Genomic DNA, 64,083 nt, shown 5'->3' on the forward strand with positions numbered 1-64,083 from the left:
CTCGGCCGCACACATCGCACAAAACAATTGCGAAACTGAACGAACTGGAATATGAAGTTTTGCAGCATCCACCATATTCACCGGATCTCTCGCCGACCGATTTTCATTTTTTCAAGCATTTAGAGCTGTTTTTAAGAGGCAAACACCATGAAAATGAAGACAGTCTAAAAAACTCGATATCAGAGTTTATTAATTCTAAAGACCAAAATTTTTTTAAGACAGGCATCTACGCTTTAAAATCTCGTTGGGAGAAGTGTATTGAAGCGAATGGAGCATACTTTGATTGAATAAACAGCTTTTGAAGAAAGATATACAGTTTTATACAATCACTTAAGAATCCGACATTTCATATGCACCAACCTAATATAATATCCCACTATCCTGGTCCATGCATCGCTAATGGTTATTATACCAGAACATATAAAGAAAGGATTACTAATATTTGGATTGAAACACATGTTACGAAAATAAAAAAAGAAATGGTCAAGAGGTTCTAAAGATATTTATGTAATTTTTGCATAAAATTGATAATAATTAATAAGTATTAAATAATGTATTATTCTATTAACTATTAAAACATTATCAAATAGGACCAATAAAGAAAAAGATTTATTATTATGAAGAAGATTGTCATATGATAATGACGAAATATACAGGGTGCGTCAGGTATTTGAGGACACTCCCATATGTGCTTGGCACTTCATAGCAATTGATTTCATTTTTTTTTTAGCTCAAATTAGAAATGGAAGACAATAAGCTAACTCAGGAAATGAAAAGACATGCTGTTATCGTCACTATACACGCGAATCACTGCGATCTTGAAATCTCCCGATTTTTGAAAGTCTCCCGATCTTTTGTTAACAAAGTTTGTCGAGAGTTAAAAGCATCTGATGGCAATGTGGAAAGTGTTGCCAAGCCTAAAAAACATGAAGCATAATTTCTTCATTCTGATAAAGTTAGAACATCACAGTTTGTGCAGAAAGTTCAGGGCATTATTGATGAAGACCCTTGAAAGTCCATAAGGGCAATATCGAAAGATCTCCAAGTTTCTGAGTGCACAATTCGTCGCATTATCCATGAAGACATCCGGTACAAGTCTTACGCGATGCGTAGAAGTCAGTTCATGTCTGCACAAACTCGAGAACAGCGATTCATTCGGGCACAACGACTCCTAAACAAGTTAAAACATCCTGAAATCTCGAATATGCTCTGGTTTTTTTCTGACGAAAAAAATTTTGATCAGGATCCAAAAATAAACCGACAAAATGATAGATGGCTCTGTGCAGATCATTCAGATGTTCCTCGTGTTATGCACACAAAGTTTCCGGCAACTGTCATGGTTTTGGGGGTGGTGAGCAATGAGGGACACGTCATGCCACCCCATTTCTTTCCTCAAGGACTTCGGGTGAATGCCGCCGTCTACGTTGAGGCTTTGGAAACAGTTATGAAGTCTTGGATAGACAGCGTGAGTGGTGGGAAGTCATACGTATTCCAACAGGACTCTGCTCCTTCACACAAAGCAATGAGAACGCAAGATTGGATGTCCGAGAATCTGCATGATCACATAACCCCAAACATGTGGCCTCCTAGCTCCCCGGATCTTAATCCTTTAGATTATTATGTATGGGGCGTTGTTGAATGGGAGACCAATAAACATCCCCATAATACGCTTGATTCTCTCAGAGCAGCTATTACCAGAGTAATGACGCATATGGACGAGGATCATTTGATTCGAGCATGCAAACGTTTTCGGCAGAGAATTGCTGTTATTGCCGCTGAAGGAGATTTTATCGAATAACTGTATAGCCCATGGGCCACTTACTTTGCTGTAAAAGTTTCATTAAAATAAAACAAGTTTTCTAAAAAATATACAAATTTTAGTTTTTAATTCAATATGTCCTCAAATACCTGACGCACTCTGTGTATGACGGGGGAGGAGGTTGGACTTCTTTTACACAAGAAATAAATCATTATGTTTTATAATCAAGGATTTTTTATTTAAATTTTTTCTTAAAAAAGTGATATCCATATAACACTTATCTTCTTTAAAAAAAACGCACCGAGTGTACACGTTCCGTACAAATAAAAAATAAATAAAATATTTACATAAAAAACTAACATAAATCAATTAGACGAAAAGAAAAAGCAAAAATATAAAACGTCGTATTCAAGTAATTTATTCATATCGTCCCTTATAAAACTAATAATATCAAGATATTTACGATATATATTTTAAATGAATGTAGAGAGTTTCACTCTATTATATTGTTACGCCCGTGTCTTGATGACCGCACTTTTAGTGCTCTGAATGTACAGCTGATTCTTTTGGCAACCAGTCGTAAACAACAGATGATCAGCGTTGACCGATAAATAACGAGTTTGAGAGATTCTTTCTGGGGCGGTCGAGTCTCCGTGACGCGTGGGTCTTTCGCGAGAGAGAGAGCTTGAGTCTGCGTGCTTTCTTGTAAATAGCAAATATATAGTTGAAGTTGTTTTCTATTTAACGTTGTCTCGTTTTATTTCCCCGCGCGAGCGTAATATTTTGGGGGCTTGTCCGGGATAGAAACGTTCGGAATCTGTGAGACAGCCATCCGGAAAAGATCGTCCGAGATCCGCGAGACGGAAAACTTGAGATACGTAACCGCGTGTGAAAAGTGAAGTGTGAGAATTAAGTGGAATGGCAACGGTGCATTCTCTGGTATATGGAGTACACGAAGTTAAGCGGCGGCGTTGGCGTCAAATGAGGGAGCGTCGCGTGCTACAGAGCAGGAGGATACGAAGAGATGCAGGAGGAGCAGGCGTGCTTACGCAGGGAGGTGCTCCAGCGTTGCGACGAGAGATGCCAGCAACGACGAGAAGTCCAGCTAAGTTCCTCCAATAATACTTTTTGCTGAACCTTGTATCTGGTATTTGTTTTTGTCATGAAGATTTTAATCTTAAGGAATTTACTGCGGTGTTTGTTTTTTAATTTTAATTGTTTTTGATGAAATGTCTGGAGTTTTGGTGGAACATCTGGAAACTTGGTGTACATCTGGAATTGAATCTTGAGAAGGCCGCTTTATTCACGGTTTTTGACCGTGGTTTTCCCGTGGGGCATTGGGCGAATGCCGAGGCGGGGACTTGGGGTGTTTTCGCAAGAAAACGGGTCCACGGGTAATACCCCCTTATTGTCCGAAGATCAAGAAAGAAGGGCACAAGAGAATTTGAACATCTGGTACTATCCCTCATTGATTAAGGAGGAACATAGAGAAAGAAATTGAGTCGTGAAGGATTCTTATCGACGCAGTACAGTAACATGGACAGGAGTCCATGGTAGTAAAGGAAGCGTCGTGGTCCTTGGAAGCGTCCTGATATTGGGAACTGATATGTCGCAGTACAGTAACATGGATAGGAGTCCATGGTAGTACAGGAAGCGTCGTGGTCCCAGGAAGCGTTTTGGAGATGGATCCTATGTCGATGCCGTACGTTAGCACAGCCTGGAGTCCGTGTCCGTAGTACGGCAAGCGTAGAGAATCTTGGAAGCTGTGTTTCAATTGTTGGGACGACAATTTTAAAGAGGGGGCAGTGTTACGCCCGTGTCTTTATGCCCGCGCTTTTAGCGCTCTGAACGTACAGCTGATTCTCTTGGTAACGAGTAATAGATGATCAGCGTTGACCAATAAACAACGGGTTTGAGAGATTCTCTCTGGGGCGGTCGAGTCGCCGTGACGTGCGCGTCAGTTTTTCGCGAGAGAGAGAGCTTGAGTCTGCGTGTTTTCTTGTAAATAGCAAATATATATAGTTAAAGTTGTTTCCTATTTAACGTTGTCTCGTTTTATTTCCCCGCGCGAGCGTAACAATATTATATTGCCTATTTTACTATATTATCCCCTACAAAAATAATGATAACTAAAACATTTCCAAGTCAATGTATCGCATAATCGCAGCGACGTCTACGAGGGTCGATTGAAAAGTATCCGAAATAAAGCATAAATAGCATTTAATTACTATTGTCGTTGACAAATTTCATTTTTCAGAAAAACATATATTAAATGTAGGCTCACTATTACTTATAGCGTTTGTGTGACAGCTCAAAGTAGACGCACCAACATTACCGTAATATAGAAAAAACAAAAATTAGTACTTGTCGAGTCTTTTTACTTTCGCTTGTCATTAGCTCTTGTAACAAGCTCTTGTATCAGCTCTTGTAAACAAAATTACGGTTTGGCTAAATTGATATTAATATTTTCATAGACGTCGCTGTGATTATGCAATATATAAACTCGGAAATATTTCTTTATGACTTGTGTAGATCTAATGTTATAGTTAATGTAATTCTATGCAAAATTCTGTAGCGAAAAGCGAGTAAATTTCAAAATATTTAGCGAAAAAAGCGATTTTAATCAATTAAATATATTCCATTCTGTCCAATGACTTTCTGCCATCTCTCCACGAGCTTCATTATCTCTCTTTCATTGAAGTCCTGAGATTTTTGGGCAAAGAAGTCATCCAAGTAGTTTTTGAGGACATCCAGGGAATTAAAGGTTTTGTTATTCAAATTGTTCTGTAGCGCCCGGAACAAATGATAGTCTAAAGATGCAAACTCCGAACTATAGAGTGAGTGCACCAAAACAACCCACCCAAGCCGCAATAACTTTTGCCGGGTCATCAGAGAAACGTGTGGTCTAGCGTTGTCTTGGTGGACACAACGTCCTTTCTGTTCGCCAATTCAGGTCGCTTCTGATCGATTGTTCGCTTTAATTTGGCCAATTGTGAGCAGTATTTGGTCGAATCAATCGTTTTGTTGGGTAGCAGCAGCTCATAATAGAAGATTTTTTTCCAATCTCACCAAATACTGAGCATAACCTTTTTCGGTAATGTAATGTAATGTAATCTAGCCTTTGCGACTATCTGAGCAGCCTCCCAGCGCTTCGATCATGATTTTTTTCGACTGACATTGTTGTAAACAATACACTTTTCATTACCAGTGATTATCCGCTTTAAAAATGATTCATTTTGATGGCGTTTGAGCAGCGAATCGCAAGCTACAATTCAGTCCATTACATTCTTTTCGCTCAGTTCGTGCGGCACACAAACATCGAGCTTTTTTACCATCCCAAGCTTCCGTAAATGTCTGGAAACAGTTGATTGGTCAATGTTGAGATTAAGTCCAATCTCTGTAGTCGTTAAATACCGGTCGGAGTCGATTAAAGCCTTGATTTGACCGACATCAATAATGACTGGCCAACCACAGCGAGAAACATCTTGGAGATCAAAATCTCCGCAACGAAATTTTGCAAACCATTTTCAACACACACTTTCCCTTACGGCGTACATGGCCTTCGTACATGGCGCTCTTCGTACATGGCGCATATCTTTTTGCGAATTTGCGACGTGTTTTTGCCTTTTTGGAAATAAAAAAGCAAAATGCACCGAAAATATATATTTTTTTCCTTCAATTTTCAAAATATAATTAAACTTCATATATGTCACGGATCTTGATAAATATTTTCTTAAAATATCGGCACAAATTTCAGCTTTCACTTAATGTACTACATTTCGTATGTTTGACACATATGCGAGCGAAAAAACAACTGCGAACGACATCTGTTGGAATTTCGCTACGAAATTATGCATAGACCCAATAATATATTGAACAATTAAAAAAATAGAAACATAAAATCGTTTATTATATTTTAAGCTACGTAAATGAAATAAAATATATATTAAATTATTATAATTAACATTTTAAAATATTTAAAAAGTAAAAGATAAGATGATATGAAGAAAAGTAAAAGATCACACTTTCCGACGCGCGTCATAACTAGATTACAAATTATTCGATATTCAATTCTCGTCGCGCGAATAATAATTTATAATTGTTCACCGAGAAACCCGAAATAAATAAATTTACTTAACGCACTTGTAATCGCATACAAATTATGTCGAATTACATAATTATTTCATGATGCGATTATGTAATATTGTTAGAACGTTGCGATAGTAATTTTCTCTATTCCTTTTTCAAAATTTGCTCTATCTTTATTGACACTCATTGAAGTTCACATAGCATAAATAGTCGTTAGACTAAGTCGCTCCCCACGATCATACTGAATCATCATAATTTACGCCTGTTCAGTGCATGAAAAATTCAATCCCTATTATCCGTGAGTTTTGCAAACCCTTTCATATAAGCATTGATAGTGAAACGAATGCCGCCCAAACGTTCGATCAGCTATTATGAAGAAAGCACTTGCTCTTCAAACACAGTCGAACTGCTTACTCCATACAGGTATATATTTATTATAACATTAATGTCCGAGTTTGTTATTTACAGCACTTTTGATATATTCACTCACCTTCACTAGCGCTCGTGATGAAAGGAAAGGACAAAAATTATGAAAATACAACTAAATATTTAATAAGTCACGAAAAAGAACAATCACCTTCGTTGTACCAAGTTCAACCTTACGACCGATTGTAATCTATTTGTTTTTTGTATGAAGATTCTTGTACGAAATTCGAATTTTAAACAATTGACTACGAGTCTTGAAAATTACGTTCCAATTATCTATCTGCAAGTATTGTCTCTTGTCATTATTTCGCAGTACGGATTTCACGATTTTGCTATTCATGAGAATTTCATCTTGGTGTAGGTGTTACAATATTGTCTAACACTTCATTTTAATAACTTCCCAGCAAATATAATGACGTAATAATAACGTTGTTAGTATATTTACAGATGTTTGCTGGGTTGTGACAAAAAAGAATTTGATTGATTTAACTAATATACTAAAAGATGACGCAAGAATAGACAATTAAATAATCTTATTTTTTTAGGAGTAAATAATTTTTACTTCTGTATATAAAGGTGTAATTCTTTAATACAAATCATATAAGATATAGTGCATATAAACAAGTTCATTCATTTAAAAATTGGTGATCAATAATGCCAAATTCTTCTGTTGTTACTTTCAATATTATTTTTTTTAATCGCTCATTGTCAGCAACGCAGATAAGTATCCTATTGATGTTTTCACCGTCTACAATGAAACAAATGTGCTTTTATTTTAATTTTACTTGCAGTAACAATAATAGATATCCAATACAGTCTAGAACAATAAAAATATACAGTGTGAGGGAATAACTATATATATTACCACTTTGAATAATTTCGAAATTTAAAAGTAAAAGAAAAAAATTTTTAACAGAAATTCAAGTGATAACAGATACTGTAATTAGTATATAGTTAATATTGACACCACATATACAATAGCCATTATTTCGAACATCTATAATTATAAACTTTCTTCGCCTTTTATCTAGTCATTAATAAAATATTTTAATTTATCAAGCATATTCAAGACGGTAATAGTTATTATTTCTTATGCACTCTGCATAAATTTAATATCCAATATCCCAAGTAGCAAGGCGACATCATAATCAAGTCTTTTATAGTCACTTTTTTAGTCATCAATTATGTAAAAATCACCTTTAACATAGTGTACGAAAGTGTGTAAAGTCTTAAAATCATTGACATCTTACTTATGATGACAAAATAACGACATTTATACATATTGGGAGTACAAATTAGTTCGGTCCGTTTTTTGTGGTAAAAAATACAATTATTTTACAACAAAATAAATGAACAGATTAATCAAAGTATTGTTCATTGCTGGCTACTACTTCTTTCCACCTCTCAGGCAATTTTTGAATTCCATCTCGAAAAAATGTCTCGTCTTTGAGGCGATCCAAGTTAGGAGCCAATTTTCGATTTCTGCGAAAGAAGTGAACCGGTGACTTGCCAAATCGTGCTGCATCCATCGGAACAACCAGTAATCAGAAGGAGCAAAGTCTGGCGAATTCGGCGGGTGCGGTAAAATATCCCACTTGAGCGTTTCCAAATAATATTTTACGACTTTTGCGACATGAGGCCGAGCGTTATCATCCAGAAGAATAACTTTGTCGTGTCTTTGCTCGTATTCCGGCCGTTTTTCTCGTAATGCACGGCTCAAACGAATCAATTATAGCCTATACCGATGGCCCGTAATGGAATCGCCAGGTTTGACTCGGATCTTTATCGAGTAATGTCTCCAATTCTTTGTCTTCGAATTTTTTGGCTGTCTAAAGCGAGGCTTGTTTTCAACACTGAAATCAACATTCTTGAAACGCCAAAACCATTCCCTACATGATTTATCAGTTGGAGCATTGTCACCATAAACTTCTACAAGCATTCGATGCGCTTCAGCTGCACTTTTCTCCCAATTAAAGCAGAAAACTAAAACCTCCCGCAAATGCTGCTTAGTTAACACAAAACTTGACATATTCAACACAGTAAAAAACAGGGGTTTTGTATGAAACTCAAAGCGATATAAACTGGATATTATTGACAGATGTCTAATCTCTCTGAAACCACCGAAATCAGCTGTCACTATGAAACATTTATAACAGCCAGAGACAACTTTTGAAAACGGACCGAACTAATTTGTACTCCCAATAATTTATCAAATATATAAAATTATAAATGATAAATGGCATGAAATTTATCAGCCTGAGATGTTTTGTAAAAATTATCAATTTTGTCGAGTATATATAATAATAAATAATAATTATAAAATAATAAATTAACAATAAGTAATAATAAATTATTATAAATAATTATGAATAATAATATAAAAATAATTTCGCTGCTCGGTTGAAAAAAGAATTATTACATGTAATTTACTTTTAATTTTACTTTTTAATTTTAATTTTTTACTTACTAAAAAAATTTCAACCTTTAGATTAAATAGAATTAAAAAATTCGATATTTCTTTTCTAAAACTTTTTACGTTTCATTGTATGTCCATTTCCACATCCTGTGCGCAATCATCCATCCTTCTAGTGAACATCGTCTCCGTTGCTTGAGTTTGAACCGTACTCGAATAAGTGATGCTAAAGAGTTTTAACGATATTATTATTTATGCTTATAATATATTGGGTATGGGAATAAGTTTCCGCCCATTGTAGAGAGATGTCGTTAATAGCACTGCTTGTGTGTTTGATAAAATGGCAATACATGTACTTGAAAGATTTGTGTTCAAACTTTTGAACCCAGTAGTTGGCATTCGTTCGAAGCGTAAACAAGAATCATTTTTTTGCGTTGAAAATGTCGGAATTTATTCAAAAAAAGCAACATTTGCGGGAAATTTTACTCTATTATTTTATTTTAAAGAAAAGTGCTGCGGAAACGCATCATTTGCTCGTAGATATTTACAGTGAGCATGCTCCACCGAATACCACTTGTAAAGAATGGTTTCGGGGATTTAACAATAGTGATTTCGACGTGCGTGATAAAGAACGCGAAGGTGCACGGACAAAATTTGAAGATGCAGAATTGCAAATATTACCCGAAAAAGATCCATGTCAATCTCGATGAATTCTCAAAAGAATTAAATGTTGATAAATCCACTGTTGGAAAACGTCTACACGCAATGGGAATGGTGCAAAAAGAAGGAAATTGGGTGCCATATAAATTGAAAGAGAGAGACATAGAAAGATGTTTGGTCACGTGCGAAATGCTGCTTCAACGACAACAAAGGAAGGGTTTTCTGCACCGTATCGTGACTGGCAATGAAAAATAGAATATTCACCGAACGTTGTTCCTTCAGATTTCCATTTATTCCGGTCCATGCAGTCGGCCCTTTCTGGAGAGCAATTCAGTTCTTATGAAGGTATCAAAAAATGGCTTAATGAATGGATCGCTTCAAAAGAACAAGATTTCTTCCTGCGAGGAATCCGTTTATTACCTAAAAGGTGGGAGAAAGTTGTCGCTTCCAATGGAGCATACTTTAAATGAACTCACTCTGTATTGTTTTGTTAAAATAAATACCTCTTTTTCATTAAGAAAGGGGGGAAATTTATTCCCATACCCAAAATTATTGCGTCATTCAAAAAATGTTGTAATACTATATTTATTGGCAATATTGAAAATAGTCGAGCGATCATTTCCTACATCAAATTTGTTTACAATAAGATGAGATATGTACTGAAATATGAAATACGGCCATTCATGAAATATGTCCAAAACAACATAAATATGTTGAACATAAGAACTATATAATAAAAAAAGCTATTATTAACGATTAAGAAAAAAAATTACCATTAGATTTCAATGTTGAAAATGAAGCACTACAGTTTGTCTCCAAAATATTACGTTATAAAAACGTGACATAATAACATCAGTATAATATCATTTAAAAGACATATATGCTGATCATTTTGATGGTTACTCGACTTCATTTGTATAAAAGATTAATTAAGTAGTTCCATACTTTAGGCATAGTGACATCAAAAATGTTCAATTAGACACATTTATGTCCGATTATTCGTATAATATGACTGTTGATTACTTCCGACAATGATGCTTCACAAAATAACAATCATGACGCACATATATTCGGAAAAGATGCTCTCTTTTTGAAATTTTTAATGTCATTAATAAAATTTTCTATACTAAGATGCCTAGTATTTGATGTCAAAATGATGTATACTTGTTATCTTTGCGTTAAATAGGCACGTAGTCATAACGTTTTTAAATGAAAATAAAAATAAAAATGATGTTTAAATGAAGCATTTTTTATGACAATAATCTTCTCAGTCTCATTGCCCGTATTCGGACATGGTGACCTCTTTCATTTGCCTGTAGTATGCACGCTAATTATACACAGGCGTATAGAACCTACAGTTTAACGCCGATTCAGAACAGCATATTATTTAAAGAGGTTCTCTTGGCAAAGATACTCTCGGTAAAGTTGCAGCTTCTTTCCGAGAGAAGACACGAGCGTAAATATTTTGGTTTCTACCAAAAGTAGACCAGTACGCTATCTGCTATGCCATGCTCGTGCTCATTGCATGACAATAATATGTTATTTTTATTTATGATAATATATTGTCAAAAACATCACTTTTTGTCATTACATTTTTTATGTCATTATTTAATCGATTGATGTTATAGAACGAGAAATAATTTTAAAATGACACCATAATGATGTCAAATTGCAACTTAGGATATAAACTAAAAAAGAAAACATCCTTGCACGGAAACTCAAGTATTCCTTCTGCAAATATCTTACCGTTCCGTACATCTCTAACGAAAAAATAGCGAATTTTCCAGCTGTCAATCTAAGTGGTATCGTAGATCGATGCATCATAAACATCAAGTCTTTCGCATCTTTTGCCGGTAAATTGTACCATTTACATTCGTACACACTGTACGCTATATTGATACTCTGAAATTGAAATTTTAATCACTCTTCACTTCAAATCGTCATTTGGATATATCTATACAGAAAGTATCCCAAACTGTTCTTATGATGTGCAGATAAAACGGGTAAAACTGAATTGAAAAGTCATGTATCATTTTGTAAAATTCGCAGTAGTTAATGAGAATTTAATTATTAATTAAAGAAGCTCCTATACATGGCCATTTTTTAAATTAATAATTTAAAATTTTGCACGTTGTTTGCCAAAAGTAGGCTAAACCATGTATAAAGAAAAATGGCTTATTTTCGAAAATCTAGCAACGATGAGCATCAACTTGATTTCTAAAAACGGAATAATGCAGCAAACAGCGAACGGCATGTGACACAAGCCTGTATGCTGAAAAGAAATACGCCTCTCGCTCTTAGTTGATATTCATCGTTGCTAGGAGATTTTCAGAAGTAAGTGGTAAGTAAGCTGTTTTTCTTTATACAGAGTCTAACTTACAATCTAACTTACAAAGTCTAACTTACAGTCTAAATTACAAAGTCTAACTTACAGCTTCCTGCGCGTTCATTAGCTCGGACAAAATAATTAATTCCTCATTAACTTTACGAATTTTATAAAATGTTACATGACTTTCTGCTCAGTTTTATCTGGTGTACCTTCACAAAGACGGTTTGGAACAACCTGTATACAGAATTCAATGGACAAATTTCATGAGCACATAGAACGGATTGAAATGAATGAAAAAATCACGTACCATTTTGCAAACAACATACAAAATATCGAGTTATTAATTATTGAAAGTGGCCATGTATAAGGGCTTCTTTAATTAATAACTCAAGAGATTGCCTGTTGTTTCTAAAATAATAAAGAATTTTTTTATTCATAATAACCTGATTTACAAATATATAACAGTGATTTACAAGTATATAACAATTGTTGTACTTAGCAACAGAATCAAGGTTCGAGGTTCAAAATTCAATATATCAATGTCTGTCGCTAGCACAGCAGCTGTGAGATACTTGTAAATTAGACCAATCTATATAATTCGACACTTACCTCCGTCAAAAGTCTTTCAGCTGAGTAGCAATAGAAGTATAAATGCGTCAAAACAGCAGTGGCATAAAGCACAAGAAAAGTCATTTTAAAAACAGAAATATTCGCATTTTTATCCGTCATTAACTGAAAATAACATGATTTCAATTTTAATAGATATGATAGCATATAATTGTAAACTGTTTTGTAGAAATATTGGGCGAATCAACATACTTATATCAGGCACACTCAATAATGCAACTTATTGAAAATATATGAAGATTAAAGATGAAATGAATAGATGAAGTGAATAGAAGTATTTACCATGAAAATTTGATAGGTTTCAAAACACAACTGGAAAGTGGCGGCTATCATGTGTATGAATAATACTGTGCTATAGCAGTCGTCTATTGTCTTAGCAGACCTTAAAAATTAGTATAATTCTATTGTATTGAAATCCGTTGCAGTATTAAATTATAATCTGAAATTTTGCTAAAATACCTGATGAGATTCTCGTGCCGCTCGATAATCGCAGCCAGGTCCTTCCTAAATCTTGAGCAGGATATAAATTGTTTTGCTAGCTTCTCGACCAGTTCGTTGAGCGTTTTTCCTAGATTTATCAGCTGCGCGCACACGTGCAACAAAAGTATCGAAATAAGGCTGTCAACAGAGCAGAGAACTAGGCCCATATACAAGGCACCGCACAGTTGTATAAAAAACGTAATTTCATAATTCGGACTTTTCTGAATGTTATAAGGATAATTGAACTGATAAACGAGTTTCCGTTCAGACTGGTGGAAGTTTCGGTAGAATTTCAGGAGATTAACAAACAGATAAAACAGGAAAGTGCCCATGGAGGATATATAACATCTAAAAGACAGATTTCTTCCACGCTTGGCAATCTTCAACATCGTGTTTCGTTCCCAGGTTTGTTTCGAAGTTGTCCAATCGGTGGTGACTAATGTAATCAGTTTGCGAAGTGCTTTTAGATCAGAAATGATGTATTGGGTCAGTTATAAAGGTTGGTCGAACTTTCATTTAAATTTATATCATTTTATAAAATAAACTTTAATTAAATATTATAAAATCTGTGATGTTTCCCATCATTAATGCTTTCAATAAATCTGCCTCTGAACACATGCATGCATCATTGGTAAGAATTTTAATTCAATTGTCATTGAATTCAATAAAGTCAAAATTTAAATCAAGCTTTTTGACTGACCGATTATTAATACGAATATTAGTTGTCAAATTGTATTAAATTTGCATAAAAAATTATTGCTTAAAGTTAGAGAAATTATTTCGGATGACTGCTAATTATATCGCACGCAGTTTAAAGAAATCTTATACCGGATATAATTTTTCGGAATGCTTCAATAATTAATACGGTCTAATTAATTAGTCATATATTTATTTATTTTTACTGCAATAAAAGCGATCACTTACTTTCGCCGTAATACTTAGTGGCAATCAGCTTGCTAAGTGCTAACAAACTATAATTAGCGGTGGCGATGTGTTGCACCATTATTGCCACGTTACCCCAAGAAAGTATCACATTTACAAGTTGCGGTATGAACATGTAAATGCTTAGAATACACACTGCAATGACGAATCCTAACTTAGGCCGACAAATGTCACTCAAAGATGAATATGAATCGGGCCATATGCCTAGTAATCGCAAGCATTGGTGATTCAAATAGAATGTATAATGCAAATCTACAAAAGTAAATTTCAAAAGAAAATATCATCTAATTATATTAATTTAGAGTTATATAACAATTTATAATCTGTTTAAAAAGGAAATACTGTAAAAAGCGAAACAACTCGAGTGAATATATATTAATATCGATGAGCAATAAAAATAAAATTCGAATATAATATGATTATTTTAAGTTCAAGTTAAGGTAAGTGCAAAAGTTTGTGCCCGATTTATCATTTAAACCCAAACAGTAATTTGGCATATAAAATTTTTTATTAATCAATAATGTAATTGCCATTGTTTTCTACAATCTTTTTCAAATGTTCTGGTAGCATACAGATGCCTCAATTATAAAACGATCTCAATTTTGTGTTGAAGAAGGAAGAAAAATGGTTTTTGATGGCCTCCAAAGATGAGAATTTTTTCCATTCAAATCGTTTTGCAATGATCAAAATAAACGATAATCTGAAGGTGTAATATCAAGAAAATCTGGTAATATGATATCCCATTTCAATTCATTTAGTTTATACAAAGTCTGTTTTGCAGTGTGTGGTTTCGCGTTGTCGTGATGAAAAACGACTTCCTTACGACTGGCCAAAGTTGGAGACTTCTCCTGGATTGTTATCTTTAAATTGTCTAATTGTTGATAGTATTTTTTAAAATTAATCATTTAGCTAACGGGGAGCAGTTCAAAATCAATCAAAATACACAAGTCTTTCACTCAAATGACCATTAAATGTCACTTCGTAGACACGCAATACGTATATATAACAATCAATGGCCACATACAACTCTCCTAATGACATCTATTAGAATTTGGCATGAACTTTTGCACTCACTCAATATGAGTGTTTCAATTTCAATGAATTTTATTAATTTTATTATTTCTATTCGCTGAATATTATCCTAGGAATTACATACAATTTCTAAAAATAATATTAGAGAGAAAAAGATTTCTGTTTTTATTATCCCTTCATTTTCCTAAGTATCAGTTCATGATTTGGTTACTCTATATGAAAACGAAGACCGATTCATTCACGATAAACGTTCGTTTTTTGCGACATATCGAACTTTGATATGTAGAAACATTATAGTGAAGTTCTACTTCGAAAGCGAATATTTTTTGCTCGTATATAAAGCTAAAAGAAACTTTGATGCCAACTGTGGCAAACTTCCGCGGCGGCATAAAGTTTTATGACAAATCCCTAAACTGGTTGCATTGCAACATGATTTTTCGCGAACATTTACTACAAAGCGAAAGACTAAATCTTTCTGTATATAACACAACCAACAATTATATAAATATCAAATTTATTTATATTTCCTTCTTTAAAAATATGAGATATATTTAATAAATAATATTGATAAATAATATTAATAAATACACAGAATATAATCGTTCGCAACTATCGCATTCTAATAATTTTAATTATTGGGAGTACAAATTAGTTCGGTCCGTTTTCAAAAGTTGTCTCTGGCTGTTATAAATGTTTCATAGTGACAGCTGATTTCGGTGGTTTCAGAGAGATTAGACATCTGTCAATAATATCCAGTTTATATCGCTTTGAGTTTCATACAAAACCCCTGTTTTTTACTGTGTTGAATATGTCAAGTTTTGTGTTAACTAAGCAGCATTTGCGGGAGGTTTTAGTTTTCTGCTTTAATTGGGAGAAAAGTGCAGCTGAAGCGCATCGAATGCTTGTAGAAGTTTATGGTGACAATGCTCCAACTGATAAATCATGTAGGGAATGGTTTTGGCGTTTCAAGAATGTTGATTTCAGTGTTGAAAACAAGCCTCGCTTTAGACAGCCAAAAAATTCGAAGACAAAGAATTGGAGACATTACTCGATAAAGATCCGAGTCAAACCTGGCGATTCCATTACGGGCCATCGGTATAGGCTATAATTGATTCGTTTGAGCCGTGCATTACGAGAAAAACGGCCGGAATACGAGCAAAGACACGACAAAGTTATTCTTCTGGATGATAACGCTCGGCCTCATGTCGCAAAAGTCGTAAAATATTATTTGGAAACGCTCAAGTGGGATATTTTACCGCACCCGCCGAATTCGCCAGACTTTGCTCCTTCTGATTACTGGTTGTTCCGATGGATGCAGCACGATTTGGCAAGTCACCGGTTCACTTCTTTCGCAGAAATCGAAAATTGGCTCCTAACTTGGATCGCCTCAAAGACGAGACATTTTTTCGAGATGGAATTCAAAAATTGCCTGAGAGGTGGAAAGAAGTAGTAGCCAGCAATGAACAATACTTTGATTAATCTGTTCATTTATTTTGTTGTAAAATAATTGTATTTTTTACCACAAAAAACGGACCGAACTAATTTGTACTCTCAATAATTTTAAAGTAAGTAAGAAAAGTAAGTTAAAAATGATCGGCCCTCTAGAGGAAAAGAAAATAAGTTACGTAAAGTTAATTTTCTTCTTGAATAACGAAAATATTAAGAAAGTATTAAGAATAAAAAATGTTTTCCGATGCAAAGCACGTCCAATGCACAGCACGTCGTGTGGAAAATGAATATTCGATAATTAAAATATTTTACTTTGATTTTCTATTACATTTAACATAACGCAAAAATAATTTATTTTAATTTTTAAACTTCCTTCTATATTTCAATCTAGGAGAAAAATTTCTCTTAATGCACTTTTCGTGTCACATGAACTGCATTGCATTGCATAAATGTTTTACGATTATTCAATTTTAATAGGACGTCACAATAATATTTTTCTCGTTTTATTGTCCAAAAGTTGTTTTACCTTCCTTGACACCCATTGAAGTTCGCTTAACGGAAATTATACTTTGACTGAGTCGCCCCTCACTATTCGTACCGAATTGCCGTGATTTCGCGCTTGCTCAGTACACTAAGGATTCAACCCCTACTATAGCATGCAGATTAGTAAACCCTTTCGTGTAAGCATATGAGTGAGTAGTAAAACGAAAATCGCACAATCGCATTTGATCAATTGTTACGAAGGCAGCTTGTTTCTCGACCACAGTCGAGATGTTATTCTATAAAGAAATATCGATTCATTAATAATATTGCTGTGCGTCATGACATTTCACGGTTCGAGTTGTAATATTGCATTGACTGGGTACATGTGTCTATAAACAATACATGAAGACGGATCTTCAAGAGCAACGACTGAAGACAACATAGTATACCACGAGCTTTCGTGCTATCAAAAGATATCACGAGATTATTTATTAATCATCTGTTCTGTTAAAGAGCCGTTGCGTTCCCAATAAAAAGAGCCGTTGCATTCCCAAAAAAGTCTAAAAAATGTATCTACTTATTTTACGGTTATCAATCGGGATATGAGATCGTGAGTGCCGGACATAACAATTTTATTATTATATTTGAGTTTGTTATTTACAATATTTCCGGCATATTTACATTAGCAGATGAAAAGGAAAGGCACAAATAATGAAAACACAATTAAACATTTAAGAAGTTCACGAAAGAAAACAATCACTTTAGTTACAGTAAAATCAATCTCACAATCGATTGTGAACTATCCGGAAAATTTTTGTACAAATCTACAATCATCAATAATTGACTCCGTGTCCTAGAAATCATTTTCTTCTTGTCCATTTTGCATGTGTTGATTTTTCTCATTATTTCGGAAAATGAATAAAATTCACTTTGGTGCAAGTACGACAGTATCATGTAATACTTCATTTTTGTAATTTGCAATAGAAAAGAAACCAATTGTTTTGACTAAATAAACTAGTGACAGATGAACCTCTCGAAATAAATCATGTTCATTTTCTAGTGACGCCACCTATTGAAAAATCCCGGGACTTTTCAGCCCATGTAGTACAACGGAGCAAACATATTTTTATTTTACGTGCAGTAATAATAATAGAAAATTGACATGTACTACTATCCAGAAAAAATATATATAAGGCAGTAACTACTACTTTGAATATCTTCGAAATGTAAGAGTATATTAAAAATATAAAACACATTTTCAACAGAAATATTTTGTGTGTGTGTGTGTGTGTATATGCGCGCGCGCGCGTATATATATGTGTGCATTGGTATCAATACTCATCACTTCGAATACTTTCTATAAACATAAAGCTTTTTTATGTTATTTTATCTAATCATTAATAAAATTTTTCGAAGATATTCTCAAAGTAGTAAATTGCCTCACCCTGCATACATACAGTTTCCAATATGTAACCTAAAATAAATAACATTACACTTTACACAAGTTACATAGAAAATAATGTGTTTTTTCGCAGATATCTTACCGCTCCGAACATCTCTAACGAAAAAGTACCGAATTTTCCTGCTGTCAGTATAAGTGGAATCGTAAATCGGTACATTATAAACATCAAATCTTTTCACCGGCAAATCGTACCACTTGCATTCGTACACACCGTACACTATATTAATACTCTGAAAATGAAATTTCAGTATTACATAAGTCGTCATTAGAGTATATAATTCGATGTTTACCTCCGTCAAAAGTCTTTCAGCTGAGTAGCAATAAAAGTATAAATGCGTCAGCACAATTGTGGTGTAAAGTACAAGAAAAACTATTTTGGGGATAGAGATATCAGCATTCTTGTCCGTCATTAACTAAAAGAAAATGATTTCAATTTTGGTAGAGGCATATAATTGTAAACAGTTTTATGGAAATATAGCATGAAACATACACCATATCGCGTGCATTCAAAATCGTTGAAATATATGAAGATTAAAGATGAAACGAATAGATGTATTTACCATGAAAATTTGATAGGTTTCAAAGCACAACTGAAAAGTGGCGGATATCATGTGTATGAATAACACTATGCTATAGCAGTCATCAATCGTCTTAGCAGTACTTGAAAATCAGTATGATTGAATCCATGCAGCATTAAATCATAAGCTCAAATTTCGCTGAAGTACCTGATGAGATTCTCATGCCGCGCAATGATAGCAGCTACATCCTTCCTAAATCTTGAGCAGGATATAAATTGCTTGGTTAATTTCTTGACCAGTTCATTGAGCGTCTTTCGTAAATTTATTAGTTTCGCGCACATGTGCAATAAGAGTATCGAGATGAAGCTGTCAATAGTACAACAGATAAGAACCGCAAACAAGACGGCAAATATTTGTATAAAATATGTAATTTCGTAGTTTGGACATTTCTGGGTGTTATAAAGATAATCGAACTGATAAATGAGCTTCCATTCGTGCTAATGCAAGTTTCGATAGAATTTCAGGAAGCTGATGAACAGGAAAAATATGGCTACGCACAAAACGCTCATATAGCATCTAAGAAAAAGACTTCTTCCACGCTTGACAATCTTCAACATCGTTTTTCGTTCCCAAATTTGTTTTGAAACCGTCCAGTCAAATGTAACCGATGTTATCAGTATGCGAAGTGCTTTCAGATTAGAGATGATGTATTGGGTTAGTCATAAAGTTCGGTTCGACTTTTAAATAAATTAATAGTATTTTTATAAAAATAAACTTTTATAAAGTATTATAAAATCGGTGATACTCTTCGCCATCACTAGTTTCAATATAAATCTGCCTCTGAATACATATATATACCATGAGCAACAATTTTAGTAATATTCATGTGTTGTATGTTGACGAAAATTATAAACAACGACTACTACATACAGGGTAAAGAAAAAATATGGAAACCCTAAAAAATCTCGAAAAATATAAGTTTTACAGAAAAGTGTTTCCGATAAAAGTTGCAGAGTTTAAAAATATCTATGTATTAATCTTATCACTTTGACTTTGGATGGCGTTGTCAAAGTCAGGATAATGTCAAGTTGAATTTTTAAAATGACATGACTTCTTACTTTTTATTGTATTAGGTAAACCGAAAAGTAATCCAAATTTTTTCGATGTGTTCATTCACAGTCAGTTTGTGTGGAGACACGATTCAGTAAACACGTAAGTTTTGTTGCTACGGTCAAACTTGGTTGTAAATTCTATTTTTTGGTTAAAAAATTTTTGTTCTAATAAGGAGGGAAGATGACAAGGCCAACAATAGAAGAAGGACATTTACGTCATTGTATGCTAATTTTGTTCGATCAGGGATTGAAGGCAAATGAAGCAGTGAAAAAAATTAACGACACTTACGGTGATGTTCTAAAACTAAACAAGTGTCATAGATGATTTAAAAAGTTTTAAAATGGAAATAGGAATCTCGAAGATGTTGAACGAAAGGGACGACTTCAAAAATTAGATGATGATATCCTGAGGGCGATGGTGGATTCAGATCATCGTCAAACTATTAGGGAATTATCATTAAAGATCGGCTGTCCATGGTCTACAGTTCAGGATCATTTTCATCGCATAGGAAAAGTGTATAGGCAAGGAATTTGGGTTCCTCATGAATTGACAGAGATGGCACTCTATCAACGGTGTACAATCTGCACGTCTTTTTTGTCTCGGTATGAAACCGATCCGTTTTTGCGACGAATTGTAACTGGAGATGAGAAGTGAGTGTTATACAATAATCCTGTACGAAAAAAACAATGGCTTTCTCCCAGAGAAGCACCTATTCCGACACCTAAACCATCACTAACAATAAAGAAGGTCATTGTTTGTGTGTGGTAGGATTTTTCAGGAATCATACACTATGAATTTCTTGAACCTGGTCAGACCATTACAGCGACAGTGTATTATAAACTCAAGCGAATGAAGCAAGAGCTCTTAAAAAAACGATCTGTTTTGGTCAATTACATCAAAAGAATCCTTCAACACGATAACGCGAGGCCTCATGCTGCAAAAATAACACAGGAAAAAATTAGGGAGTTTGAATTGGAACTTTTACCTCATCCACCTTATTCACCAGATCTCGCGCCGTCGGATTACTACCTTTTCAGATCGTTAGAACGTACATTAAGAGGTAAAAACTTTAACAATGTTGAAAAAGTGAAAACGCACTTGAAAAAGTTTTTCAGTGCAAAATCGAAGGATTTCTTTAAAAAAGGAATCGAACAACTGCCTATATACTGACAAAAAGTGTTAAAAAATGAAGGAAATTATTTTGTTGATTAAAATGTAGGATTTCTTTAATAAATAAATGTTTTTCGCCAACAAAAAAAAATTTTGATTACTTTTCGGTTTACCTAATATATTCTTATAGCCCTTGTATATTACCTAATATATTCTTATAGCCCTTGTTGAGACGTTTTCAGAATGCTAATAAAGCTTCTTTTAGTTAAGAATTCCCAGAGATGTTTTAAAATTTGTCATGATAATTCTTAATATAAAACATGAAATATAAGGTCTTTCCCCGACCTTGCCTTAAATGGCCGAATCTTTCTCCGATCTTGCCTTAAATGGCCGGATCCTTCTCCGATCTTGCCTTAGACGGCCAGATCCTTTTCTGACCTTGTTTTAGATTGCCGAATCACCTTCCTTTACGAGATATTTTATATTTTATATTAAAAAGTATCGTGATAAATTTTAAAATATTTTATGAAATTCTTAACCAAAAAAAAGCTTTATTACAGTGAAAGTTCTAAAAACGTCAACAAATGCTATAAGAATACAATACAAAATAAAGAATCACATTTAAAAAGTTCAACTTAACCTTGTCCTGACTTTGGCGGAGCCATCTAAAGTCAAACTGATTAGATCAATAAATAGATCTTTTTAAATTCTATAACTTTTATCCTTATAAAACACTTTTTGTAAAACTTATATTTTTCGAGATTTTTCAGGGTTCCTATACCTTACTCTATATAAATTATTTGGTTGATAAATAAACCACATTCATTGAATATAATACAGTCAAATTTTATTAAAATTTTAGATCAAGCCTTTTGACTGACCGATTATTAATACGAATATCAATTATTAAATTATAGTAAATATGCATAAAAAATAATTAAACAATTTTCGTCATAAGTTGGAGAAATTATTTCGGATAAATATTAATTATATTACATACAAGTTAAAAAAATTTAATAGATATAATTTTTTGAAGTGGTCATATATTTATTTATTTTTACTACCGCGAGAGAAAGAAAAACGGTCATTTACTTTTACCGTGATAGTGAGTGAGTGGCAATCAGCTTGCAAAGTGCCAACAAAGCATAGTTAACGGAAGAGATATGTTGCACTATTAATGCCACATTACCCTAGGAAAGTATCATATTTACAAATTGCGATATGTACAAGTAAATGGTCACAATACATATTGTAGCAATAAATTTTAATTTGGGACGACAAATGTCATTCCAAGATGAATGTAGATCAGGCCATATGCCTAATAGTTGCAGACATTGGCGACTCACACCGAACGTGTAATACAAATCTATAAAAGCAAAATTTCGAACGAAAATATCATTTTATTACACCAACTTGAAGTTGTATAACAATTAATAAACTGTTAAAATAACAACAGTTTAACAAGTGATATAAATCATATGAGTATATATTTACTTTAGATACATATGTGTGTGTTATGAAATAATATCCAAACATAATATGATTATTTCAAGATAAGTTTTAAAATATTTTAAGTTCAATTTTACTGATTATACTATTTCTATTCGCTAAATGCTATCTTTATTATTACATAAACTTTTTAATGTTAATTTTATGGAAATAATGGTTTCTTTTTTAATATTTCTTTATTTTCCGAAGTATTGTAGTTGTTGATTTGGTTACTCTACATGAAAACTAAAGCCGATTCGTTCACGGTAACATTTCAAACACTTGTTTTTTTTGCGACATATCGAACTTTACAACGCAGAAACATTGTAATGAAACTCTACCTTGAAAGCGAATATTTTTTGCTAGTGTATAAAGCTAAAAAAAACTTCGATGACAACTTTCGTAAACTTTCGTGGAACCATAAAGTTCTATAACAGATCTATAGTCTGGTTGTATCGAAACATGATTTTTTGGAGGATCTGTTACGAAGTGAAAAGATTAAAATCCTCTTTATATATAACACAAACATCAGTTATATAAGTACAAATTTTATTTGTGTTTCTTGCTTTAAAAAGAAACTTGATAAATAATATTAAATAATTACGAAATGTAATCGTTTAAAAATGTTGCTCTTTAACACCTTCTATATAAGTAAAAAAAGTAAATATACAGTAAATTTTTTTAGAATAACTAGATATTAAAAAAATATTGAGGAGAAAACCTGGAGGAGGATTTTTGTCAATGTAAAGAACAATTCACAGTATAAAAAATAAATATTTTCGATAATTGATATTTTTTTCAATTTTCTATTGCATTCGACATGACGCAAAATTTATTATATATATGACGCATAATTTATATAAATTAATTTATAGTAATTTATAAATTAATTTTCTTTGAAATTCAAAAAGATGTAGAAGAAAAATTTGAATTAAGATACTTTTGATATCATATAAACTGCATTGTATTGCATCAGTATTTCACCACGCAATTATGCAATTTTAATAGAATATCATCTTAAAAATATTTATTTTCAATCCGGTGAACTGTTTTTTACATTGGAAAAAATATGTTTTCTCCTCAATATTTTTTAAATATTTTGTTATTCACGGCGCGATTATGCAATTTTAATAGAACATCACGGCGATAACTTTCTCGTTCTTTTGTCAAAGACTTGGTCTACCTTCGTTAACAGTCATTGAAGTTTGCGTAACGGAAATTATTTGTTATATGTTATTTGTATATAATTGTTCCACTGAGTCGCTCCTTGCGATCATGCATAACTGCCGTGATTTTGCGCTTGCTTAGTACGGGGAGAATTCAATAGCTACTATCTGTGAGTACCTTTGTAAACCTTATCGGATAAGAAAATCGATAAGAAAATATACGTGCGTGTAACTGCAATACGTTAAATTAGTCGTTGCGGAAACGGCGCTTATTCTTGGAATAAACAAACTAGTTATTCGGTAAAGGTACTAATTTATTAATACCGAATATTTATTAAAATCAACTATTACCCTTCATTTGTAGTTGTTGCTCAAAATCAGAATATCACTTAAGTAAAAATGAGATAAGCAGATTATTTTTTTACTATAAATCGGGCAAGAAATGTAACTTTCGCCTAGATTTCGGAGTGTTTGCCCATTTCTTCTCCTTGCCACCTGCGAAATATCAACCGAGCGCTCATCTCGTGTCAAATGTATATGCAATGGAATAGAAGAGATGTATTTAACATAGGATCATATATATAACTTTTTCGCATAATTATATTACACACATCATTGGTGTGGCAGAAGGCCCTATCTCAATTTATTCATGACACTTGGCCGCTCCTGAAGCAGAGAGTCGCGAGTTCAATTATGCGCTCGAGTACAAAGGCGGTCTGATAAGTAGTAGGATTGGAAATGAAAATGCAATATTTCGGAGAAATTTCGATTTATTTTTCAACATAGTCCCCTTTCACTTCTATACACTTCTTTCAACAGTGCTGTAATTTTTTAATACCCTCTAAAAAATATGATTGTTCAAACTCTGCAAAATGGCATCTACCTCAGTGATGACCTCCGAATTCGACGTGAATTTCTTCCCTGCAAACCATTTTTTCATGTTGGGAAACAGGAAAAAGTCGCTGGAGGCCAAATCTGGAGGATACGGCGGATGGGTGAGCAGTTTGTATCTCAATTCGACCAGTTTAGCTGTAGCGTTTGCGGATGAATGTGCTGGTGCATTGTTGTGATGGAACAGGACTTTCTTCTTTGCAAGATGAGGCCGTTTCTTTTTCAGTTCTACGTCGAATCGTCCCAGCAAATCATTGTAGTATTGCCTCATGATAGATCTTCCCTTGTCCAAATAATCGATGAGGATTACACCGCGCGAATCCCAGAATATCGTAGCCATGACTTTTCCGGCCGATGGGGCCGTTTTGGCCTTCTTCGGAGCTCTTTCGCCAGATAAAGTCTGTTTAGACTGCTGTTTGGTCTTTGATGTACAGTGATGGACCCACGTTTCATTTACAGTCATAAAACGACGCAAAAACTCCGCCTGATTGCGCAGAAACATCTTCGAAGTAACTACTCGATTTCGTTTTTGGTCCATGGTGAGCAACCACGGCACCCATCGCGCCGATAGCTTTCTTATGTGCAATATATCATGTATGATATGTCCTGTACGTTCTTTCGAGATTTTTACCATGTCTGCTATCTCACGCACCTTTACCCGACGGTCGCCCAATATGATATCGTGCACTTTTTCGACAAAACCATCGGTAGTAACCTTTTCTAGCCGCCCAGGACGGTTATCATTAAAGACGGATGTGCGACCACGACGAAACTCGACGTACCATCTAAAAACAGTGCTTCTCGAAAAAGTGACACTCCCGTAAACGGCTTCCAATTTTGGACTTCTTTACACGTTTTCCTATCCAAATAAAGAAAACGAATCACCGAACGATATTGCTCTTTTCCCATATTGACGACGATGGCTGAGGCGTTCACTTTAATCGGCTGCTAACAAAAAATTAATGGACGGATACGGCTGAAATTTTGATAGGCATTGTTTGAAAGATGAGGCTATATGATGGTAAAACTGGTTTCGCTGCAGTGGCGCCATCATGCGTAAATCCTATTACTTATCAGACCGCCCTCTTATGTTGCAGGTGGCAAAAAGGGAAATGGGCGTACACTCCGAAATCTGGCCAAATTTGCATTTCTTCCCGAGGCCTGCCATAACATATTATTTAACTGCTAGTTATCGTGATGCATAACACGATTTTAAATATAATTCTCGCGCGTAAACACACGCAGACGTAAAAAAGTTAACTATTGTTTGATTATTATTCTTTAATGGTATATTTTAGAATCGTTCCTCTAACTTCCCAAATAATAAGAAGACGTCAAGAGGACGTCATATTTGGGCTATCAGCAAAACCAAGTATATGTTGGGTTTTAAAAGGCCTGATAATAAAGTTGATATGTCATATCCACTATTTGGTGACGTATATAACTGACGACAAAAATATAATTAATATAGGATAAAATAACTGGTTGATTGACTATTTGAGTAGTGTGCATATAATAATGTGAGCCACTTTCCATCCCATAAGTTGATGTGCGCACTATTGCGTATTCTTACGTAAGAAAGAATTCGCTTCATTTCTTCGCTAAAAATATATTACTGAACTTAAAAAGTCTAATTTTATACTTTCAATATCATAATTAAATCATTTTCAATTCCCGCTACACTGTGTTCTGTTAAATATGGATCTTAACCCTTTTCCTCCCACATAACACAAATTTTTTTTAAACTTTCAACCTTATATCTTTTAACGAAAAAATCATATGAAAATTTATCAAACATCATTTCTTATAGATTTTGACCTCCTCTTTCAAATGCCGTTGAGAAATTTTTCCAAAATCGTAAGCTGGAAAAGTTATAGGCCGCTTTTCCGAAAAATTCACAAATTTTTAACGGTTTTTTTGTTAATGTTTATTTTGAGTTGGAAAAAATTTGCACACGCCATCGCAATCACTATAAACGGTGTTATAGATGTCTGCTCTTTCAAACCTCGTTGGATTTTTTTCGAAATTCAAAATGGCGGACACAAAATGGCGTCCGAAAGGGAAAATTGTTTGTTTCAACTTTGCGAATTTTTTTTCTCAAAAAATATTAAGTTTGGTGAAAAATTTTTAAGAACAAAAATGTCTTAAAATCAGTCAAAAATACCCTCAAATTTTTTCAGAATGGTTTTACAACATTTTTGAAAACTTTTTTTTGCCTCTTCAAAAGAACTAAAAATTATCTTTAAAAATTCTGAAAAAATTTGAGAGTATTCTTCGATTGATTCTAAGACATTTTTGTCCTCAGAAAATTTTTACCAAACCCCATAGTTTATGATAAATCGTTAAATATTCAATTTTGTAAACGTTTTGTAATTTTTTTTTTATTAAATTTTTTCAGTCGTTAGATTTTCAGTTTTATAAATACTATCGGAATCTCTTGTGCAGTTAGATGCAGAAATTTAGGTGTTGAACATTTTTCATTATAATATTTGTGTTCTCGATACATCTTACAAAAAAAAAATTGATATACTAAAAGTAACTATAATAGTACAATACTTCTCCAGTTATCTGAATCCTATTAGAATTTTTTGTGCATTTCTCTTTGAAAATTTTAAAATAATAATTCACATTTTTTCATTTGCAATCGTCGTTCAGTTATTATTTACATAAACATTACGAAAACAATTTGTCGGCAAAAGGACGTGATATCCGTGACAAAATANACGTTTTGTAATTTTTTTTTTATTAAATTTTTTCAGTCGTTAGATTTTCAGTTTTATAAATACTATCGGAATCTCTTGTGCAGTTAGATGCAGAAATTTAGGTGTTGAACATTTTTCATTATAATATTTGTGTTCTCGATACATCTTACAAAAAAAAAATTGATATACTAAAAGTAACTATAATAGTACAATACTTCTCCAGTTATCTGAATCCTATTAGAATTTTTTGTGCATTTCTCTTTGAAAATTTTAAAATAATAATTCACATTTTTTCATTTGCAATCGTTGTTCAGTTATTATTTACACAAACATTACGAAAACAATTTATCGGCAAAAGGACGTGATATCCGTGACAAAAAACGCTGGTTTAGATTTATTTATTTTTTTATGAAATAGTTACACAGAAAAAAAATTTTATGAATAATTGTTAGTTTTTCTGAAGAGGCAAAAAATAAATGTTTTCAAAAATGTTGTAAAACCGTTATGAAAAAATTTGAGGGTATTTTTTGACTGATTTTAAGACATTTTTGTTTTTAGGATTTTTTCACCAAACTTAATAGTTTTTGAGAAAAAAATTCGCAAAGTTGAAACCAACAATTTTCCCTTTCGGACATTTGTGTCCGCCATTTTGAATTTCGAAAAAATTTTCGTCATTTTGAAAAAAAATTCAACGGGGTTTGAAAGAGCAGACATCTATAACACCGTTTATAGTAATTGCGATGGCGTGTGCAAATTTTTTCCAACTCAAAATAAACATTAAAAAAAACCTTGAAAAATTTCTGAATTTTTCGGAAAAGCGGCCTATAACTTTTCCGGCTTACGATTTGGGTAAAATTTCTCAACGGCATTCGAAGGAGGAAATCAAAATCTATAAGAAATGATGTTTGATAAATTTTCATATGATTTTTTTGTTAAAAGATATAAGGTTGAAAGTTTAAAAAAAATTTGTGTTATGTGGGAGGAAAAGGGTTAATTTAATATGTTTTATTAGATTTCTTACTTCTACATTGATTTGGGTACTAAGATTATGTTTATATAATACCTTTTGTAATATTTTTTACAATAAAAACAAATAAGTATAAAATTCTTTCGTTGCAGCCACCTCGTATACTTCTGGATCGTGATTCACATCACTAGCAGATGTAAAAGTAAACTGCGCTTATAATTTTTAAAAATAATTAACAAAATTTCATTTACTTTAACAAAAATATTACGATAGCATAATCTTAACTAAATAACAAAAATATCATGGAAGCGTAGTCCTCAAATCAATGTAGAAGAAAGAAATTGTATGAAACAAATTAAATTAAGGTACTTATTATAGTTTGTGTCTCATTCTCGAGATCACTATATAGTACCGCTACTGGTAGCGTAGTGCCGTCACAGACTTTAGCCGTAATTTTTCTTTGTTTCGGGAGGCCAATGCCGTTGCACGTTTCATAACGCTGTCTGTGCGTTTAATGTGTGCCATAGCTTCGCCTTGTTGCGCGTATAACCAATCTATCAACTATGTTTGTTAATAAATTAGGAAAGTACAAATGTAAAAGGAATTTAAAAAGACAATCGAAGCTTTCAAAATATAAGATAGTGGTAGATCTTGAAATAAAGATTAATGACGAAAAAACTGATTCTCCACAGAGATTTGAAGATAAAGATTTGGAAGGATTATACCATTTTTATGCTTGCTATTAGCAAGATTATGGCCCAAAGCGGTAAGAAACGTTTATTCTATTCTGAAAAAGAGTTTCTATCGTACGATGTTGACTAGATTATGATATTACGTCCGTTGATCATAACCTGGATCTTTTTGCTCTGACAAGTTCGCCGTTATATGACGTTGATGGACAAGGCTCTAACAGAAACCAAAGAAAATTCAAGTCCTTTTTTTAATGAGGCTGTAAACGGCCTGCAAAAGATGATTGAAGGGCAAAAAGTCCACCGTACTTAAACGAAAAACTTTACACCTTCTAATGAATGATGAATCACTTCGAGACAGAAAAAATTTGGAACTGCGCATACTTAACTAGTTGAATATTAGAACACCATCAAAAAGGGTTTAAAAAAAGAGGAGACGAAGAAGTTGATAGAGAAATTTCCACGCAAGAGCAACTGCTTTTTATCTACGCCGAAATTGAATAAAGTTCTAACACCGCTGCTGAATAAGTCAACTAAATTAAGAGATAAGTATCTCTCGATCAACCAAGATCTATGTGGTCTAGGATTGATAGCGCTAGGCACAGCAATCGGTTTCGTTTTCAAAGAGGAGATCGAAGGCATTGATACAGAAAAACTCATGAAACTATTATATAATCCTAATAAATATTTCTGCGAACTAATGTTTCAACTATCAATCACTCGGAGAATATACAGGGTGCGCCAGCTAAATTTGGATTAAAGTTATATTTTACTGTAAAAGTAGTTTATTAAACAATAAATGAAACTTACAAAAAATGGCTTGCATATTTTGTTTATGGGATATTTTCTGTAAACTTTCACTCTATATAGCCGCCTTTAAGCCTCGATCACCGCTACAATCCTCGGCCCGAAACGAGAACATACTCTCTGCATTTGATCTCGGTCTATGTCTGCAAGTGCCTGTTGAATTGCGGTCTGTAGAGATGCTATATTAGGGTGTCTACTTAGACGTATTACTGACTCTCTCAACAACGCTCCAATCGTAGTAGTCCAATGGATTACGGTCTAGACTATTTAGGGGCCAAAACGCTTCTTGAGCAAACACAGCAACACGCGGCAGCGGCCAACTCTCTTGATCTTGGTGTCCTCCGAAAGCATATGTCGCACTTTAATGACGTGAGATATATATCTCAAGTCCTCCTCAACAATTCTTCGCATGGTGGTATTGCTCACATCCAAGATCAAAATCAATTTTCAGAGCGATATCCCAGGATCCGTTGAAATCAAATCCTGGGCTTTTTCCAATGTCTCAGGAGTCCTTGATTGCTCGGATTGCTCAGAAGCCGAAAACTTCGGAGTCAACTGGTAAACAGATTTCGGATTACCGAAGAACCTTATAATCTCAGGTGGTGTCCGTCCAACACAAAGACCTACGACAATCGCAATTTTTCGATTAAGCTCATAATTTGTTCGTGTTGATTCGGCCATTTTTACTTCAAAACTGCTTTACATGCGCACTTTACGTGTGCACTATTCTAACGCCTGTTAGCGTTTATCCGAGAAGTAAAAGTTAGCGAGAAATTAAAATTTTAATTAGTCCCAATTTAGCTGGCGCGCCCTGTACTATTGAAGAACTTTTGTTCTTCAATAGTATACTACCCAGCAAATATCAAGTTGCAGTTATATAACTGTTAGTTATAATTTCTTATTCATTAATATAATTGTTATATAACGCATGTGTTATATAACAGTAACATTGTTAAGTAGGAAATTATATCAAACAGTTATGTAACTGTAATTTTGTGTTTGCTGGGCATTAATTTTTTTGTAATTTTGTACTTTTTTTCTATACCGGATAACATGAATGTTGCTTCTTATTTTGCTCGAAGGAGAATGCAATATATTCGGAATCATTGTACTAATAAAGTCAACATTTTGGTTAAAATATGTTAATAAATGAATATTTCTTAAAACGAATATTTTTTTTATTTTGCGTTGGTGCAGTAGCATTGTAAAGTATACATTATGTTTGCATAATATATGTTAGCATTTTATATATTTCTGAGTATCTAGGTATCATATCGAATGGTTCGAAAAAACAATCGTTAATATTGAATCGATCATCGACACCTGATCAAAAACGTGAAATTATCTCGGTACTTAAATCAAGTATATTATTTGTTTGCCAAGTAATATCGACTTATTAGACATATTTGAATAGAAATTGAACTTATTAGACATATTTGAATAGAAATTGAACCTCGTAATTGTCTAGCCATTTTGTCCAGTAATTTCGTTTTACTATATTACTAGCCAATAAGCTACTAACAACTAAGCTTTACTGTAATGTAAATACTACATGGGCTGAAAAGTCCCAGGATTTTTCAGTAGGTGGCGCCACTAGAAAATGAACATAATTTATTTTGAGAGGTTCATCTGTCACTAGTTTATGTGTGAAGTTTCATGACATTTCGTTCATTCGTTTACAAGCTACAGTCGTTTAAGTGTCGCTACCTTCGCCTTCGTAAAAAAATGGAAAAACAGGAATATCGCATATTGATCAAACATTGTTTTTTGATGGGAAAAACTCCTGAACATTCAATGAAATGGTTGAAGAAATGTTATCCCACATCTGCTCCTTCGAGAACAACAGTTCATCGATGGTTTAGTGAATTTAAAATGGGTCGTACAAGCACCGAAGACGCACTTCGCTCTGGAAGACCAAAAGAGGCTACGAATGCGGAAATCGTAAAGCAAGTGCATCGAATCGTTTTGAGTGATCGTAAAGTGAAGTTGCGCGAGTTAGCTGAGGCTGTTGGTATCTCAAAAGAACGGGTGGGATACATTTTGCACGACGTTTTGGATATGAAAAAGCTATCTGCGCGATGGGTGCCGCGTTTGCTGACCGTCGACCAAAAACAGCAGCGCGTTGATGATTCAACGGCCGGTTTGGCGTTGTTGCAGCGTAATCGAGCGGACTTTTTTTCGATGTTTTGTGACGATGGATAAAACGTGGATCTATTACCATACGCCTGAGTCCAATAGGCAGTTTGCAGAGTGGCTGAAAAGCCACGAAAGCCGACCAAAGCGGCCAAAAGACCAACGCTCGGCCGGGAAGGTTTTAGCCTCCGTTTTGTGAGATGCGCATGGCATAATCTTCATCGATTACTTGCAGAAGGGAAGAACAGTTACGGGAGAGTATTATGCAGCGTTATTGGACAAACTGAACGACGGAATAAAGAAAAAACGGCCCCATATGGCGAAGAAAACAGTTCTGTACCATCACGATAACGCACCATCACACACGTCCTTGAAAGCGATGGCCAAATTGGACCAATTACGATTCGAATTGGTTGCTCACTCGCCGTATTCTCCAGATTTGGCCCCCAGCGACTATTATCTGTTCCCAAACCTCAAGCGGTGGCTCCAGGGAAAGAGATTCACATCGAATGAGGAAGTCATCGCGGAAACCGAGGCGTATTTCAAAGACTTGAACATTTCGTACTACAGAAAGGGCATCGAAATGTTGGAAAATCGCTATACCAAGTGTATCGCACTCGAAGGCAACTATGTTGAGGAATAAATATAACTTTGCCCAAAACACACTTATTTCCATTAAAAATCCCGGGACTTTTCAGCTCATAGTAGTATGTATAAAAATTTAAATTGGTTTCTAATTGTTAATACAAGGGTGTTTAGATAAATAACTTGATTTGATATTAAAAGTAACAATTTGAGTTTTATAACGTAGTTTATTTTTCGATGTAGCGTCCTCGAAGTTCAACGCAATTGCCCCAACATTTCTTCAGGTTTGCTATTCTAGATTTCTTTCGCGGAAATAAGTTTTTTCGAGGCTCTCAAAATATTTGTTTACCTCCTGCATGACCTCTTTATGATTTTATGATTTCATTTGATCCAAATTTTTGTTCAACTAGGGAAGTCTTGAATTTCGAGAATAGATGATAATCCAAAAGAGCTAGAAAACTTTTGAGCCATCCAGTAAACTGTCGATTTCGGATAACCGAAGAATTTTATAATCTTAGGTGGCGTACGCCCAGCGCGAAGAGTTTCGACAATCGCAATTCTTCGGTTAACCTGCGAACTTGTTTGTGTAGACTTGGCCATTTTTATTTCACAACTGCTTTGTAGATGCATGTGCACTACTTTAACGCCAGCTAGCGTTTACCCGGGAAGTAAAAATTAGAGAGAAATATAAATTTAAATTAGTCCCAATTTAGCGGGCACACCCTGAATGTCAACTCCTGTATAAACGAAAAATAGAGACTACTGCTGGAGAAAACAATACCAGAAAAGAAGTTATACGATGGCTTAGTAAATAAAATCAAGGCTACCAATGCGACAGAAAAACTCGGTCTGTCATTGAAGACTTCCATGGAAAAGATATTCTTCACCGTGTTCAAAATTCCAATTGAATTTCAACGGAAAACGTTAATGTAATCATGCTCATCACACGTGAGACGAGCGTGATGCGAGAAACGAGCCGCGATTTCAAAACAATAACACGCGGATTGCGAACTGACAACAAACCAAATAAATATGAACCACGCGTGTCTGATCACGTGTTTGGTTATAAGAACATAATTATCAGTATCAAAAAACATTGCCACATTTGAACATGATCGAAAACGTTTCGTCCGATCGAAGGTCAACCAATCTATTCGTTCTGCTTGGAAAAAAATTATATCGATATAAAACTGGGTGCCTTGAGAGCACAAGCGGAAGAAACGTTGAGCGAACTCTCAGAGAGAGAGACTTTTCTGATCGAATTAAGCATCGAAATTAGAAGAAGCTGTTCGGTTCTAATTTTTCGCGTATCTCGGTTCGCTATGGGTTCGACCGTCTGTGCGAGACATCAAGCTAACGTTCTCTATTCATCTCGTTACGAGACATCTTTTGCATTCTCGCGACGACTTTGCGAGTGATTGTGGGGCATCTATTTAATCATATTTGTCATATTTAAACGTTGTGATCGTCGCGTTGAATCGTATTGCGTCCGATAACGGTGGTTGCGCGTGGCTAACAAGAAGAACATCATCACGCCCCGCACTGTAAGGGCCAAATCGCCATTCTGTCTTCAGCCGAATAAACCACTGCACAACCAAAACTCGAGTTCAAAGAATTTCCCTTGCCACCGATCCTTTATTGCATTCTGTACCCTGCGCTGGGTAGATCCAGCGGGAGCGTTGCACGCGAGCAATTGAGTGCATTCGCTCACAAACAACACCAAAACCCAATTTAAACTGGAAAGGCCCGCCTGTAGGACATTTGAGGAGCCTTCAGATGAGCTATCGATTTACACTATACCAAAGGTACCCAGAAACGTCAAGAACGTTGGCCAAGATTGCACGAATCCCTCTGCAGGGACAGACTAGGAAGCATGTTCCACCCAACACTCCCCAAAAATAGTTTCAGTAAGCAAAGTAGTAGGCAGATTATTTGCATTTAGGCAGACTTGGTCTGAAATTATATCAGACCCTGTAATTATGGAAATAATCTCGGGATATGAGATTCCGTTTGTTTCTATGCCCAAGCAGAAAACATTGCCATGTAATTCATTAATTGGCAGAGAAGATGAGGAAAGTATGCGGAATTCGATTAATCACTTACTCGACTTAGACGTTATCGAAAAATGCAACTCATGTAAAGGACAATTTATTTCATCTTATTTCTTGGTGCCCAAGAACAATGGAAAAATGAGATTTGTTTTAAATCTGAAACAATTAAATAAGTTTATCACTACCAAACACTTTAAAATGAAAGACGTCAGAACGGCGGTTAGGCTTGACCAAGGATTATTATTTAGCCAACTTGGATTTTCATGACGTATATTTTATGCTCCCTATTAGTAAAAATTGTCGTAAATATCTTCGTTTTTTTGTGAAACAATCAAACCTTCGAATTTACTTGCCTTCAATTTGACTTAAGTATAACACTATGGGTCTTTACAAAAATAATGATGCCGGTGCTAAGCAATTAAAAAAAACAAGAACTATCATCAGTTGGATATTTAAACGATATGTTTCTCTTCGGTAGGAACAAGTTTGAGTGTGAGGTGAATATCAGGAGAATTCGCCAGCTACTAAAATCATTAGGCTTTGTTACCAATGAAACTAAAAGCCAATTAAGACCAAAAACATCATGTCAGTTTTTGGAATTTGTTCTCAACAAAGAACGTTTGAACTTCCTAGAGATAAAAGAGATCATATTGTTAAACTAATATTAAATACTGAAACCTTATCTAGATGTTCGATCAGGAAGTTTTTACACTACGAAAAATTTCGGCTGCAAGCACAGCGGTGTCGTATAATGTCTTCATGTGAGACTCTTCGAACGTCAAATTTATTTAGCCCATTTAAAATCTGGAGGAAACTTTGACACGATTATACGAATACCACCGTCTCTAAAATCTGAATTTGACCGGTGGTAGTGTTAAATTGGAATGGCGTCAAATCCAATAAGATAAACGTCATATAAGATAATTTTTTCAGATGCTTAAATGCTGGTTGAGGAGCATATTGCGACAGCGAGATAGCTTGTGGAATCTGGGACCAGAATGTGAACCAAAAACATATCAATTATTTAGAGTTACAGGCTGCCTTCAAGGGCTTAAAAGCGTTTGCATCAGACTTGATGAATTGTGAACTATTGTTTTGAATAGATAACACAACAGCTATAGCATAGGTGAACAAAATGAGTGACGTTAAATTCTTTAAATTAAGCAAAATAGCTTACGATATATGAAGCTAGTGTGAAAAAAGGAGGTTATAGATAGTCACTTTATATATTCCGTAGAGGGAAAACGTTGAAGCTAATCAGGCTTCGAAGATAAATAATCTAGACACCGAGTAGGAGCTAGCTCCGTTGGCTTTCTCGAAGGTTACGAAAACATTCGGTAAGTTTGATATGGATTTACTTGCCTCATATGTTAATGCTAAATACGAAAATTATTGTTCATGGCATAGGGATCCTAATGCATGCTGTATCGACGCGTTTACAGTGAAATAGACAGATCTCTGCTTTTACGTCTTTTTTCCGCTTAGTATGATCTTAAAAGTGTTAATAAAATTAAGATATATCAAATCTGCGGGGTCGTAATCGTGCCTGAATGGAAAGGCTAGTCCTAGTATCTACTATTGTTATCAATGTTGGATGCTCTACCACTGATTTTTAAATCATCTGATACACTTTTAATATCTCTTGACAGGAAGATTCAACATACTCTGGCGTGGAAATTAATTCTGTTAGCCGGTTGATTATCCGCCAGGCATTCCGGCAACGTAAAATTAGTGAAGAAGCGATGGATTTGTTAATTCAATCGACTAGCAAATTGACATAGAAAATATATCAAAAACTTGTTCGCTAATGGGCTCAGTATTGCAAAGAAATCAATCAAGAGGTATTCGAATTAAGAGTCGAAAAGGTACTGGAATTTTTGTCAATCAAATATAGACAAGGAGCATCTTATGCAACAATGAATATTTATCGGTCAGCGATAGCATTTATATGCGGTGATAGGATTGGAAAAGATACAACGATATCTCGGTTAATGAAAAAAGTTTAAAAGCTTAAACCATCAAGACCATGATACGAAGAGATATATGATTTAACCCTCTTTCCTCCCACATAACACAAACTTTTTTAAACATTCAACCTTATATCTTTTAATGAAAAAATCATATGAAAATTTATCAAACATCATTTCTTATAGATTTTGACCTCCTCTTTCGAATGCCGTTGAGAAATTTTTCCCAAATCGTAAGCCGGAAAAGTTATAGGCCGCTTTTCCGAAAAATTCACAAATTTTTAACGGTTTTTTTGTTAATGTTTATTTTGAGTTGGAAAAAATTTGCACACGCCATCGCAATCACTATAAACGGTGTTATAGATGTCTGTTCTTTTAAACCCCGTTGGATTTTTTTCGAAATTCAACATTGCGGACACAAAATGGCGTCCGAAAGGGAAAATTTTTTGTTTCAACTTTGCAAATTTTTTTCTCAAAAACTATTAAGTTTGGTGAAAAATTTCTAAGAACAAAAATGTCTTAAAATCAGTCAAAAAATACCCTCAAATTTTTTCAGAAAGGTTTTACAACATTTTTGAAAACTTTTATTTTTATTGATAATGGAGGCGACTGAATCAAATATTAGATAATTGCTCATTACAAAAAATCTTCTATTTTTGTTTAAAAAAACAACTTGACTTTAACTTTTATTCTTTTCACATTATCACTCATATTTTCTTGTTGAACAGACTGTAAAATAGTATTGAAGTACTAGTCTCAATGCTAATACAAGTTTTAATCACTAGATGCAGTACTTCACATGGGTAATTAATTCTTGAAAAAGACTTCGCACCAGTAATTTATTACTAGAGCTATGTAGTAGATTAGTATTCACTGTCGTTATTCTCACTTAATTACTCTACATAGTTACTATCTCTGTAAATTAAATATTCAAAATATATTATGCATTATGCATTAAAAATAAAATTATTGAAATACAGTATCTTATTGACTGACTAACTATTATAATAATATTTTTCTGTAAGAGATACATTGGTATCACACATTCACACTCAAAAATTCCTATTCAATCATCGAAATAAAGCATCGCTGACTACGTTTAGATAATGAATGGATGTCCATTTCAGAATCAAAAGAAGGGTCACATTATGAAATAAAAAATTCAGAAATTAAAGTTTTTTCCGATGAAATGGTTTAATATTATTAGGTGTACAACTTTGCTCTCGCCGCTTTTTTTTAATTTGAGGCTTTATTGTAAAAAAATGGAGATAAAGTTATGACTCAAAATATTGTCCACCACTGGCCACTACTTTCTCCCATCTTTTGGGCAATGCACGAATCCCGTGTCGAAAAAACTGGTCATCTTTCGAGGTAATCCACGAATCTATCCATTTTCCGACTTCTTCATAAGACTGGAAGTGTTGGTCAGCCAGGCCGTGTGCCATTGATCGGAACAAGTGATAATCCGAAGGTGCAACGTCTGGAGAGTACGGCGGGTGCGGTAGAATTTCCCATTTCAACGTTTCCAAGTATGTCTTGACTACTTTTGCAACATGGGGTCGAGCATTGTCATGCAGAAAAATCACTTTCTCGTGTCTCTCGGCGTAGTACGGACGCTTGTCTTTCAATGCTCAGCTCAAACGCATCAATTGAGTTCGATACCGATCGCCCGTTATTGTTTCAGTTAGTTTTAATAGCTCGTAATACACTACGCCGAGCTGATCCCACCAAATACAGAGCATTACTTTGGAGCCTGAATGAATGTTCAGTTTGGCCGTCGATATGGAAGCATGGCCGGAAACTCCCCATGATTTTCTGCGCTTGGGGTTATTGTAATGAACCCATTTTTCATCTCTAGTCACAATGCGTTGCAGAAATCCTTTTCGTCTTTGCCTTTCAAGCAGCTGTTCACAAGCAAACAAACGCCGTTCAACATCTCTTGGCTTCAACTCGTACGGCATCCAATACCCTTGCTTTTGAATCATTCTCATGACTTTGAGACGCTTCGAAATGGCTTGTTGAGTCACTTCCAATGATTGTGCCAGTTCTTTCTGAGTTTGACACGAGTCTTCATCAAGTAATGCCTCCAATTCAGCATATTCAAAAATTTTTCCTCTTCCACCGCTATGCCCGTTTTCGACGTGAAAATCATCGTTCGTGAAGCGTTGAAACCACTCACGGCACGTTCTTTCACTAATAGCGATCTCACCATAGGTATTTGAGAGCATTTGATAAGCCTCAGCCGCAGATTTTTTCATATTGAAGCAGAAAAGTAAAACCTCCGGCAAATGACAAGAATTCGGCTCGTAAACTGACATCTTCAATCGACGATAACTTTATGGTACAGATACAAATTGACTAATGTAACTATTAGGTTATGTTGACAGATGCTCAAGTTGATTGTATGACGTATATGATCTATTTACTTTGACCACTAAGTTCCACTAAAGCCATCTATAGGGAAACGGCTGGAGCAAAGTTGTTCACCTAATAGTTTGTTTCGTTTTGTTCTGCATTAACATAATTTTGCTGGAAACAATATTCTATATTTGTAGTAATTAATTTCTGTAGTAATTCGCCAAAAAATCATTGAAATCCTGAACCGTGATTAATCTATGTTTGTTAGTAATTACCAGTAATATATTTTTATAAGAAAAAGATACTTTTTCTGTATGCACACGTGTAACAGAAATCGTCCACGATCTTTTCTAGACGGGACTTGAATGTAAGAAGATAAACGTTGCAAGCATGTTCTTATAAAATGTAAGTACGCTATCCTTATAGAAAAGTATTACTGGTAATCAATAAGAAAAATATTAATTAATCAGCGATCAGTACTTCAGGGCCCAGTAAGTAATATGTTAGCAGTCTGATGACAAATTGACGACACATTCAACCAGAATCTATTGACAGATCCATAGTCATCTGGCTCTACACGTAATCTACCGTTCATCTATCGACAGAACCTGTTGACAGACTCTGACGACAGATTGGCGGCAGAAAGCGAGCAGGATCTGTAATATATTTCATTTAAATACATTGAAATGATGGATCCTGCTCGGTTTCTGCCATCAGTCTGTCATCATAATATGCTATCAGATTCTGTTGCATTTCTGATAACAAACTATTAAAGAGTCTGCAATACACACTGTGCAAAATTTGTTTTTGCAATTTTGGCTATCTGGGTGATTCTTTGGCAAATTATTACAGGAATTAATTACTGTGATTACAGAATTTTGTTTCCAGTAAAATTATATTAATGCAAACAAAATAAAACAAATTAAATTAAATTAAGGTTAAATCATTTTATTGTGAAAACTGTCACATTAATTTTTGTATTTTTTCATCTTATAATGTGACTCTCAGTGATTTCGATCCTGAGATGGATTCATCCATATTCTAATCTTAATTAGCGTTGTTTTACCTCAAGAATCGAACAAGAATTTTTGATATGTACCTTGAAGATATTTTGAGGGGCTATGCTTATATATTTTTAAATCGTTCAAAAAATATTGTAATAGCATGACACTGGCAAATGTTGGAAACAACAGAACAATTGACCACGGAAATTAATATAATGTATATTAGAGAACCATTCACTTCGTTATTTTTGGATTTTTAATTACAGATTATAGTGAGTTTTAAAAGCAAACAATAAGTTATACTTTGAAAAACATATGTTATGAAGTATCTATATGAAGATTTATATTAATTATCAGGAAATGTAAACATATTTTTCTCATTGTCAAAAATTTTAAATTATTTTTATTAAAAGTACAGATGCCACTTCCAGAATATATTTATAATATTCACTAAAAAATGGGACATCGCGAAATTCACAAGATATCCTGAGAATGTACGAAAAACAGTATACTATACAATATACCAAAAATATTATAGAAATTCTAATATTAATCACTTTTAATAGATGCAATAAAAACAAATAAAGATTAGTAAATGAAGTACTTACATTTTGACATAAACTTTGATCTTAAACTCATACAGCCGAGTAGCGAAACACAAAATATAAATATGTAAATGTGCGTAGGCTATCTTCACGCTGTTTGATCAATTACCATCTACCAGATGTAGAAGTATGAAACCGGAATTTTTTTGTACAAATGACACGTCTGTTGTTTGAAAATGATAAAAAATATTTTATTCAAAATAATGTCCATTGCTATTTATACATTTTTCCCACCTCTCCGGCAGTTTATGAATGCCACGCCAAAAAAAAATTTCTTCTTTTGAAGCGAACCAGCTATCGAGCCATTTTCGTACATTTTCCTACGAATTGAAACGTTGTTCAGCGAGAGCGTGTCCCATTGATGCGAATAGATGATAATCGGACGGAGCCAAGTTTGGAGAATAAGCCGTATGCGTTAGTATTTTCCAACTGAACGCCTCGATCGTTTCACTGACCCGTTTTGCTGTGTGCGGGGCATTATCATGGAGCAAAATGACTTTGTGTTGCCTTTTTCCATATTCCGGTCGTTTTTCAAGCGATTTAAATCGATCATTTGCTATTCGTAGCGATCAGTGTTAACGGTTTCACCAGGTTTTAGCAGCTCATAATAAATTACACCCTTCTGATCCCACCAAACACAGAGCATTGTCTTCTTTCCAAAGCGATTGCAGTGGATGTCGATGGTTCGCCTGGATTCACCCATGATTTCTGACGCTTAGGATTCTCAAAATATATCTATTTTTCATCACCTGTCATGATACGATGGACTTTCTTTTGTATCTGTCGAGCAGCATTTCACAAGTGGTTTTTCGATTTTCTTGCTGTCTTTCATTCAGTTCATGCAGAACCCATTTTCCCACTTTCTGAATCTTTCCCATTGCTTTCAAATGAATTGAGACAGCTTTCTGCGTCACATTCAATTCATCCGCGAGTTCTTGTTGAGTTTGAGTATCATCTTCATCCAATAAGGCTTGCAATTCGTTGTCTGCGAACTGTTTCGGTGATTTCCCACGCTCTTTGTTTCTCACGTCAAAATCACTACTTTTGAATTTTTTGAACCACTCGAAACACTGTGTTTTACCAAGAGCATGTTCACCGTAAGCTTCGACAAGCATTCGATGCGATTCTGCAGCAGTTTTCTTCAAATGATAACAAAAAACCAATGCTGTTCGCAAATTGTAGTTCGTAGGCACAAAACTCGACATGTTTAAGGTTATAGAAAAATATACCGGTGTATGGAACTTGGGTTGTTGTGTGTTGAAAATCTTCGTCAGCTGTTAGAGGGAGATGATGGCGCTGCAGAAGCGGTCTTACGGTCCCTAAACTGATGGCTAGCACCATCTATAGGGAAATTCTGGTTTCATATTTCTACACCTGGTATTTCTTGTCGCAATATGTTTTTTTTGTTACTCACGTCTAATTCGTTGATGCTTCTGATAATATCCGATATCTGATTGGTGATGGTGACCTCTTCGGCGATCGTAGACTACTCGTTTGCGGTTTCCTCCGATGAAACGACATTGGGTAACGACGTCGATATGTGAGACACCGAGGTCGCGAGAGCAGCAATTGTAGCTATAGCAGGGACTTCGATATCGGCAGACGGTGGTGCGCTATTCGATAAGAAGAGACGTTATCGCGGAGAAGGTTCTTGGTGCTTCTCTCGGCGGTGAACGGACTCACGCTTAAGTTGTAACAACGGTCGGTGGCAAGAACGTTCTCAATCTCTTGGCAGGCGAACTCAAAATATTTGCGGCGTGTTCGTCACTACTACTGTCATTATTACAACTGCTGTCACTACTGTCTTTTCTTTTTCTCTATCGCTAATCGCGATATAGTTCGTTAAATGTTTTACGTTGTTTAAAAATTTCTTTTGCATTTTTTCAATGCAATATTATGTATTTTTTTTAATACCGTCTGCATCTCACTTAGATGTTTTTTTTGGAAAGAATTTATTACTTCCGCGCACTCGTCGTTGACACTCTCGGTAAGTTTTCATCTTCGTCCCTTCTCACCGCGTCTTGACAACGACGAAGACATCGTGGGTGGTCGCATATAATGATAAGAAATGTATGCCAACGTTTGCGCGACGAACAATGGCTCAATTTTTCCAGAACGTTAGTTTTTCATATGTTGCATTAATCTTGCTTATTGATATTTTTCGTCCGGCCGAGCGGAAATGATCGATCGAGATTCTGTCGCACTACTTTACTCGAATCGGACTAATTAATTTCAATAGAGCGGATAATGAGATAATGAAATCTTATCACTTGTTGACGCGTAGAAGCTGTGACGTAGTTCGATTCGTTATAATTACACGGGTTAGATTTTTCGTTATATATAAAAATCACGGAAAATTTTGACCGAAAAGAGAGAAACTTCGAATTGACCAATCCTGAATTTCTCTCATAAATTTATGGTTTTTCGTCAAATGCGATTGCGTCATTCGTTAATAAATACCACGGGGACATGTTACAAGACGAGCGTCTCGTTAACCCGACCCCTAGATTTGCGATCAGTTCCGCGAGAATAAAAAGGAAAGTCAAAAACCATGGCAACACGTGCGGTGAGGCTATTTATTCACAACGCCAGCGTGGCCTTCGATTCCGAAAAGACACTGACCCCCGCAACACGTCGATGGAACGACGCAATAAGTCATCTATCTAGATCGATTCGTTTCTTGGCCAAAAATTTTCCGCTTTACCGGTTCGTTTATTCGAGGGAAGCGCCAACGTCATAAATATCGGTCGTATGAACGCCGCGCATTTCGCAAGATAGTTATGGAGAGGAAAATCCGCGTCCGTGTATGAGGAGGCCACCAGTGCCGCGTTATCGGATGTTTCGAAACAAGCTTTTCGTCAATTGGACGACGTAGCGGAGCGGCACTTTCCAGACGTACGAGTGGCGAAGCAAGATAATAACGTTAGAAAATTTCGAGAACGATTGATCAACGAAGAAGCATTGCCGCGTGGAGTTCAACGAGATAATCGGCGCAACCGTGAACGACGCTCTGGAGATCGGAGAATGTTTCGGTAAAGTCGCGAAAGGAAGCTTGGCCGGAAGCGTTCGCGAGTTACCGTGGGTGATAAGTTGCATATTGTTCGTCGTGATAATTGGAATAGCTATAGCCATTTGGAGGATGACGAAAATACGACAATCGAGAATACTGAACTAATAACCAACTAGATGATTCAAACAGTGTTGAATATTATATCCTCGAGATGTCGGCCTTGCTGGCGCAAACATTCGCGCGCTCGAATCGTCACGCTACCCATAATGTTGCTCAGAATCTGACTCCTGTTTTCATTTAAAACTTCAAATTCGCGAGACGATCATATCGCGCAATTCAACCGTTGTTCTAGGCTTATGGCGTATAAAAATTTGATCCTTCAAGTAACCCCACAGAAAGAAGTCTTGTGGAAACAAATCGGGCGACCGAGATGGTCACGCTAACGCAGCACCTCTCGAAATAACGTTGTTCTCTCGGAATATGCCGGTCAAAATACGAATTGTATCTCGAGCGGTGTGAGCTGTAGCGCCGTCTTGTTGCCAGAATCATCAATCGTTGAAACGTTCTTTTCGGTGCGACTCCACCCACGGTCGTACAAACTAATCGATCATTTTTCTATAACAATCTTCGCATACGGAAATTGCTCGTCACATCTCTTCTTAAAAAAAGTACGGGTCTATTATCGCACCACTCGTAACGCCGCACCAGACGGTGATTCTGGACGAATAGGTATCTCTCGCCGTGATCAAGCTAGGTGACTCGCTGCCCCAGAAACGATCGTTCTGTTTGTACGTGACGTGACCGCTCGCGTCGAAATGCGCTTCTTCTCCTATAATTATGCGCTTCAACATTCCAGGATTTCGATTCACTAGATCGAGAAACGACTCGCAAAAAGCGGCTCTTCCGGCGAAGTCCGGCGCCTTCATTCCATGTGCTATGTGAAATTTGTAAGCTTTCGCGCCCAGATCATCGTGCAATATACGCATGAGCAACGAGCGCGAAACACGCAGGGAACGAGATCTCATTCTATTGGAGAGCATCGATTTGTCGCTTATGCTCCGTCTGATCAGTTCTATCGTAGCGTCGTTACGTTTGATCGGACGGCCGCTCTTCGCACGGTCACCGACATTTCCGTTCTCCATGAATCTTGTCATTATCGACCGGATGCTGCGGGGTTCGGGAGGAGGGGATTCGTCCGCGTTGAATTAGAGCGGCCACAAGCGTCGTATTCGTCTGACGTCACCATTGTAACGAAAGTACATGCGCACCACAGCCACACATTTTTTGACGAATATTCTGGTTCTAAGTGACATCGTGTCGTATTTCCTTTGCGCGCACGTGCAAAAAGAATACGCCGCGACAAATATTTATCATATCGTTCGTCTTTCTTACGTATAGGTGGTCGTGAATATCTCGCAGCTAGAATCTGTATTAGCACAGCGGGTGTTCCTATTTCCTGTCGGCGCTTACCGCTCGCGCGTGAGTGGAGCACATTGGAAGCAACAGGTGGTCGCGATTGTCGGTTGCGGTCGCAAACTCGTTTGAATAACAATGACACAGATGGCGATCGTTATCACTTGATGCACAAATAATTTCCGCTTCATCGTCGCGTGGAACTACTCCCCTCTTCCATTTGCGTATTATAAAAGAACGATACGAGCCGGAGAGCGTCAAAATTATTTCTTTTTGCCTCGCAAGATGTTGCTTCTCGCATTCGCTGTTATCGCTATTTTGCTCGCGTGGTCAACCGTAAAGATCGCGGAACATCTAGCTCCCTGCGCGGACGAGAAGCCGCGTGGTCCTTGTTGTGGAAGATTTCCACGTTACGGAAAGATGGGCTTTCCGGACAACGAAAGAAAATACTTCGTATGCACGAATGGTAACGTATATCTTCGATGTTGTCCGAACGGAATAATATTCGACGATGTCATGAAGATATGCGTTATGCAAAAATGGTGCATAGTCGTCTATAACGGAGAAGACGATAGCTGCTCGAAAATTGAACACCACCGTTTCACACCCGAATCGAAAAATCTATCGATTTACTAGGAGTGCATCAACGGACACAAACTAAAGTTCTATTGCGATGATAGTCGCGTATTCGACGTCATATCTCAGCGATGCGTGCATTCCGTTGGATTTTGGGGAGGTAAATTCCTCACAAAAAAATGGAACAGCGAAAACAGTTACTATCAATGCAAAAATCTCGAAGAAATGATAGAGCTGACGTATCCCGACGGATACGTATATTCCGACGGAACATTTACGTTCCGAAAAAGTGCGAAGAATGCAACGCTGGCGCTTTCGTTTCGAAAGGATCCGATAATTGCAAGCGTTACACGGCGTGCGAGTCCAGTTGCGTCGTCGAACAACTATGCCTTTCGGGAACTTTGTTCGACGAATACTATCAGGAATGCGTAACCGCTGAATCGCCGTTGTCGAATTGCTCCTCAGCAACCGCCACGACTAACATTACCACTAAAACCATAGGAGACGACATGACCTCGACGACCACCACGAAGAATCCAGACAAACCGTACAATTGCCCAATGGATTCAAAGGGAAAGACGATTTGAATAACGGATCGAGAAGATTGCGCCGGATTCTTCACTTGCTCGAAAGGCAAGATTGGGAAAATGAAAGATGTCGCACGGGGGAACGATTCGATCCGGAACTTAAATTCTGCGATTCCCTGGAAGAAGTTGATTGCGATGGCAGACGAGAAATGTAAGTAAAGACTTTCCTTCCTTACTTCTCGAACAAGCGTCTAATTCGTATTTTCTATTTCTTCAGGAATTAGGAAATCCATCTCCGAAGATATAGCATTGATCGAAGATATAGCATAATGGTAATGCGCCAATACCCCTCTTGTAGCTCGTATTTACTTTCTCGTTTCCGTATGTAGCATGTGGCATGTAGCGTTAAAAATAAAAATACACATTTATTTGAAAAAACTCAACCTTTTTCAATGCGGCGGTGGGTGAGAAGTTGATTCTTTCGCCGCGCCACCTTCGTAAATTCCCATCATTCTTTTCCACCTAAAAAAAATGTAATTCGACATGGCGTTAAGAGTGATAGCCGCGCCGATTCGAAACGTGTCTAGTACTTTCTTATGTGGAAAATAACCGAACAATTGCGAATTCGTGCACAATGCCGCGGTGCCGAGTTGATGACACATCATGCCTATCAAGCCCACGATTATCGTGATGTACACAATGGACATCGGTAGTGTCGCCCGTGGACCATCGATTGGATCGAAAATCTCTCGTCGCGCCTCTCTTATCGAACGACTAGATAATATTTTTTCATTCATTCTTTTTCGAATGGATGTTGATTTCTCGTAGCATGAATCTCTTTCCGTGCACGCGGTGGCTTCTACGGTGCGCCGCTGTGGATCTTGAAATCGAATAGATGCGAATCTTGCATTGCGATTTCACTGGAATCTTAATTTCGCGATTCGAGATCCACCGATGGATCTTATATTCTCTACAACGAGAGTCTCGCCCCGTGCGCGCGTATTGCCCAATTCAAGAATATAAGATCCACCGGTGGATCCCTCGTCGTTCTCGTGGTGGATCTCGAATCGCAAAATCAAGATTCCAACGAAACTGCGGTAAAAGATCCGCGAGGGATTAGGTAGTAAGCCAGAAGTACGATGAACAACGATGCAAATAATCGAATCGCGATCGCGGAGTTTTTGCGCACGTACAACAACGCCGCGACGAAAACCGATCGCGCCGAAACGGTTAGCAATTCCAAAGCTGTTCACATGCACATGCGATTGAGTGCGTAAGTGTTGAATTTCTTGAAAAAACACGGTAATGTTCTGGATGAAGAAGATCGGGCCTTATTTTCGAAAGGAAGAGGTTGAGCGCTGTATGCAAGCCATCGCTTCGAGGTCTATGGAGTTGAGCGGTTTCGGGGATGTGGCTCTATCGTTGAGCGGCGCGCGAAACTTGCGCGCGGATCTCACGAGAACCAGACGTAGGATCGAACGCGAAAGGGAGAATAGAGAAGAAGAAGGTAACGACGACCAGTCCGTGGATCCGTGAATCACTCGCGGCGTGTACGAATTCATTCTTTTCAAAAATTTTTCGCTGTCGAATTTACCAGGATACGAGTCCGAGCATCGTTGTTTGATCAACGCTTACTTCGCGAAAACGCGTGCTTGTCGATCGGGAAACCGCATGGCGATCTATAAAGAATAATGAAAGTTCGAAACGCGCGCGTATGGAAAATAGAACTCAAACGAAAACCGCCGCCGTTACTTCTGCCGATGCGATCGCCGAGCACGTTGAAAACAGAACTCAATCGAAGACAGCCGCCGTCACTTCGGCCAAATCCAACGCGACCGCTGTCGTCGCGTCGACCGAATTCGACGCAGCCGCAGTTTCGGTCGATGAAAAGATACGAAATGTACGTCGGAACGTAACGATGGATCGTGGAGCGATTACCACGGTTAACACGAGGTGTCGATCTCTTTTTCAAAAGGCGATAGCGTCCTCGGCGTTTCGACGCGGCATGAGACGAATCGAATATCGTTTCGTCGATTTGGAAAAGCGGTTGTCGCATTTGCGCGTTTCATTGAACGATGTTGAACGTAACGCACAATTAAACGATGTTTTCAACGGAATCACTGAGCACTTTTTGCTCTCATTGTACGCGTGTTCTCTCGAGTGTTTTCGCTTTTTCGACGATGACGCAGCGCGATGTCTCGCTGCTGTCGAGTCGTCCTCGTTCACGAGGACGACAACGTAATGCGAGCCGGAGTGCAAAAAACATCCGAATGTTGTTTTGTCTAGACTGTGCAACGAGTACGCCAGGGCATCGTATTATAAATTGTACGAATACGCGCGATGTTGTGAATTGTACTTGCGAATATCGTCGTTAACAATGACAAATGGAACCATCATTGTTTCTGACGACGACGATAACAAAGATATTTTGAAAAAGGAGATCAAACGTTAGATATCGCTAACGCCGTTTTATCCGCGAAAGAACGAGAAGAACGAAATCTTTTTTCGAAATGTACGAAATTTCGTCGAAACGGTGGATCTGTTTACGGAAATCGCGCGAACGAACGCAACGTTTGCCGTGTACGGGTTCCACGTCGATGACGAAATTTTGTGCGTTTCGTCATCGCGCGCCATAGCTGCCGTTACGATCGACGAAGAAGAATCTCTTGCGGAGTTTGAGCGACCCGTGTGGAATATGACTTTGACCAAGGGTCAATAAACCGGAGAAAGCAACGCGGTAACGAATAATCCTGAGACGAACGAATACTTTGAACTGTAGGTGTATAACGCGAGACGTGACAGGGAGTTTTCACCAAGTGGGAAATCATATTACGTGATCGCTTTCGAACATTTGATCTCTTCGATTTTAACTCGGTGCGGCGCTGACGACGACCAATGATTGAACTTTCGAAGTACTCATCGTTAACGCTCATCGCAGTCGTCGCAGTCCTTTCGAATATACAACGCCGTCAGAACGAACGCCAGCGCGGATACGAAACAGATAAAAAACGAAAAAATTTCGCGTGAGATCGACGGTTGTGCAAAAATAGCTATGCCCAATAACACACCGATGGTCGAAAACTACAATAACGGGGTCTGACACAGGACCGGGACTATCGTGTCGCAGTTAGTGAACGGCAGAAAAAATTCGCGCGTTTGACGATCCATATCGCGCAACCACACGTCAGCACAATCGTAACACAGCAACATTCGCCCTTCTGAACGACCTCGACCGAAATAGTTCGAAGTACAGTAGACCAATTGCTTGGAACATCCCCGAACTACGACAACGACTACATCGCGCAATTTGTTCTCTTTCGACGATGAGGCCGGAAGGGTTGCAGACCTGAAGGCCGTGTTCGAATTGTGCTTGTGGTGTCGCGTGGACGAGAATCGCGGATAAGTCTTGATTCGCTTGGTTGACTGTGAGATCGAGTCCATAAATTTTCCGATGAACCCATTGAACGAGATATCCGTGGTGTCATACTATATAGAAATCATCGCGGCCGAAGACAATACTGTCCGGAGAGGCACCGAACGGGATCAGAAATTGTCATACATAGCCTTCACGGTATACGTTCCGTCGTTGATGCAAAAAGCCAACGCGATTGAAGATCAACAACTGTCCATCATCATGATGTATGTACTGATCAACGACACTGAACGTTTAAGACGTCATCAAATTGAGCTCGAGATCGCTCTGCGCGAACAGATCGGTCCATCCTGTTATTTGTTATGTTGTTCAGCGTATATTGCTGATAACCGCGGTTGAGATCTTGAACAACAATTCGTTTCTCGTCCGTACATACGAATTGGACAAACCGGAAGACGCGATCGAACTAGCCTGCGTTCTACTGGGATATTCGTGGGAATACTATTACATGTTCCTGCAGTGCCGTTTAATTTTGCACGGATTCGAGAGATACGCTTTTAACGCCCTCATAGCAGAAAGAGTTGCGATATTGTCCCGCTCATATAAGTTTCGAGATGATGCAACACGTGAAATCGCATCATCGAACGCAAATCAGTTCGCTCGCGTTGAGCTTTGTGGCTCGTTACTTCGGAGCGAGCGACGGGAGCGAACGTACCTTGAACGAGCGACAGAAAGCTCTGAAGATGAAATTCGACGCTGTAGCTATACGTAGATTGTACTTCGATCCCACGGGTGTCGAGCAATTCGACAAAACGTCATCGTTCGACGACATGAACGCAGAGAGCAGAATTGAACATGCTTCGCGTATGCATGTACAACGTGCAGGATTGCGCGGTCGTTTATTATCTAGCCAAATTTTTGAACTTTCTCATCATGTACGCGCGTCATTTCGTTTATCCGTTGACAGAAGCCGCTTATGCTAAAAACAGCAGGTTGCTACCAAACGCTTTTGCCGTAAAATCGTTATTACAACCGTTTGCACAACTTGCACTGTTTGCAACTTGCACCGTTTCGCACAAACAAGACAATAAATTGAGTATGATCGGAGTGGTGAGAGATTCCGAATTGTGCTTTCGCGACAATAAGATAAGGATTGTGAACAGGCGAACGTTTTCGATCTCGCGACACTTGTAACGCGCGCATAAAATCTCGAAGCGTTTCAACCATTCGTGATCGTGTCCGTGCGGAGCTATCCACAAACAACGCGTCTGTTGTCCTTTCCTTTCCATCCCGATGAGCGTCGGGACGAAAACTAAAAGTGGGGGCGAGTTGAGCTCGGACAACAGACCTTTTATACAATCACCTCCCCCCCCCCCCCCCCCCCNCACGAGCATCAGACGAGCGCACCGGTCAATTCGACGTCATAGTAATCCTTGAACATTCTCAAGAACGATTATCTGTCCATTGATATGATAACAGCACCATCTTTCACGTTTAGATTGCGCTGTAGGCGCAGCCTAAACCAGGCGTAGCCAATTGGTGCGGACTTTAGCAGCCTCGACAGCGAAAGATCTGCCATTGGATCCATCCATGCTTTTCGTATAAAATTCAAAGTTGTACACCAATTGCGTGTCTTTAGGTACCCGCAGATACAGTTCGCAAGCATTTTCTTGTTTCTTCATGTACGTTGAAAAATTAGGACGTTCGTCGATTCGTGATGGTGGAATCGATCAAAAATCGCCCATGAACGAGAAGGTCGCGGTTGGCGGCGAATCGAATTTTTTCAACAGAAGAATAATATGCGCGATAACCGTTATGCGCGAGTTGTCTATAGTTTTGTAGGTCAGCGTATTTAGCTCGGAAGTGTTCGTTGCGACACGTGCGTCGACACGTTCAAGTACGTAGCTACGTCTGCGTCGAAATACGTAAACGCGAGCAAAAAAATCGATTTGACTATGCACAATGTGTTGTCTAACAACAGCGGACCTATAATGCCGTTTTTGGTTATCCATGAATGCGATATCGAACGAGAAGCAATCGAACCGTACCAATGATTGTATCTGACGTATCTTCGCAGCAGATGTACGACCATTTATGCCGTAGGACCGAACGCGCAATTCGGTAATAATCCGGTCGATGATTCGACGTAAGCCGACCATTCCATGTACGCGTTGCGTACGCGCCAAGTGTCGTCTAAAAGCATCCCGACGAAAAATATTTCTTCGGTCGTTCCGTCGTTTATAGTCGTGTTGATCACGTCTTTGAATACAAGGTCTGTTCAAAAAGTATCACGAATTTTGAATTTCCGCGGGTTACGTATATTTGATTTTCGACTTTTTTGTGGCGTTATGTTGGTACTCATGTCCCTCACTTATGCCGACAAGTTCGGCCATTTTGAATTCAGTTTATCTTTGACAGCTGTTTTGCTTGGACGTGTTTTGGCTCGTCTTCGATTTTTGCCTATTCCAAAAAATGGATCAAAGAATCTAACAAAATTAAATGCGCGGACGCATTCCGAATGTTGACTGTGGCATATGGTGAAGCTACCTTGGACCGAAGCAACGTTTATCGGTGGTACAAAATGTTCTCAGAGGGCCGAGAAGATGTGAACGACGAAGAGCGTCCGGACGCCCGAGCACGTCAACTACAGACGAAAACATTGATGAAGTGAAGAAAATAGTATTGGCCAATCGTCGAATCACCGTTAGAGAAGTTGCTGAGGATCTAAACATATTGGTTGGCTCGTGCCATTCGATTTTTACTAATGATTTGGGCATGAGACGGGTCGCCGCGAAATTTGTACCAACGCCCTTGCTCACACATCGTTGCTTGTGCGCGAATTTTTGGCCAAAAACAACACACTAATGATGCCGCAGCCACCGTATTCCCCAGACCTGGCCCCCTGTGACTTTTTCTTGTTCCCGAAACTGAAGAGGCACATGAAAGGACGACGCTACGCTACGATTGAGGAGATAAAGACGGCATCGAAGGAGGAGCTGAACAAGATCACAAAAAATGATTTTTTGAAGTGCTTCGAGGATTGGAAAAAACGTTGGCACAAGTGTATAATATCTGATGGGGATTACTTTGAAGGAGACAAAATAGATATTCATGAATAAATAACTAATTTTTGAAAAAACACAAAATTCGCGATACTTTTTGAACAGACCTCGTATATCTGGAACAATCGCGCCGCCGTATTTTACGTACGGATCGACGATCGATTTTTGTACGACCAGTCTTCCGAACTTACCGCACATAGATTCGATTTTGGACATTCGATCGATCAACAACCATGGATCAAATCTGGGCACCTTTAGCGCAATCTCCCAATATCATGATGAAAACGATGACACAAACCAAGTGCAAAAGGCACTCCGCGTCTTGTGTTCATCAATGGTAGAACTTCGGATATCAATAGGCACAATTTGTCCTTATCGCTTTTTGGCAATGTGTCTTTCGCATTCGAATTCAAAAATTTGCAATCTCGAGTGTGTTCGCTGAGCGTTCCGTTTCTGTCATACGCCAGTACCTGCTACAAATGGCGAAGATGCGCAAACGCTTTGACTTTGTTTCGAGACAGTAATGGAAGTCTCTTTACATCCGTGCGTTTGCTATTGTATGTTTTGTTTCGACGATCACGCAAGCTGCTTGTGTAGCGTAGAGCATTATTGATAATATACGTGACGTTTATCATGCAATTCATCATATTTTTATTATCGTAACCTTCTTCGAGTAGTTCCTAGTTCGAAACTAACGCGATCGATAGCGTATGCTTGACGGGAGGAAGTAAATAATTTTTGTCGTTGAAATGCATTTGTTCTAGCTCCCTCGGCGGAGGCTCGCTCGGCGGAGGCTCGTTCGGCGGAGGCTCGCTCGGCGGCATGCGGCGCTCGGATTCGCGGCGTTCTGACTCGTGGCGCTCGGACTTGCACGGTGAAACAATCTCGCTCATGTCGTTATCACCGCGAAGATGATTAATTGTTTTTCGAAATGCGAGAAAGAGACAAAAGAACAATAGAACCGTTAACAGCAGTGCGATCATCATAATCGAAACACGCTTATGTAACTAACCGTTCGAGATTCTCCGAGATTCAATAATTGAATACAGAAAGCACCGCTCGATCGTAAATCAAGCCGTGAACATTTATCACTGACGGTGTCATAGCTCCCGCGATACTACCGCCGCTATAGGCACTGTCGTTTTTTTCCACACCGCACACGGTAGAGCATTGTCGAAAGAATCGTTCGCTACCAACGACTACATTTCCACGCAATGGTGGGACGCGATGACGCATTCGAGAGTCTCGGAATCGAACGTGTCACCATACGTCGACGGAATACGAGGCGTTTTAAGAAAATAACGGGAGTTTTCGTTTTTTGAAAGAAATATTTATATAGTCGTCTACATTAATGTTGTCGCCTTCAAAATAGTTCCCATTAGATATTATGCACTTGTGCCAGCGCTTCTTCCAATTCTCGAAACACTTCTCAAACTCGATCTTTGGGATAGCCTTTAGCTCTTTCAGCGATGCGCTTTTAATGTCATCTATGCTTGTAAAACGACGGCCCTTTAAGGTTCTCTTTATTTTTGGAAATAGGAAAAATCACACGGAGCAATGTCTGGCAAATATGGAGGCTGGGGAATCGTTACAGTATTGTTTTTGGCCAAAAATTCACGAACAAACAATGAAGTGTTGTTGTGAAATTTTGCTGCCACGCGTTTCATACCTAAAACATTAGAAAAAATTTCATGGCATGAGCCAATCGATATGCCAACATCATCAGCGACTTCTCTGATTGTGATTCGGCGTTCATAACCATTTCTTTCACTTTTTCCACGTTTTCATCGGTTATTGATGTGCTGGGGCGTCCGGGGCGTTCGTCATCTTCAACGTCTTCACGGCCATCTTGGAAACGCTTATACTATTCGTAAACTCTTGTTTTACTCATAGCAGACTCACCATAGGCCTTTGTTAACATTTCACACACTTTGTTACACTTTATTTCATTTTTTACGCAAAATTTGATACAAATTCTTTGATCCATTTCTTTTAACAAACGAAAATCGCCGAGCTCATAAAAACACGTCTAACCTTAGCGGTTGCCACAGACAAAGTAAACAATGAATATAGCTGAAAATTTTATCATACTTCAGGTGCATGTATACCAACATAATAAAAAAATATTTTGACAATCGGACTCTCCAAACCCGCGAAATTTAAAAATTCCCGTTATTTTATGAACACACCTCGTACACGCGCCCACTTCCAGACTGTATTCGACTCAATCGCCACATTCGCAATCTCCCCGTTGAAAATTCAGTCTGATATCGAACGACGCGTGCTGAATCATCGAAGCGCACACATTGTCCAGTAGTATCAATCTGTCGATGGGAGATTCAACGGTTAAATTGCCTATACGATCAGTTACTGCGGGACAAACAAAATGGTAATCGCCATTTTTTCGTCAATGGATTCAAACGAGTCAAAGTGGGATCTATATGTTTGCGCCATGTTTTTCCGGTCGCTCTGTCGACGAACAAGCTACGATACACGGTGATGAGATTGCCGCCTTCTCCCGCGAAAGCGCGAGTTTGCGACATACACCGCCATGTATTTTTAGAATAAACCGCCAACGATATATATTCGTTGCAGAAAGCAGCATCCGTCGGTAGACAGTACGAACCCTCGCGACCCTGACGACCGTTCAAAAGAGCGTTCGGACGATTGTAATACTTGTATTTTACGCCGTCCGTTACCGCGCAAAAAGCGCGACAATCGACGTAGTCGTCGAATGGCGATATATACGGACCGATCGTCAGACACTCGTGCTGTCTCTGTCGTTCGTTAACGGCATCATCGTCGTTGCCATCGTAGGCGGAGCAATAACGATCGTCTTTACTTTCGAGTCGTACTGGCGGTAGAGAATCCAGTCCCACGTCCAATTTGCGTCGCAATCTAAGAACGTTGTCTCGTATTACGCTATTGCGTTTATCATCGCTAATCGCGTCACCAGAATACAACACCTTCAAGTTGCGAGTTAGCGGGGATTGTCTGGGCTTTTTGTATACGCGTATAAAAACGTCGAGAGCGAGTAACAAATTTAACATCAACACAATCGGGAGAATTACCGTGGTGGCGAAACAAAAGCGTCTTTCCGACGCCGTTGCGGTAACGTCGATCGATGAAGAGGAAAACATGAAGAGAGTAGTCGAATAAAAGAAGAGATCATAATTCAATGAAATTTATTCATTTTGTGACGTTTTGATACATCGCAGTTGTATGAACTAGATCGATGAGACGCAACATAGAATTTGTATGATCGCACGAAAATGGCGACGATCCAAATTTCGCTCTCTTATCGTCAACGTCGCGATCGTCGTCGCTGTCTCCGCATCCGTAGCAATGTTCCAGGTGATCGTTCACGGAACATCGCACACGAAGAGTCGACCGTCCGTGCAAGATGGCTTCGAATTCCGCGTCGAATTTATAATAGAACCATGAATCTTCGGTATTTAACGAATCCGCATTTCATCAAAATTTTGTTATCGCGAATTCGCGAGACGCATCAGGACACAATCTCGCTTTGTTTGCGTCGATCGACTCACAATAAAATCGAAACACCCCAATCGCTCTTCAATGCGTACAATGTTCCCGGTACGGTGCAAATTAGTTTTTTTGAGCAAGAATTTTCGCAGTAGCCGCTGCTTTACCACCAGTAACATATCTTTTCTTACCCCCGATGCCTTGTGTTTGGACGTCGTTATTTTTACGACAACAATCGCACCGCGTCGTTCGATCGTAGAATTTGAAGTGGCAGTAACAGCAGTATTTGCGACTTTCTCGAATCCACTCTCGTTACCGTCCTCGTCATCGTCGAACAAGGTTAAGAACGAAGACGCTTCGTCATTTTCGTCCTCGTCGTCATCCGTCGTCATTCGTAGGTTGTCTCATATGCTGTCGGTCATAAGGTTTTTGCCCCACGGCGCGTTTCGCGATCTTGTGCTGTTGTTTCTGCAACGTGGCGCGACGGCGACGGTTGTACCATCTTCCTCGTGACAACGTTGCGAAGGCGGCGGTGTCAAGACGGCGTCGTTTTGATTCTTCTTCGATGTCGTGTTGTTTGCACAAATCGGAACACAATCCTTACTTGGACACACTGAACATGGCGTTGACGCATTCGTTGCAGATAGCGTCATCAAGAGGATCGTTGTCGTTCAATGAACAATCGAGCTCTTCAGCCGAATATTTCTTCCAAGCGCAGGAGTTGGACGTCGCCGTTGGATATCACACTTGCAGATTCTTCAGCATGAACTTGTCCGTGGTAAAATTGCACGATAACCGAAATCGCGCAATCTAGCGAACGCCTTGTTTCTCGCGTGATTTACATTCACGTTAGCCGCATAACACAAGTAATTGAACACGTCTCTGGAATGTCTCTTTCGAACGTGACCGCAGCACAATTTTTGTTCAAATTATTTGAGATCGATACACATTCCCGCAAAAATACGATTCTTTACGTCGCGAGGGAGGTCTTGTACAATTGTAACAAAGACAAAGGCACCAAGTCGTGCACGGAACGCTTTGCGCGGGAAGCGTTGTTGAAGAAACAGGTTTTTCGCAACAACTGGTTGTCGCTGTCATCATCGGTGACCGTCATCGTCGACATTGTTTCAGTCAACACTCGACGTTCTTTGTCATTCGATCTGGCACTACCACCGACGGCGTCACCGCCGCCGTTCTTAGCTGTGGTAGCGGCGATAATATTGGCCGCGGTGGAGGAGTACATTCCTCCTCTCCCTTCCTCGTTGCCCGATAGTTCCGGTAGTGCGAATTCGAATTCATTGTCGAAAGCAGCCATTTCGTTCTCGTTCGCACGTACTTTCTCTTTCTTCTTTTCCTTCTTCTCGGTCGAAAGTATTTCTCACGATTAACGGTTATGCGCAAATCTCGTCTCTTATAAAGCAGCGCTACGACTCTTGTTTATTTTGATCCGTTGTTACCGTCGACGAGTTGGAACGAAACGCGATACACATTGTCCAGACGATTGTAGATCCGAAGAAAATCGGTTTTGACGCGTTCTCTCATTCTAGTAACGACCTCTTGAGCGGTCGCGCGAGTCACTCCGTTGCCCACATTGTCGAGAAACTCTCGAAGAAACGTCATGAGAGATTGTTCCGTCATCGGAACGCTATGATCGTGAACGATGCGGTACTTTCTGCGAAGCCATTGATACGGATCGATCATCATGTGCAGATTCTTCGCGTCGGTTTACATGACGCGCGTCAACTTGGACATAACGAACGGAGTGCGATCTCGTTCCGTGGTGCGATAAAACGCCGAAGTCAACAATTAAACAAGCACTTCGTTGTTCGCGAAGATCAATGAGCCGTCGCGACCGTCGTTGGCCATGCGTATCGAAGCTTTGCCCAATCCGTAAAACCAGCTCTTTCGCTAGAATTGCAATCGATCCATTCGTTCGCGCAATCTGCGATTCTTCGCGGAAGCCGTTGCGTCGTTGTCGCCGTTGTAATAATTTTCGTAATAATTCGCCATTCGACGACAACATACCTACATATTAACCGAGAGCGCATCTATCGCTACGTATCTCACTTCATTGTAGACAGCCATGTCAACAGCGTAATGCTCCAACATCAGAAACATTACAACGCGAAAAACGTCAAAGTTTACACCTTGGGCGTAGCAATTGTTTCCTATCTGACGAGATAGGCTCGGCGTCGAATGATGATCCGTGAAATCATGTCTGCAATCGAACTCGGTCGATTGTAGAGCCTTGAAGCGATGCACCATGCGCACGACGTACTTCAGGCGAGTCACCACTCCGGCGTCGCTTCACATGTTTATCGACTTGTTCACGGTCATCAGAATTTTCGATAGATTCGTGAAAGCTTGCGCGTTTTGATCGAAGGAGCAACGACTACTTATCGGAATTTTGGATATCATCAATTGCTTCAAAAGTTCAGCGTTCACACGTTCCGGCTCGTCACATTGACACATATGGGAACTCATCATGCTCTGAATATCCGTGTTCACTTCGTCACGGACGCCGTATCGCAGAATAGCATTGCTGATCATACCGGTCACTTGGCACGAAAAAATCGCGCGTAGAACCTCGTGCGCAAATTCGCTTTTTCCGCTGTCGCTGGATCCTTGAAACAACAAAACGCTTTTCAAAAATTGGCCAGGATATCGCACAGCAGTGATGTATTCCAACAAAAATATCACTACACCGCGATTTCCATTCGCAATGATGTGCAAAGTCATCACAGCGGTGTTGATCATCACTCCGATGTTGTTCGGTAAATGATCGTTTGGATACATAGTCTTTGACACGTAAGCGTTCAGTCCTTTGGCAAGAGCATCGGTGTCGTGCAAATGAATGTTCATCTCCGGAAACAGGGCGATCAATCGTTCGTGACATTCCGTCGAATCGAGCGTAAGCAGTATGAACCAATTACCGGTCGCTTCACGGTGATTTTCCTCTCTAACCCCGATCGTCTCAACACCGTTACCACCAGTTCCGAACAATTTCGCGCGTTTCCTTTTAAGCACAAGCAGAAACATATACAGACAGACGATGTTGATTATTTTGGTGTCGTACAAACCAAGTGTTAGTTTACCGTCGGAACTCATCGCTTCGCCGGACAACCATTCGTCCAGCTCGTGAGACGACAAATACTTTCACATCGATTCGGCGTTCGCGAAAAGATTAGATTCGTTCGCGGCGGCGGCGTTGGTGGTGTTTTTTTTCGAGAGATCGCTCGCTCGCGAAACAAAACAGCGGCGTTTGTCATCATCGTCATAGCAACCGTACGATTGTTAGTATCTGAGATTGTTCAAAGGTACGTTCATCAAGTCACTCATTTTGAGACCGCGTTCGATAATATCGTCCAGAAAACGCTCCATATCGGTGCAAAATTTACGACGTTTCGCGGAAAACGTCGGCTGTGATGTCGCCGAAGGAGTTTCGGCGACGGCGGCATCGACGGCGATTTGAAATTTTCTCCGACCTAAAAAATTTTTTGTCGAGGAGTAAATGTCGACGTGATCGCGACAAAATTCTCCATCATTCATACATCTGTCTTGACAGGCCAAAGGAGCGTACAGCATCCTTTGAACGTTTCCGCCGCTTTTCGTCAGAACGTCCATCAGATGATACACGGAGTCTTGCTGTCTGAGCAATTATCTGTCACACGAATTAGCCAAATTGATCATTGCGACCACGAAACGACGAGATTCAAGATGAGAATCCAATATGATTTTTGCATCCTGGGCACGCAGCACGTTCGGAAAAACCGTGATCAGATCCAACGTTTGATAAACGAATCGCGATTTTTACTCGGTGCCGATCAAAGAGGAAGCACACTTTTTGAACATTTCAGAATTCGGTCGATACGTCGGAGCTCCCAGCGTTGTTGTTTTCTTTAATGATAATAATGACGATTCGATAGCTATTATTGTTGTAACATCGTTCGAAACACGGTCTACGCGTCTCTCGAGGCGAACGTTCTGTTTCGCAAATTCGTACTTGCGTATGATTTTCGAAGCGCTGGTTCATTCTTGCTGAGACATCACGTCGGAATAGAGATAATGATTTAAGCAGTCGCGCAAACCCGCGATTTCGAGAAAAACCGACACGAGATCGAGTATGCGTAGAACATACGACTCTACTCTGCAATAGCGAGTTTCGCGGAAGCAATATTCCATTGGTGGATTCGTATCGTCGTAGTCCACCGTAAGCATGCGCGCGACCACCGGTGTGCTCTACTCGAAACGATTGAACAGAAGATTCAACATGCACCTGGAACTTGTACTGTTAACGTAACTAATTAATTTCGTCAGAGTTAAGTCGGAATTGTACGACGTTGGATCTTTGGAACCACCGCCACCGCTCGATTTTCCAGACGATCCCCCGTTCACGCCTACGTCCGCACTGGAATGTTGCTGTCGGGCGATCTTGCATTTACTGGCTATATCCCTCGTTATTTTGAACAAAGCTTGCTTCAGCGTAACTTGCGGATTGGAAACGGTCACACCGCGCGAAAATTTTTTTCGTTTTTTGTTTTCCGTCGCCACCACCGTTGGAAACGCGATTTCGTCGTCGCTTCTGTTACCACCGTCGATGGCAATGGTGCTCCAGGCTTCCATTCCGACGCGATCGTCTGGCTCTTGGCCGCTGTTCCTGTTGAAGAGTTTAACCGTCTCGTTGGCTGCGTTCGATATTTTATTTGCCAAAGACTCCAGGAATTGCTTCTCGTTGCGTACGGCCGCGACGCAATTCGTGGCCTGATCTATGTAATTCACACCGTCGTAACACCAGTGCACCATATTGTCCAAGACGAAATTGTCGCTATTGTCGATGAGAAAACGACAAACGGTGTTAACTGTGATACTATCCTCATTCTCTTCGTTTCCTCCTCCGTTTCTTATGTTTTGCATGGCGAATTCGCACTTGGTGGAAAAAAAATCCGGACAGTCAAACAACAAGCCGTACAAATGATCGAAATGCGTTACGGATCCGTCTGCTCGAGCGACGAAAGGCAGGCCTGTGGTCTCAACATTCTCTAGAACGGAATGTACGGCGCGCCGTGCCAACAAAGAATACCGAAACATTTTGGTCAAATACATTCCGCTGGTAATAACGAGACTATTGCCATCACCGAGTTTCTGATAACTATGCAGTACGTAACGAGTTTGAACCGAGAACAGTAGAGGAGTAAGGCCGATTCTAGCACAGTTGTAGCTATTTTACCGACCGAGAAGGACCCTGCAAAGGCCGGTTGGCGCTGTTTTACCGACCGAATAGGACCCTGCAGCGGTCGCTACCCTCCTCCGACAGTCGGTATACTCTTGTCCTCGCGAAGTTCTGCACCCCTCCACCCTCCTTCCCTCCGATCGCGACGACCCGTGGTAGTCGCCCGCGAAGGTCCGCACCCACCTTCCCCCGCAGCGGTCCGATCGGTACCCCCTCCAGCGGCCTGTTCGCGACGACCCAAGTTCACCCACCACCCAGCGCACTCGCCCCTATATCGCGTTTACTTACATTTAAAAGGGGGAATGTAGGGAAAAGGTAAGGGGGAAGATATTAAGTTAAGAAATTTTTTACGATCAAAAAAATAGTTTATTATTATGAGTCCTGACGTACACACCAGATGTCAATCACTCTCGATGGGCCTCGGGATTCATAGCCTGATAAAAACGCAAGTCAGTAAACCTAGATAAAACGAATTGATACTACGTAATCCCTAGAAACATGATGCATCCAGATACCGAATACATCACAGAAACAACTTAATCACCAAGATAACACGACGGAAATTAAAGCTATTATCTTTGTATCAGAAACCAACACACATACTGCTCCTTTTATTCCCCTGAACTATGTAGCCAGAAAATATTAGTAATACAAATAAGTTTCCGCCGCTTTTAAAAGATGGCTCCACCGACAAGATTACTTTAAAATCGTCAGATGTAAAACATCATACAGAAAGTTTGGACACCTGGCAACAACATAACCTTAAAATACTATTCATTTTTTATTGGCAGTATACATTTTTTTCGTTCGAAAATCTCGAGTTTTGTACCGAATAAGCGTCACTTGCGGGAAGTTTTGATTTATTTCTTTCATCTAAAGAAATCTGCTGCTGAGGCACATCGGTCCCTTGTAGAAGTTTACGGTGATGCTGCTTTAAGTGAGAGAAGTTATCGTGAGTGGTTTCAAAAGTTTAAAAACGGCGAGTTTGACGTAGAAGATAAAGAACGCGAAGGAAGGCCAGTAAAGTTTGAAGACACTGAGTTAGAGGCATTATTGGACCAAGACTCATGCCAAACTCAAGAGCAGCTCGCAGAAAACTTGGGAGTGACTCAACAAGCGATTGCAAATCGTTTCAAGACCATTGGTATGGTATAAAAGCAAGAAAATTGGGTTCCGCATGAACTCAAATCCAGAGACGTCGAACGCCGTCTTTGCACGTGCGAACAACTTCTCCAAAGACAAAATCAGAAGGGTTTTTTGCATCGAATAGTGACGAGGGATGAAAAGTGGATCCACTACGGCAATCCAAAGCGTAGGAAATCGTGGGATAAGCCCGGCCATGCACCAACTTCAACGACCAAACCGAATATTCATGGCAAGAAGCTAATGTTGTACATCTGGTGGGATCAGCTCGGAGTAATCTATTACGAGCTACCCCAGCCTAACAAAACTATGACTGGAAAACGTTATCAACAGCAACTGATGCAATTAAACCAAGAATTGAAGCTTAATCGCCTCCAATATGCCAAAAGACATGACAAAGTGATTTTTCAGCACAACAACGCTCGGCCACATGTTGCAAAAGTCGTCAAGGATACTTTGGAAGCTTTACAATGGGATGTCTTACCTCACCCGCCGTATTCACCAGACATTACTCCTTCGGACTACCACTTGTTCCGGTCGATGGCTCACGCCCTGGTCGAGCAGCACTTCACTTCTTACGAAAAAGCCAAAAATTGGGTTGAATCATGGGTAGCCTCAAAAGATGGAGAGTTTTCTCGACGTGGCATCCGAATGCTGCCAGAAAGATGGCAAAAAGTAGTAGCTAGTGACGGACAATATTTTGAATAAAATATAACGTATATTTTTTTTACAATATATTGATAAGTTTTATTAAAAAAACGGCGGAAATTTATTTGTATTACCAATATTTCCATTCTCCACCTACTCCGTTTTCCCGGATGGGTCGGCGATATCCTCAGACTCTATCACCTGCCATATTTTTTTTTATCAACTTCCTCTTTATATCAAAACCCCTTTTTATAATAACACCTCTCCTCTGACGAAGTCGAATAGGGCCCTGCAGCGGTCGGTACCTGCCTATCGCGTTCACTTACATCTAAAAGGGGGAATGTAGGGAAAAATTAATAGGGAGGATATTAAGTTAAAAAATCTTTTACGATCAAAAAATAGTTTATTATTATTCATCAAGAGCATTTCGACCACCAGTTGAAAATTTTAAATACATTTTGCAACGTGCAGTGTTTTCCATGTTTCTCGCATCGGTATGTATTACTTGAATCAAGTCCTTGTAAAAAAGTTATATCTTCATACTCTGCATCTATTGTTTCAATGATTAAATGTCTCCGCATGTCATCGCTGAGAATATCCCGCAACCATCGCCGTTTTTCAAGTCCTTTGACGTATACTAGTGAATGTTTCTCATCGCCATTTTCTTCCATCGCATAGCGTAGGGCCTTCCTGATTAGTCGCGTAACTGCACAATATGTTATACATCCATCCGCCCATAATAATCCATGATGATTAGCGGTCAACAATGAAACTTGAAACTGTTCAGATCGTTTGAGAAGATTCTACGGATAAGGCGATCTAAAGATATAGTGACAGAGAATAGTGCCATTTCTCAATATCGCTACTTCCTTCACGATAAATATTCTCCCGACGGTGAATACTTGCATGTCCACAAATGTCGGCACGTTCATAATGAAATATTCTTCTACACTGATTTGAGAAGAATGTTGTGTATAGCACTCTTTTTCTGCTTTTTATTCCTTTCTCATACCGTTCTGTTAGTTGAGTTTGCGCACTATGTTGGTTAGTGGACTGTATTCAACTACGCGATCATGTAGGATGAGACAGTATGCGGTAGTATTCACCGGTATGTTCTCTTTACATTCAAATTCTATTCGCACATCCACAGTGGCACTCTTGATTGATTTATTTTGACGCGAAAAATCGATAACAACGAAAAGACCTCACCGCAGAAAATCATCAGTTGTTAACCATACATCAGCACTGTTGTATCTATAGTACGATGTACGAAAACGTTTATACATATCGTAAAGTATTGCGTATCTTCT

General features: G+C 38.2%; 1 protein-coding gene and 1 pseudogene across 1 annotated transcript; both read right to left on the reverse strand.

Annotated features, from left to right (window-relative positions):
• Window positions 1–8,830: 8,830 nt before the first annotated feature.
• LOC106742064 (odorant receptor 63a-like) lies at window positions 8,831–13,786 on the reverse strand. Its single transcript, XM_014614663.1, has 6 exons — window positions 13,708–13,786; window positions 12,763–13,243; window positions 12,586–12,685; window positions 12,286–12,408; window positions 11,094–11,249; window positions 8,831–8,913 (listed from the first exon to the last, which is right to left on the reverse strand). Exons 1-6 carry the CDS (start codon window positions 13,784–13,786, stop codon window positions 8,860–8,862), a joined length of 993 nt encoding a protein of 330 aa, XP_014470149.1. The 3' UTR covers window positions 8,831–8,859.
• Window positions 13,787–16,829: 3,043 nt separating this feature from the next.
• On the reverse strand, window positions 16,830–25,071 carry LOC106742069 (annotated as a pseudogene).
• Between the last annotated feature and the right edge of the window lie 39,012 nt (window positions 25,072–64,083).

Source organism: Dinoponera quadriceps, unplaced genomic scaffold, assembly GCF_001313825.1.
Source record: "Dinoponera quadriceps isolate SergipeBrazil2010 unplaced genomic scaffold, ASM131382v1 scaffold188, whole genome shotgun sequence".
Taxonomy (NCBI): domain Eukaryota; kingdom Metazoa; phylum Arthropoda; class Insecta; order Hymenoptera; family Formicidae; genus Dinoponera; species Dinoponera quadriceps.

What these genes read in the sequence shown, in the direction of transcription:
- LOC106742064 (XM_014614663.1), bottom strand. Translation starts at nt 13,786, where the DNA reads ATGGTGCAACACATCGCCACCGCTAATTATAGTTTGTTAGCACTTAGC. An exon ending in CTGAAAGACTTTTGACGGAG is followed by an intron (nt 11,250 to 12,285) that starts GTAAGTGTCGAA and finishes TTTCAATTTCAG; the next exon opens with AGTATCAATATAGCGTACAG. An exon ending in CGTTAGAGATGTACGGAACG is followed by an intron (nt 8,914 to 11,093) that starts GTAAGATATTTG and finishes AAAACTCTTTAG; the next exon opens with CATCACTTATTCGAGTACGG.